The sequence below is a fragment of the Diadema antillarum genome, unplaced genomic scaffold (genome assembly GCF_040938485.1).
Source record: "Diadema antillarum isolate AM-2024a unplaced genomic scaffold, OU_Dant_1.0 scf00000026, whole genome shotgun sequence".
Lineage (NCBI taxonomy): Eukaryota > Metazoa > Echinodermata > Echinoidea > Diadematoida > Diadematidae > Diadema > Diadema antillarum.
In genome coordinates this window covers 401,726-462,673 of record NW_027270915.1, presented here as the reverse complement: position 1 = coordinate 462,673, position 60,948 = coordinate 401,726, and the positions used below count along the sequence as shown (strand labels likewise).

Sequence of the window (60,948 nt, the reverse complement as noted above, 5' to 3'; positions counted from 1 at the left end):
TGATCTTGGAAATGTGTTTTGCATAATCTCCTCAAATGACACTTTTCCTTTGATAGGGCATCTTCACAAGTAACATGCAGGACCAGCACAACCATGAGACTTTTGTTGTTGTTGTTGTTGTTGTTGTTGTTGCTTGTTAGGCGATTTTGGGAGGGAAATGGCAGCAAAAAAAAAAAAATGTTAAGACTTTTTTTTTCATTTTTTCTGTGTTTTTTGCTTGTCAGGCAATTTTGGATGGGAAGTTGCAGCTAAAAAAAATTCAAGACAGTGTGTTTTTTGCCCCTCACATGTGCTGTTCAATCAAACAAGTGTGTTTTATCAAGCTTGTGACTTGTTACAAGTGATTTTCTATATATCATTTTCTTAAAAAATATTTTTGGACCCTTCTTTGCAGGCAAGTAAATTTTCGGGCAAGTCAAGTGTTATACTATGCAACAATTTTAAAATCTGCTTGCCTGACCGGCAAATGGTAAAAAAAAAAGTATGTAGCACCCTGCCCCTGGTTTTCCTTCTGTAAAGATCAGAAAGCAGAAGAAGAAAACAACAACAACAACAACAGACAGGTGTGTTCCACCAGACTGAATCTTACAAGCTGCTAGGACACCAAGACATTGAGTGTTATGTGTCACATTTGTGAAATTTAAGAGTTGTGTGAACATATCCACCCTATCATTGTTGTACATAACTTTCACTTCTAAATGATTTCATTCTTTGCTGATTTTGAATTCTCAGCATCCTGTAGTAGTCTAATGGAGTATACTTGTTATTGCTGCTTGCATTCTAGATAATCATCTATGAAGGCAGATTTTGTTTTAATTTCCTTGATGGAATTTTCATTCCTTATGACTAAACTGTACTTCTTGTCAAAATTCAATACTCCACAGGCGGCCGTTCAGTCGACAGAGGATGATAACAAGTCGTCATGGCTGATGTGAATGATAACGAGTTCTGTGTTCACACTGGAGAAGAAGAATCTGGAAAGAAAGATTCTGGTGTAGAGGTTGACATCGAGGTTGACAGAGAGTCTCACAGTAGACTAGAAGGTTTCCATGGAAACGATGTTAGGACAGAAGCGGCGGTCAAAGAGCATCCAGCCACGACCCTTGAACTCGATTCATTGATGTTCCATCCGGGGATGGCATCAACAGTGGTGTTGGGGAGCAAAGAGGATGCGATGGATGACGAGAGGTGCAGCTCCTCACCGGAACTCACCAGTAGCGGAGCCACGGGGAGTCTGTTTCCACCCAAGGGGCAGAGGTCCGCCACCGATGTGGCTATGGATGGCTATGAACGCTTCCTCCACGAGGCGGCCAACTTCCATCAGGCTACGCTCGACGAAATCGCCTTCCTGGAGCAGGAACGGGAGCAGCTGCTCCTCGAGAACAAAGACTTGCGGCGGAAGGTCCAGCAGTCAGAGGAGGTGAATCGTAGGCTACGTTTGGGCGAGAGCGGGCGAAACGACCACATTACGTCCCAGTTCAAAGCTCACCTGCAGCACACGGTTAGAAAGATGAATTACTTGAAGCAGCGATGTGAGATGCTAGAAGAGAAGCTCCAAGAAGTGGGCATTACAGTACCTCATGATGGTAGGTGCATAGAAGGGCAGTCTTCAAATATGTTTGGTATGAAAATACCCGTCGTGAATATGTCAGAGGTGAAAATATGTCGGGTAACAATATGACGGATATAAATGTCTGAGGTAACTGTGTCTGAAGTACAAATGTCAGAAGTAAAACACCAGAGGTATAAAAGTCAGACATGACAGTTAAAGTGACAAAGATATCAGATGTAATGATATCAGGGACACTGATATCAAAGCTTACAAAACACCACTGGTGAAATGTCAGAGGTGAAAATATCTTATGTAAATATATCAAAGAGGTTAATGTGTCTTGGGTAAGGTAAAGATACCAGAGGCAAAAAGATTTAACGGTTTTAAGGTTAAAAAGGTGAGTGATTCTGGCTAGTCTCAGAAGTAAAATTACATCCATCGGTAAAACAGCCTGAGGTAAGTTCAGTACTTCAAGACCAATAGATATATTCAATTTCCTATGACTTTTGATCTCTGATATGTATACTAGGCACTATCTATTGGCAATGGGCAGGAGACTTAATGATGTTTAAACTAGGTTCCATTGTCATTGGCCCACTTCTTCACCTTTGCATCTTCACTCTATCAATTAACCTGTTCCATACTGAATTCTGAAATGCCCATAGACTTGATATGCAGGTCACCAGGTTCCCATACTGAACAGGTTAAACATCTGAACAAGAGAGCCCCTATTCTAGCAAGTGATATATGGAATCTGATATGCCATGTATATTCTATGGATGTCACATTTATAGGAGATTGAGACTTATACCAAGAATTTTGCTAGAAGTTTTCACAGTCCACGATCAAGCACTTCAAAGATGGAATGAAAAAAATAATGATTATCCTTTTTCAGGGCAAAATTTATTGATTTCCCACCATTTAGATGAAGTACACCATATTTTCATTACAGGAGGCAATATTTTAATGAATTGTTGATTTTACTAATATCAGTCAACTTGCAAAATTCTAGAAAAAAAAGTCACAGCAAAATATTCTGCCAAGCATGTCATGTGCCATTCAATTTTGTCTGCTATACCGATAGGCTTTACTGTTATGCTAATGAAATGAATAAAATTGTAGGCAAACATTTTTTAAAAATTGTCTTGTTATATGAGCGCTTAAATAAGAATATACCATCTCTTAAAGTGTGTGGCACACTCTCTTGAGAACAGAATGTGTGAGGCCATTGGCATCAAATATTGCAGAATTGCAGAGTATCATTGGTTAGCACTTGAAACCCATGCTGACACTTTAGCAATGCAGTATTAGACTTGCCACTCAAGATTCTGTTTTAATAGATGTCTGTCTGTGTTTTGTGTATCATCGATTCTTTACACCAGATCCAATGCCCAGCGAGGATGACTGCAAGCCTGATCTTTCAGATGGTCCACTGGAATAGAATTTGTTTTTAAAGACCACCAGGTAGTGTGGGAAAACATGGGTCGTCCGATTGAATCAATTGTGATTCGCTGCTCACTGGGGTACATTCGAAAACCACAAATAGTACCTGTCAGTAACACATCAGCGAATTTGTGCATAGAAGCATGATATATGCTCGTCAATAATAGTGGACTCCAGTTGAGATTCTTTGGCTGTGTTTGTACTTCCATAGCGGTCAGAGATAGTGCTGTAGCTACGCATTTTGTTACGGGGATTCTCGAATGTGTCCCAGCATGGCCAGCCTTACCGCACTCCATGGTATCCCCATGATATACCAGGTCTGTAACCTCAGTGAGGCTGACTTGAAAGACCAATGAAAGACCTATTTGGCAATCTGCACACTGCCACTGACTGTCCACAGAGCAGAGAAGCCCTGGTGTATATGTAGAATCAGCAGCTGGCATCGACTGCTCTCAGTGGAGACAAGGCACTGACCGTGTGTGGATGATGTCTCCATGGCAACAAAGAGCAGAGAGAGGCACACACCATCATTTCCCTGTATACTGTACAAGCTGTTACTTCTGCGAATTTCGAGAATCTTTTTTGGGTTGTCACTAGGGTATTATTGCACTTACAAAAGCCTCAGCATCTAATCACGAAAATGTCATCTCGTGAAAATATCTGTGATATCTCCTTATTCGAAAAATAACAGCTTTTACAGTAGTTTTTGAGGGCTTATGTTGCAAAATTTTCAGGGCAAGGCCACTTTTCTTAGGGCCATTTTGTTTTGATACAACATGAAAGAGGAGCTGTCGAAAGGGTGAACAATGATTGTGTGAGGTTCATTGAGACTTGGGCTTGTACTGTCCTGAATTATTATATGTCAGATTTTTAGACACTGCAGGTTTGGTCTCTGTAAGATTTTCTCAGTACTGCTATTAAAGCTTGATGCCCATTCTGTGAGCATACAAAACCTTTCTTCAGCCACACAAATGACTCACAGAATGCAATGTCTTTATAAAAAAAATACAAATGATCTCAAATCTGCGTATGTATGTATGTATGAAAAAATAAATATTAATAGGTGCCAGGGGAGACAGTGAGGTATGTGAACTTTGAAGTGATCTTGGGCTTTGTTTGTCTAATATTTAGGTAAGGCATAGTTCAACCACAGATGAGTAGATTTGAAACAATTACTTGCAATGTCTTTGCCGTGCTCTTTCAGACAAGTAATATTTTCTTTAGAGACCTGTTTGTCTCAAGTGCAGCCCAACTGGTAAGGGAGTACAGTCAAACCTGTCTAAAGTGGACACCCAAAGGAGACAAAGAAGGCGACTGCTATAGACAGGGTCTTTAACATGGCTTTTCTCCTGGAAGGATGTTTTTTTTTTTTTTTTTTTTTTTTTTTTTTTTTTAGGGAGGCTTGGCCATCAAAATGGCAGGTTGCCTGTATCGACAGGTGGTCACTGAGAGAGGTTGACTGTAAATTATTGTTGCCTATTTAATGCTTTCAAGACCACAAATGAAACATGCTCGCTGTGGCTGCCGGGAATATGGTGAAAATGTAGCATTATTGTATATGATAAGGAATGCTGAAACATTTCTAGTATTCGTGAGCAGTGCAAATTCCCTCTATTTGTAGCTGACAAGGGGCAACTATCTTTCTCCATGACTTATATCCAGTGCTCTAAATGGTTACAGCTTGTTATTCCGAAGGTTCGTTATTACGAAGGTTCTTTGGTCCGAAGGGTCATTATTCCAAAGGTTCGTCATTCCGAAGATTCGTTTATTCCGAAGGTTTGTTAATCCGAAAATGAAATAAGGTTCGTTATTCCTGAGGTTCGTTAATCCGAAAATGAAACAAAGCTTGTTGTTCCGAAGGTTCGTTAGGGACCCTATATCACTTTGGATCAACGAACCTTCGGAATAACGAACCCTTTTTCATTTTCGGATTAACGAACCTTTGGAATAACGAACCCTATTTCATTTTTGAATAAACGAGCCTTCGGAATAGCGAACCCTATTTTAATCTTTGGATTAACGAACCTTCGGAATGATGAACCTTCGGAATAACTCCACAAATGTTCGGATTAACGAACCCTTTTTCATTTTCGGATTAATGAACCTCTAGGTGTAGGGAATTTGTGTGTTTTGGATTAATGAACCTTCAGAATAACGAACCTTCGGAATAACGACCCTTTGGAATAACGAACAGCACCCGCTCTACATATATGTCTTCCAAAAAGAATGTCTGTAGAACTGTGTTTTATGTTCTTATTGTTATTAGCTACTGTGACATCACAAGCTGTGACATCACAACTGTGACAAACTGTGACATCACAAAATGTTCTCCTGTAGAGAGTGCAGTGCAAGGAATTACCCAAAATATTAAAAATTTTGAAGAAAAAAAAAACCGGAGTGATCGAATGACCTCCAGCTTTTGCTGAGTGTTTCCAATCTTACTTCATTTAGGATATTATCATGTGTGTTAGGGTAAACTTCCTTCATGAGAGGCTAAAATGGTGTCCTTTTATTTCAATTATTTTTTCTTCATTCTCGGCAAAATTCAATCAGTTTGCCTGGAAAAAGACTGTGAAGGCAATTAACATGTCTCAGTCCACAAAGTGGTTGCCAACTTCCACAAGAAAAGAATAGTCTATGATGGAATGGTGAAAATAGTTTTTATTACTCCCCAAGTATGCTTTGTGGCTATATATGGATGTTTCACTCGACAGTATTATTTTGGTTGGACTTTAATCTGTCAGTAATTGTTGTATAGTATTCTTCCCGGCAGCCATTCAGGGATATTGTTGCTATATACAACGACCTTTATGTATATAGTCTTGTGGTGAGCTGTGAAGTGAATGAAAATGTACACACTGCAGTGTAGCACACACACACACATACTTAGTTTTTCAATAATTTATATTCATTCACACACACACACACACACACACACACACACATATGCACAGACACACACACACACACTGGCATTTACATGCACAAACACAAACGGATTGGAAAGGAAGGTTTCACAAGAAGTAAGGGTCATATTCAGTGGTAAAATTTGTGATGTTGCCAAGAGTCGTATTTCATGCTTTTGCTCCTGAATGCTTATGAGAGTCAGGCGTGGGATAATGACATCTAATTGGAATGATCTATCGATATAAGACAATCATGCTGCCTTTGGCTCTGTTTTGGTTGAAAACAGGAAGGCTGGAGGCTATTGTGAGAGCAAAATATTTATCTATCTAATCTCTTTTTGTACTTTCACAATAATATTTCATTTAACCCGTTGAGGACGAGTCCTGAGTATACTCGGGCAGGGGTCTATAATGGGAAATGCGTGTTGTAGCAAAATCAGCCCATCCTCAACGGGTTAGAATTTGGGGAAAAAAGAAAAGGGGTCATGTTATATTTTGGTATGTTTTGCTATTGAAGGTATAACAAAGTCATTTATGAAGTAAGTGCACTTATATATTTTTCTTAGTCTCAATAAATGTATCTATTGGCATAAGTTATTGCTTTTTTCTGTAACTCTAGGGATATCTAGTTTGGTTGAGGTTATTATGAGAGCTAAACAAGTGTAAATATGTTTTTATTGTTCTTTGTCATGTCACAATAAATGTTTTAGCTTAATCCATGGAAGGCAGGCAAAAAAAAAAAAAATATGGAATGTGTTTTATTGATACTTGGAGCAGAAAAGGTTTAAGGTTGTTGTTGTTGTTATTTGAATTTATTTGGTGTTTATCATCCCTCAAGGAATATTTACACCAAATCAATATTCATAAAATCACTTTAAATTTTTCAAATTTTGCCCTATATTATTTTCATTTTATTGATAAATAATTCAAAATAATACATTATATCAAAATGAAATCTCCCTCACTGGCCTCGGTAAACTTCGCTTATTAGTCTTGATCAAAGGGTAACTGAATTTAGGGTAAAACTTTTCAACAGTGACTTCATCTAGGAATGACCAGTGGTGCTATAAATTTGGTGGGAGAAGTAGAAATACAAGATATTTCTGTGACACAAAGTGAAAGGTCCCCGTAGTTTTGTGAAAAAAGATACAAATCTATACTACGAATGCCCAGTGGTAATGCACTTTGTTGGCACCCATGTGATAGTGATAGTAGGTCAAAGGTCAAAGTCTGAGGTTACTGTACTGTGTTCAATATGTGATTTTCCAGCAATAACTTCAACTACGATTGTCCACTTGTGATGTTACCTTGTGAGAAGAAAAGAAATGAAGAAAAATGTACACAGTAGTTGTCCGACATGGCAAGGTTGAATGGTCGATGCCAAGGTCAATGGTCACAAATAAAAGATGCCTAAAATGTAATCTTCTGTCCATGAATATCAGTATGTAGTAGTCCAATAATACTGTAAAATATGTATTCGCGGCAGGAATATTTTGCGAATTGGAGCTGAAGACCTTTTTTGCAGCATGAAATTTTTGCAAACTGCCACTGGCGTTCAATGCATATATAGTGAAGACAAGAACTTGCACGTGCATTTTCATTTCGCGAATCTTGACGTTCGTGAAATTCGCGAAATTAAAATGCACGCAAACATTTCTTGTTTTACAGTAATGTTATTTGATATATTTCTTTTTGCAGAGAGGGTTGGAGGTTAATTATTGGTTAAATGTCTTCATCAATGGACTTAATAAAATGAGGGGCCTGTACATGTACAGTATGCTATAAACATTACATATTTTAGCCCTCAAGTGGCTGTGTGAAGAATGGAGGTATCCCACTCAACTAGCAAGCATGTCAGTTAAATTGCTCGCTTGTAAAATGGTTTGAAAATATAACTCTTGGTTTGCTCTTAGAATGTTTGGCAAAATCAGGTGGAAAATCTTCAAGATTATTTTTTTTTTTGGTGATCTTCATGAATGTTTCTCATGTTTTGATCTTCTTGATGTATTTAAATGTATTTCATGTCTCTCAGGATTGTGATTGCATTGGTATCAGGGAAGTTTGTTGTTGGTTTTGTTTTCAGGTATTCAATGCAAGAGCAACTATATTTGTTTTGTGTGATCTCCTTCTCATTAAATTTAATTTCAATTTCAATTTATTTGTTCAATTCCACCAAGAATAACAAATTACAAAATTGTAATATTGGGCAAAAAGACAAAAATCAATGATTTGACAATCATGACAGATAGCTGATAAGAGACTTAACATATCTATACATCAGGTGGAAAAAAAAAGGAGACCTGCTGAGAAGCAATGTTAAAATCATTATTTCAGTTTCAGTACGAAGAAGGGGGGGGGGGGGGGGGGAGGAATGGCGAGGTGAAGTTGTGCCACCTGGTGATGATTAGGCCTATGTAAGCACTCGGTGTCTGACCAATGGTCATTCTGAAGTATTTGTGCCAAGGACTCCTATTCTTCTCATAGTAATGTCCTAATTAGTATTTCACATCAAATATGGCCCAGGTTGTGATATTGTGTAATGTATATCAGGGCCGGCGGAACGTTTCCAAAAGTGGGGGGGGGGGGGGGGGGGCACTTCCAGGTTTCTTCAGCTGACAAGCAAAAAAAAAAAAAATAACCTTACTGCGCTCACACTTCAAGGTCTCTATCTATTTCTTTCTAGTGCCACTTATACGATGCACTTCCAGGGCAAAAAAAAGTGGGGGGGGGGGGGGGGGGCCAAAGTGGTGACACCTTATCTGTTCCTTTGTATTCCTTTGTATGGTGGAAGTAAAAAGCAAATTCAGTATCTTGAAAGTATAATGTACAGTAATATTCATAGCCATCTCAAAAGGGGTAAAAAGAAAAAAAAAAATTAAATTCTACCACAGCCGGAATTTGAAGGCTTTAATGAAATGACCTCAATGACAAAACAATATAGTGCATGACTAGACCATGTCTTATCCCTTTATGTTTAATTGCTGTTTTATTGATTTTTTTTCAATTATTTTTGTTATATTATCTTCGTTATTTTGAGTCTAATGTGTTTTGTGTTTACCCATTTACACATGTCCGATATGGTGAACAAATGATGATAATGATGATGATGATGATGATGATGATAATAATAATAATAATAATAATGATAATGATAATAATGATGATGATGATTATAATAATAATAATAACAATAATAATAATAATGATAATCATAATAATAATATTATTGATAATAATAATAATATATATTTTTTTAGATTGATGCAGATGACCATCATGTCTATCTTTACCAAAGACCACATTGTTTGATTGTACTACCTACACATTTCAAACTTTCTAATGTAGGATTCCGTGTATAGACTTCTTTACCTGGTTAAAGGGTGTGTACAGTTCTGTTCGAGGTGAGGATTTAGCATCTAACGTTTTGCGAGAAATTCAGAAACCACTCTATGAGATGTCAAAGAGCATGCAATTCTAAGGGGTATCAAAAGTTTATTTGATGAAAATCGATTTTGGAATGGCTGAGATATCCAAAAACAAGGTAAAACAAAGAGATCCTAATAAAAGGCGTGGCCTAACTGTCGCCTTTTATTATTATCAATTTTTTGGATATCTCAGCCATTTAAAAACCAATTTTAATCAACTAAATGTTGAATCCTTCTTAGAATTATGTGCTCTTTCATATTTCATAAGAGGTTTCTCATTATCTCACTTAGGAATGTTCAAAACATGAATCCCCACCTCAACCAGTACTGTGCAGTCCCTTTAAGTCTGTTCGTTTTCAGGACTACTCTTCCATTGAGGGGTCGTATTCCAGGAATAATGTTTATAGTGACCAGAAGCTTGTTTTATTCCTTTTGTTCTTCTTTGAATCTGACGTTGCTATATTACATAACATGAATATGCTGAAAATAAGATTTTAGTATAAAAGGATGCAGTTCAACTGTATTACATAATTCTCTGACTGATGTATTTGTGAGAGATGTTTTGACTTGGCCAAATCACCTTCACCTTCAAAAAAAAAACTATTGATTAATTCATTTTCAGTAATGTTAGCTAGTCTGCATATGGTTTTCCTCATACAGGATATAGATAGATATCTAGATATCTTTATTTGTCATGTATTAGAATAATATACAAAAATTGCTTCCAGACCCTTCCATACACAAATTAACTTAATTCATCAATGTTGTGAACACTCTTCCAGGAATGGGTGGCGTAAAGCAAAGTTTGAAATGGAGGAGGGGAGGGGGTGGATGGAGAGAGGGTATAATGATCAGTACCCCAGCCAGACAGAGTTTGAAGGGGGTTACCAGTGTAATCAGCATCATGTCGGTTGGTATACTATCTAGGCCTCTTTGGAAAACTTTCTGAGAAAGCTACTTCCATTCAAAGTAATGATTTTTTTTTTGGTCAAGTTGTCTTCCTTATTGGCAAATTACCCTTCAGCAACGGAAACAAGCACCGATTATATTAAAGGGACTGTACAGTACTGGTTGAGGTAGGGATTCATGTTTTGAACATTCCTAAGTGAGACAATGAAAAGCCTCTTATGAAATATGAAAGAGCATGTAATTTTAAGAAGGATTCAACGTTTATTTGATGAAAATTGGTTTTCAAATGGCTGAGATATCCAAAAAAGTGCTAATAATAAAAGGCGACATGCCCCAACTTTATTAGGATATCTTTGTTTCACCTTTTGGATATCTCAGCCATTTCAAAACCGATTTTCATCGAATAAACTTTTGATACCCCTTAGAACTGCATGCTCTTTGACATCTCATAGAGTAGTTTCGGAATATCTCGCAAAACGTTAAAAGCTAATCTTCACCTCGACCAGAACTGTACACACCCTTTAAGGGATCAGAACAAACACTGGCTGTTGGGCGGAAGCTTGCGGATACAGTGCCTATCTGGTAATTAGGAGATCATTGCTTCCATTGAGTCCAACCAAAGTATGTACGCCCATGTATTTTTTAGAATTTCTTTCATTTTTCTTTACCATGTCTAGTACTAAAACAGTGAATATTTGGTTCCGAGTGATGTAGTGAAGGGCACTTTGTCAATCAGTTGCAAGTTACTTCCATATTCAGATAAGATATCTTAACCTTCACTGTTTACACGTGCAGGATACATTATTTTTTTCTTGGAGTGATAGAAAGTATTTCGTTTCCATGGTGATGTCATAGCACTTCAAGAATTCCACAGAAAATAAAAAGATATTGGGGGAAACCATGTTAGGCAAACAACTTCCTGTATTTTGAAGTTATTACGAGTGAACATGGACACACATGTTAGTCTTGAGGTATTAACGTGAAGGACACTTGTCGGCAGAGTGGCAGGAAGTGTAATAATTGCCATGGTAGAATCTACGTCACAATTTGTGGAGACTAGTTGTTCAGAAAGCTGCTAGTTTTGCTTTCGAAAGGCAGTGAGAAGGCGGGTACTCTCTGAATTTGCCTTCAGTACCATCACTCATTAATAGCTCAGCTCTGCCCTGTCGAAGCATGTTGGCACCCTAGCTGCATGCTATAGATTCAGTGTCCGTTGTTGAAAACATTCCAAAGCTTTTTCAAATTCATGAAATTCTTCCATCGAGGTTTTTTGTTTTTGTTTTTGTTTTTGTTTTTTTACGTCGATGTAGGGCAATTTGTCAATTAGTTGCAATTCCAGGGCTTCATCTACTATGCCACAGTACTTTCCAGAATAGTGCCTTTTGTCCTGTGGGTAGCTGGCTGTTGTTGCTTTTTCTTGTTTTGTTTCTCATTATACCAGTGATATAAAGCAATTGTGCATGTTGTAAGTCCTCAGTGATGATATTCCCACCGACAAACACAATCTTTCTCCTTAAAAAGGACTCAAATTTCATCCTCCTCCTTTTTCTCTGAAGTTATATTTGAGACATTGTTTCATTTTGATTAGTTGCGCTGGTAACTGAAAATATGCAAATTAATTTTGGTTATATATGTTGTTTGTGTATGCTTTTTTTATCCCAAGTGCTATGTTTTACAAACTCTGCTTCTTGGTAGATCATTCTTTTCTATCCCTTTTAATATTTATTCCTGTTTTCTACTGCAAAGTGTGGATTGTTTTCCCCATATACGATTATCTGTATATATATTTTGTACTATATTTCATGATTTTTTTTCTCAAATTGCTCAATAACATAATTTATATTACATAGTACTTTTTGTTGATGGAAATAAATTGAATTGAAATTTCAAAGAATAAGGTTTTAATATAAGAGACCGTATAGAGAGAAAAAAAAAGTTTCTTATTGCTAATGGGGGGCAAATGTTCCCATTATTAACTCCAAGGGGAGATTCTGATGACTGGGAGGCTATGGGTCAAATAATGGTGCAAAGCAGCAGGTAAGACCATTAGAGGTTTCACAGGTTAATCAGATCATTCATTTGTGTTAACCAAATTTTTAGTCAGTCTGCTGCATCCCCCGACAGTGTTTACCATGTAGTTTTAATGCCTTTCCTGTTCCGCAATTAATGACAACTCGCAGCCCTTGAATTGACCTTTGTGCACCCTTTCTGAGAGTAGCAGTCTATGTGTACAAGTATTTCCGCCCATAGTTGAAAATGGTGTTACAATTTGTTCTTTCGTTCTTCTTAGGAAGCAATGAATTTTTGTAAGCAAGCCATCACAGGACCGATGCATCTTTTGGCATATTCAAAGCACTATGCGATGGAAATGAAGTGCTTTGCCTTGGGGGCTCAACCACTGCAGGGGACTTGAACCAGTGACCTTGTGATGGAGAGTCTTATGGTCTTATATCCAATGAACCTCAATTAAATGGCTCCTCTGAATATGAAATAATTTCATGGAATATAGGAGCATCCAATTTTACTGGGTCATAGTAGGTCCTATATCATCACTTGATAAGATGCAAATCTCTTCTCTGATAATTTGCCTTCAAGTGCAGTGGAAACTCTATAATTATATAGAAATTTGATATAACAAAATACAGCTGTACCTGACATAACAAATTAATTTTTCCAGTCCCACTGAATTTATTTCCTTTGTTTTGTATTGTTTATTTACTACTGATATAAAAGATATGTGATATAAAGAACAAATTGTCTTGGTCCTAAAGATCTTGTTGAGTTTCCACTGCGTTATTGGCAACTCGTAGTTGGTAGAGTTGGTAGTGTCACACAGGGTCTGTCATATTTTTGTGTGTGATACAACTTGTGGAGGGTTTCTGCAATAAAAGTCTATAGCTGTGTTTCATAAATACCCGAAACTTTGACCACATTCTGTTTCTTGTCATATTGAAAATGAGTTGCGGTACTACAAGAGTATAGTGGTTTGTTTAAAGGACAAGTTCACCTTCATATATGTGGATTGAGAGAATGCAGCAATAATAGTAGAAGACGTTACTGAAAGTTTTAGGGGAATCTGACAAACCGTTCAAAAGTTATCAATTTTTAAAGTTTCTGTGAAGTCAGTGATCAATGAGAAGACTGCTACAGTGTATGATGTCACCTGCATAGAACGATATAAAGAAAATATAAAGAGAATTTCACAAAATTTCATTAAAAAAATATGCATTCCCTTGACTTGTTACTGATGTATGTTAAAGGGATAGTACAGTGTTGGTGGAGATGAAAATTGGGCTTTTAAATTTTTGCAAGATACCAAGAAAACACTTATGATATAGTACAGAGCATACCATTTTAAGAGGAATTCAAAGTTTATTTGATGAAAATCGGGTTTGGAATGACTGAAACATCCAAAAACAAAGTAAAACAAAGTGATCGTAATAAAGTGTGGGTCCCACACTTTATTAGAATTACTCTTTTTTGGATATCTCAGCCATTTCAAAACCAATTTTCATCAAGTAAACGTTGAATTCCTCATAGAATTACATGCCCTTTCATATTTCATAAGAGGTTTCTCTTTATCTCACCAAAAAATGTAAGAAACCTGAAATTAGGTCCCAACCAAAACTATACGATCCCTTTAAGGGTTGTATTATTTCCCCTGCCTTCTGAAAGAGGCAAGTCAAGTGCTCCTCTATTATGCGAGCAGAGTGAAAATGATGTATGTTGAATTTTCTCTATATTTTCTTTATCCTGATCTACATGTGTGTCATCACAAGCTGTAGTAGTCTTCTCATCCAGTGATGACTGCATTGAAACTTCAAAAATTCATAACTTTTGAACAGATTGTCCAATTTTCCTCAAACTTTCACTGATGTGTGCAACTAATATTGCTGCATTCTCGTAGTCCTTATGTACCTATATAAAGGTGAACTTGTCCTTTAACTCTGTAGATCGAGCAGACATTTTCTCTCACTGCATCAGCAGAGTTGGACCTTGACCCTAGCACGTGGAGGGTATGATAGCCATGACTTCCTGCATGTAATCGTGGTAGTCCTTCCTCCTGCACAAAGTGAGGTGATGACATTAAAGGCATATATTTTACACATACCATTTGCAGATGAAACAAAAACCCATTTATATAGTGCTTTAAAATAGTTCTAAAATGTGAGTTCGGGATAGAAACAACTACGGTACTGTAAAAATTTGAATCTGTATAATTTATGTTTTTGTTAAATACACAAAATGTGAACAATAGTTATAATGGAAATATTTCTAGATTAAACTGTTATGGTTTATTGAGAAAAATACTGATATCTCCTTATATTTCAGACTTTATTGCAAAAATCTTATATGGTAGGATGTTTTGTGATACAGCAGACCTATTCAATGCATCAAATGTGATATCTTTTGAACATTTTTTAAGTCACTGCTCCCAAAGGTAAACAGGACCTTTAATGGTGTTATTTCAGTTTTTCTAAACCTTTTAAGGAATGATTTACAAGAGTGATTAAGTGCTGATATTCATGAACTCTAGAATGTTTTCTGGCCCGTCATGTTACATTAATAGTTTGGGAAAAGTCAAATTGATTTGTGTGTGTGTGTGTGTGTGTGTGTGTGTGTGTGTGTATGTGTGTGTGTGCGTAACAGGGCCAGCGGAGCGTGTGTGTGTGTGTGGGGGGGGGGGGGCACTTCTGGATTTCATCAGCTAACAATTAAGCCCCCCCCCCCCCCCAAAAAAAAAAAAAAAAAAAAAAAAAAAAAGGGCCTTCAGCTCATCTTTCTCCTTCCACTTCCGGGTCTCTTCAGCTGATAAGCAAAAGAAAAAAAAAATGTCTTTAGTGCAAACTTCTTATACCGTGCTCACACTTCAGGGTTTCTAGCTGTATTTCTTTCTAGTGCCACTTAATACGCACTTCCGGGGTAAATAAGTGGGGGGGGGGGGGGGGGGGCAAAGTGGTGACACCTTATGTATTCCTTTGTATAGTGCAAAAAAAGTGGGGGGGGGGGGTGGGGCTTGATGTGTGATCTGAAGGAGAGCAAGAGAGAGATATAATATGGACAGTGGGAGATATTGTATGTGTGTGTGGGGATGTGGTACATACACAAGATGTGGGCTTACTGTAACCATAGCAACCATTGGCGGATGCAGGGGGTGGGGCACCAGGCACGTGCCCTCTTTTGTTTTTGGCTAAAACAAAAGAAACAAAGAGAAAAGAATGGGGGGGGGGGGGTGCGTGCGCCCCACTTTCATTTTGCAAAGGCGCCTCCCCTTTAAGGAATTCCTGGATCTGTCCCTGGTAACACATGTACTGTAGGGGAGAGAGAGAGAGAGAGAGGGAGAGGGAGAATTAATAATGAATGAGGGATATTAGTAGCATGTATCATGAGGTATTATCAAAATGTTTCCCTGGGAAAATGCAGCTGACAGCATGCCAGTCATTAGAGGCTAGATGGTAAAGATAATAATGTTATCCTTTGAACAAGACTATATAAAGCTCACCAGGGTAAATTGGTCACATGTTTGTATGCCTAATGGTTGGTTTCAGTCTATCACAAAATACAATATCGAGTATAAAACTCAGATTCACCACTCACCAAAACTGATAAGGCATATACATTTGCGGGCTTCCAAACCTAGATATTAATAATGAATAATATTTGGGTATCCATTTCATTTATTTATGACTTCATGTGTTACAATTTTGACCATTGGTAAACAATGTGCACATAGGGAAAAAAAAAAGATAGGACAAGTTATCCTATATAAATCCGTATGTTTATGCAATGTAAGAAAAAACAAAATAAAAGACAAAAAGCCATTTAAAATGGAAAAAAGGGCATAGTGAGGTTGGTAGGAGAACAGAGAGATAAAGAAATAGACAGTCTATGCATGTTTTAATCAATACAAGAAAAACAAAAACAAACAACCCCCCCCCCCCCCCCCCCCCCGGAAAAATCAGCCTTGACACATTACACAATGATTGGAAATTACACACTCTGTTTTGATTATATAATTTTCCTCGACTGTTTTCCATCTTACCTGTAAAGTGCAAGCAGTAAATTTTAATTTTCCTCTGATTGCATTTATAGACACACAAAAAGTATCATACATGCATTTTCATAATGTAATTCATGATTTAAAATTCCAATACCACTTAACTTTAAAAAAAAAAAAATCGGGGGGGGGGGGGGAGGAACCAAAACAAAAGTAATCACCACACCCACGAGTTTCCAAGTCTTTTTTTTTTTTTTTTTTGCTTTAAAGGGATAGCACAGTATTGGTGGAGATGAGAATTGGGCTTTTAACTTTTTTCGAGATACCAAGAAAACACTTATTATATAGTACAGAGCATACCATTTTAAGAGGAATTCAAAGTTTATTTGATGAAAATAGGGTTTGGAATGACTGAAACATCCAAAAACAAAGTACAACAAAGCAATCGTGACAAAGTGTGGGACCCACACTTAAGTGGAATTGCTCTTTTTTGATATCTCAGCCATTTCAAAACTAATTTTCATCAAATAAACGTTGAATTCCTCATAGAATTACATGCTCTTTCATATTTCATAAGAGGTTTCTGATTATCTCACCATAAAATGTTAGAAACCTGAAATTAGGTCTCAACCAAAACTGTAGATCCCTTTAACTTTGATCGTTGAAACACTGTCAATTTGAACATGCAGTGAATGATTACTGTATCAGTCTCACAACCTAACAAAATGATGACAACAAGAACAACAACAGTAAAACTTTCCGAGCATGCAGCGACGCGTTATTAAATTCCAGCACCAACGAGAAGCGGGTATATTCTCAAATATTAAAATGAGTGTGGCAACTTAAGAGTCATTTCGTTCGGTGTGTGGGTAGTGATAAAATGACGGATTCCGCCCTCTGGTGGTGGCTACCCACACGCTTTCTTTCGAAAGGAACCATGTTTGCTTTTGCAAGAAAACACAATGAAAGGATATGTGTATACCTCCCTTTGCCAAGCTGCTGGGAGCAAACGGTGGACTTTGGACAGACCCTCCCTTATAGCTCATCCCTGTTTTATTTCTTTTCGTTTCTTTCACAGTTAAGAAACTCATTCATTTGGATACAAACACTAAACGCATCAACTGTTTAACCGTTTCGTGTAATTTATGTTTGTTTGCTTTTTTACTGCCTAACAGCACATTATTTATTCTTCCATTCATTAAGTTGTTCGTCATTGCTTTGGTGACATACATAGGCCTACATCCATAAGGAAACAAGATAATAAGACATAGTACAATCGTAATGAACCCCCCCCCCCATATCATGTAGTTTGAACTCTACATAAATTTTATTAAATTATTGAAGTTACCCGTCATTGGAATTATTGGATCCAGGAATTCCGTAACAGCCGGGGAGGGGGAGGAGGGCGCAAAGCAGTTTATTTTCCACTTCCGCGTTTGATCAGCTGACAAGAGACGATGGTTTCTTAAAAAAGAAAATAACGGGGAGCACACGCCCGCTTTCATTTTTTTCTTTTTATTTCTTTTATTTACCCGATGCGCCCCTCCTGCACTATGGATCCGCCACTAAAAACGGCATCCAATCCTCCACGCTAAATATTGTACTCATGAATTACGCGGTAATCCCCTTTCTCCCTTTAAAGATCAGTACGGGAGTCCATGCAGTGGCGGTGGATTTGCCCGGGTGGGGTTAACTCGCTTTCCCGTCCTTGGATTGCAGCTCTTTTTTTTTTCTTTTTTTTTCTTTCTTCTTCTTCTTCTTCTTCTTCTTCTTCTTCTTCTTCTTCTTCTTCTTCTTCTTCTTCTTCTCAGCCTATTTGGGGATAGGAGTGGTGCAGCCCAAAATGTGAAGACTTTTTTATTTCTTTCCTTGCTTACTTCAGCCGATTTGGAGAGAGAAATGGCAGCAAAAAAACGTGAAGAATAATTGGTGTACATATAGTGTTGTTGTTGATGATGATGATGATGATGTTGTTGTTGTTGCTTTGTTGGCAAGAAAATCGTCATTATGTCACCCCCCCCCCCTCCCCCAAGCAATCTGATCTCAGCTTATACCACACAAGAAACACAGTCTCTCTCAGATCGCGCTTTTTGCGTATTGTCAGAAGATCTGCTCGTACCTCCTTGGAAAACCGAACAAAGGCAAAAATTTTTACATTCGTTTTCAATCTGGGGAATCGAACCAGAGCGGGCTATCAACCCGCTCTGAATCGAACGAGGTGACGCCCTCAACGCCAGTTCACGTCAATCAAACGCGGGTTTTTTTCCAGTGGCTGTAGTGGGGATTCCCCGCAAGGGCAGCGTTGCATTGCACGCTCAATGAAATTTCGCGAGAATCCCCTAGACTAGGCCCTCATGCATGACCGTTCCACGTTGCAGTAGGCCTACGTGATACATTAAAACATATCAGCATGTATGTATGAAGAGGGAGGGACACGGAGAGCTAAATTGACGCCAAGATCACTGGTGGACCCGAGCCGAGGTAAGCAGGACCTTCTTGGATTATTGATTTTTTGTTTGTTTTTGTTTTGTTGAAGGAAAGTCAAATCAATCTTATCCGTGTAACGGTTACAGCTATTTTTATTGAGTATTTCGTAACCTAACTATACACAGCCCAGTCGCTGTACAGCGTAGTAACAGCGTCTGGTCGGGCTATCCGTAACCCTAATCCGACCCAGTTGCCGAACAGGCTTTGATGAGCGAAGCACCATACTCCATAGAAGTAGAAGTAGAATTTAATCATGTCAGCTCCAACCTCTTCCGAGTGGGGGGAAAAAGGCCCAATGCACGCTCACCGCGAAATGTTGACTTAAGTTATGTCTAAAGTTTTATAGACATTCTATGAGATTGCACCATCAGTCATCTGTGCTGTGCAGTGCTCGATCAGAAGCGGATGTATGTCAGCTGGCGTAGTCATTAGACATTCGCTCTGTTCTCTGTTGATATATATATCTAGATTTATTTCGTGAAGTTGTTACTACCCCTGGGCTAGACAGAAAGATCCGTCTGTCCGGAGGACTCTTTTATATTTTGCCATTAACGCTGTCCTCTGTAGACATACGGAGGGGATCCGTGAAGCCAGACGCAGCTCGCAGTCTCCGCGGAACATTCCCCGACGGACAGATACAGACCGATCTTTCGGTCAACCCCTGGGCCTGCCCTGCCCTACTATTTACAATTAGTATCTAATAGTAACAACATTAGTCATGAAAATAATGATAACAGCGAAACAGCCCAGGGCAAAAATCCAATTGAATAATATGAAACCTGAAACCAATTATACAATAAAAGTGATCATGCTGATACATCTTTAGCCTACTGATTATTGCTGTTAAGACAAGTGTTATCATCATTACTGATAACTATACACAGTCCTGTCGCTGTACACAAGTGTCACGCCGTGCTTTACACACTGGCGCCTGGTCGTGCTACGTGAGTCATGACTGATTGTTTGAATAGTGATGTCACCATAATATGACTGGTAGGTTCAGTCATTATTTTGAGCTTGGGAAGGGGAATCATAGCAATACAATTTTCAGTTCTGTCTGTCACTAAAATATATTTATACTTTGGTATTGTTCTACATAGGAATAATAGACAATATGGAACAAAAAGACAACATGGATGTGGCACAAGTTCCCGCAGGAGCTCTTGCTAGTCAGGTGGAGAAAGACACCATCATGACGAGCATGGGGCAAGGGCACAACCCGGATCGTCAGGGAGCATGGACAATGCTGGACCCGAATGTCGACACACGCCCTCACACCCTCCAAGGCCGCCAGCCTGATAGTGGTGCTGGGGGTGACGGAGCCGGAGATCTCCTGGCCGTAGCGAGGGCTGCTGCAGTTAGCTTGCAGGGATCCAGTCTGGCCGCAACAAACCAGATTCAGCGTCTTATTCAGAGGATAAATGATCTAGAGTCAGAGAATGCAGCCCTGAAGCAGGAGCTTGCTGCTCAGAGAGTGTCTTCCCGTAGAGTCCCAACAGGCAACCCAGTGCACAGTGGTGTGCAGGAAACTGCAGGTGTGTTGAAGAACTTTTTTTCCCCTTTAAAGCCTTTGTTTGATTTGACTGCCAATTGATACAGGAAACCCCATACCGTTAGCATTTCACTCACTGTCCGGAAGTACCTAGTATGGAATGGGTTAAATGTCTTGGGAGTTGGGACTAGATTTCACACATACAACAATGTAGTCAGCAATATTAGTCCAGTATACTGTGCAAGCTGAACTTATTTTTGTTTTGATTTTCCCAGTGTGCCAAGAAAATTCTTAAACACACAATATTGATGAGATGAAGGGTAAATTTGCCATACCAGTATTCATACTGCCCCTGTCTATATTTTTGAGTAGGTATGTTTGCACATACCTTTTTCAAGTGCATTGGATTTTGTCAATGATATGATGACATGTTGTGCACCAGAACCAAAGGAGGGATTGTTTTCTTACTTTTTGTAGGTCACATGTGCTCAGCCACCATGCATATTACTGCTTCCCGATCACCAACTTTTTAATTCGACACACTATGTTAGTCACGTTCTGGTTTGTATACCATTTAAATTCACATTCTTTATTTTGATGGTACAAGCTCAAAAACAAACAAACAAGCACACAAGTCACTTCTAGGTAGATATATCAGTGATGCCCCAATAGTTTATCACATAAAATGTCAGGCCTAGGTCAGCCTAGAAATTGATCAACTGTTTTTTTGACAGGAGTTTTCCTCACAAGAGATGTTTAAATTCTCTTTCATTGAGCTGTTCTTGATTTTGGTATTGAGGCATTTTGACAATATGCGTGTTTAAATACATTCATGGTAAACCAATGTCCGTGAAATCAATCCACAATTCTTCCCTAGTCTGAGTCATGACATGGACAAGTAGAACCAGTATTTTGGGCAGCTTCAAAATGTTTTGCAGCATTTTCTAAGTTGGTCAGCAATTTCCTGATCAATGCATGATCTTTGTGTTTTTTCTGTCGTCTATTTCAGGAGTAACGAGCAGTGCGACAGATATTTCCAGGAACAGCAGTACCGTGGCACAACAAGCAAATATATTGAACCCAACAATGACAGCACAGAGGACCCCACCCTCAGGTACTTGTACCCCATCTATTGGAGGTGCCATTGAACACCCTCCCACAACCGGAAGCAGTTACCATGGCAACAGTGATAGTGGGCATGATGAACACACCACCAGCAGTGCTAGATCGAATCAGGTGTGATTAATATGATACCTTTTCTCTCAGACCATGTTTCACATTAAAAGTACAATTCTACACTACATTGTAGATGCATTCACAGTGATGATGAAATACTGCGGCATTTAGCACTTGTACATCAGGGGCAGATCCAGGAATTCTGTAAAGGGGGGGGGGGGTGCAACTAACATTTCTGGTGAAACTCCCGGGTTTTATTTCATTTTTTTCTTTTTATTTCTTGTATTTTTAACAAAAAATAAAGGGGGGGGGGGGGCTTGCGCCGATTGCGCCCTCTCTGGATCCGCCACTGTACATGGTAATTTACTGCATAACCTGCAATTTCCGCATACATAATATCTTTGCAGATGAGGAGGTTACAGACATTTTCGTGAGATGTTGTTTTAGCAAATTGACACTGACGCTATGATTAATGCACTTTTCCCCTAGCACATGGCAACATTTTTGCATGTTGTTAAATTTGCTATCGAATTGTGATTCACGAAATTTATGAAGATTAAACCCTTGCAAAAATTACAGCTTATACATTATAATGTTATGCAAATACTTGGCAAAATACACCACAACATACAATACAATGTACAATTCTAATGTGAATCTTGTCATTAATTATCGCCGATTGTGCAATGGTGTTTTTCTCATGTGCTCTGACACCCTTCTGCCTTTTTTCCTGTAGGAGATATGCACGTATGCAGTGCTTACCTGAAATACCATACTAAACCATGAATGAGAACATTGCCAAGTAAATCTACTGATATTACTGTGGCATTTTGACAATGATAATGGTCCCAACCAATTACTGTGGTATATGATACCACAGTAATGCTAATGCACCTCATCTTCAAGTTGGCTTGAGTGTATTCATAAATGCAGAAAGATAGAAGTTTCCTAAACTCAGACATACTGTAATTAATGCAAGATGTTTTTGTGGCATAAATTTGAGAATTTGAGCTGACGGCATTTTTTCATGGCGTTAAATCTTCGCAAAATGCCACTGGCATTCAATGAATATAGTGTAGATAAGAACCTTTGTGTCCATTTCATTTTGCCTCTTAATTTTGGCTCTTGCAAAATAGGCAAGATTGAAATGCACATAGATATTTCTAGCTGTACAGTATGGCAGGGGAGTGACAAAATTTTAAGTTTTATCTTTCCTCCCTGAACAATTACAAATTTGAAGAAGCAGTGACATCATCACCTCGCAATTGGTTTTTATGCCAAAATGCTTTTGAAGGGGACTTCCAAGAAAAGAAGGATTTCTCTTTCCCTGTTTTGCTTTTAAAACATATGTAAATAATGTGTTCACAGCATGACCATTATTTCTGTGAAGAGAGACACAAGAAATATGTGGTGGCCTTTTTGGAACTTATCAGGTACAGTGCACTCCTGTTATAAGAGTTACAACAAAGTATTGAAATTCAGGTCCCCAAATTATCATCCAGATGTCTCTTTGTACATTACTGTTCCACTAGAACAAAATTTCAGTTGACAGAAAGGAAACTGCTGGTCCCGAAGACTTCACTAAAATGGGACTTGCTTGTAAATGTTTGTAAATTTTATCTTTTATTGTCTATTTATGCTTTATAATGACATGCATGCATTCCACAGTCTCAATACTGTTTTAGAGAGTTTTTCATTTCAGAATGAAAGCACTGCAGTGGGCTTCTTATCAACAAAAGTGCAAACAGCCCTGGCCTGGCCAACATTTATGAGTAGACTATATTTCGTCATTTCGTCATTTGTTTCTCGTAGACCATTGATGTTTTACATCAATTCTTATATATATAATGCATGCAAGGATGTGAGCAATATGTGATTTATTTGTTTCAGGAAAAACTGGATGAATACGCCCGCTTCTTGGCGGGGAAGATCTTGCCGGGGGACCAGAGCAAAAACTTGCTGCGAGAATTCGACCTGTCCGAAGTCGACCTTCAAGACCTCGAGGCAGAGTTTCCCCTCCCCCGTGACCAACGCATTCAAGGGATCAGAAAGGGCATACAGGCTCTAGGGACCCACAGTGCTGGAATCAAGAAGCTCCTCAAGAAGCTGTCAAATGTGGGACTGCGCAGCGTGGCGGAAGATTTCTGCTCTAAATTTGGCCTGGAACCTCTGCAATCGAAAAGAGGTACTCTTGTGACCATAGCATTCCGAAACCAACAAAAATTTTCTAGTTCTGGAGTTTGAATTATCTAATGTTGAAATAGGAGATATATAGCTTAAAAAAAATCGTATATCACTCATCAAAATTTGATTTTCTTGTTCTGCAATGATTAGATAATCGAATCTGAAAATCTGATGCATATGATGATATGAGAAAGCTAGAGAATCTTGGCTTGAAGCTAAGGGTCTGCAGAAGAGTACTGAATCATACTTTTGTGTTTATGGACCAAGAAGAGAATTCAAAGACAATTAGTAATCAATCGTGAAGAGTATATCAGATTAAAAGAAATTTTACAAGCAAGTTGAGGGCGCATTGTACTCATTACTATTGGAAAGGATTGATGCTACTCTTAACGGGATACTTTCTGCAGGGTTTGTTGGCAGATTTTCACCTGCATTAGGCCCTATATCACAGGAAAGACCAATACAGTGCACTCCGGTTACAACGAACACGGTTATAACGAAATTTCGTTATAACGAAATAAATCTTCTGGTTCCAAAATTATCACCATTAAAGTCTATGGTATAAAATTCGCTTATAACGAACACGGTTATAGCGAAGTTTCCGTTATAACGAAGTCTTTTCCGAGCGCCACAGACAAAGAAAAACAAAAGAAATGTGCTCCGTTATAACGAAATGCGAATTGCTTTCGAAAATACGTAGCGGAACAAGAATTTATAGCGTCTCTGCATGGGTGAACGCTTCACACCACTGTGTGTTCGCTCCTTGTGTCACGCACAGTTTCTGAGGGGAACTTGCGTTTATTATTGTAATACAGTTATCCCATCACATTTCACATAGCTTTGCAGTGTATGATGAGTATTCAGCAAGCAGAATATGATATATATACGTGGTTTCCTTGTTTTCGCTATATGCCGGTCCCGAGCATTTCGTTATAACGGAAGTGCACTGTATCCTGTAATCGGCCTCTGACCATAAATGTATGCTTTTAGTCCTGGTGGATTTAGGGATGTGTAATGTCTGACTACATTTGATGAAATACAAGTGCTGGTAACACATAGTTTTTAAAGTCTCCATTGCATTAATGCCACCATTAAATGAGAGTGTTGTTTTATTCGGTGCAGTACTGTATGCTGGATATATTTGAATATACCGCAAACAGCAATGTTCAGGCACGCCAGTCTGCACACTCAAAAATATTCCAAAATTATTCTCTGATTTTAAATTTGTCACAGTTTGTGTGTTTCTTTGTGTATACAGCTACCCTTTCAGTGCCTTTGACTTTGTGTGTGTGTGTGTGTGTGTGTGTGTGTGTAATTTGATCTTTGACTTTGGAATGTGAAGGGATATCTTAATTTCACTCTACATTTCATTTTTAGCTGAACCTGTTCTTCCGATGGCACAGAACAAATTTGAAAAGGCCCTGGCACCACATCTTGTGCTTCCGAGAAACCTCCACCAACTGACAGCTCTTACACGGGATGAAACTGCCCTGTCAAGGCCTGAGGTCAAAAAATTTGTGAAGGCCATGTCATCCTGGAACGAGTCCCAACAGTCAAGCTTCTACTCCGTAAGTGAATTGAATCTTGTTTCATGTTTTGGTTGATCGTTTGTTTGTTTGGTTGTTTTGCATGCCTTTGACAAAGTACCCAACATAAGAGGAGTACAATCTGTCATATTGTTACGAGCTACATTTACAATCTAGAGGGCACAATTAATGATGTAGGTTTAAGATAATTTAAGCTCAGATTGATACTTTAACTATTAACATGGACACAGAGAGCAAAGTGCATGAAGTGTCATCTTTCCCCATAATTTTCTTCTCACATAGTGCTGACACAATGTTCAAAATTCTTGAGAGAAGGTTAAAGACCTTTATACTCTTTGTATCCACTCAGTGCTAACAACGTACTTGACCAGAATGTGGTTGCTGCTGCCAATTAGTGTAGTACACTTGTACAGTGAAACCCCGTTATAACGAGCTCGGTTATAACGAGGAACCGCTTATAATGAGGTGACGGCGTCGGTCCCGTTTTCCTTCACGTGTAAACCTATGGTGGAACTAATTGGTTATAACGAGTTCGGTTATAACGAGATTCCGGTTATAACAAGGACAATTTCGGTGCATCATGATAAAGAAAAACATATAAAAAGCAATTTGATCGGATATAACGAGGTTCCATTTTCTTAACTTGCCGCTTTCAAACACGCGACAAACGAAACATTGAAAACGAAATTCACGCTATCCAAGTCTCTTTCCCGTTTTGCGGAGTACCTTTCTGTCCGTGTTTTCTTCTAAACCACGCAATAAAACACAAAAATACCTTCCGATGTTCCTATTATACTAAGTTATTGAATAAAATCATTCCATTTCCTTTTTTCGCGAGATACGCGTCCGGTGGCAGTAGCATAAAATAGTTGAATAACGCTTGTTAATCTACTTTCAATTGCGTCGGTGTTCAGAAAAGAAAAAACGCATTTAACAGTTTGAATAGCTCTGGGTTTGTTCATTATCGATAACTCTAGTAACACTGCAATTCACTATGAAGATTTTTCTTTCTTTCAGAATGGTCTATGAGGTACAGATTTGTGTAAAAAGAATCACGACCTTCCAAAAGTCAATCCTGTCGCATATTTTTCAAGAACGGATGTACAAAATGCGAAGAGATATTTGGAAGAAAATAAAGAACGCATTTTAAATCCCTTCTAGCGCAACGATCATTATTATATTGTATAGGACTACAGCCATGACGGCCGAAATGATTCACGAAATCATCGCATTCCCACTGGGCACCAACAGGTACAGATTTGTGTAAAAAGGATCACAACCTTTCAAATTCAATCCTGTCAAATATTTTTCAAGAATGGATGTACAAAACGCGAAGAGATTCTCGGAAGAAAGTAAAAAAGGTTCGGGTGCAACGATCATACTACCTATAGGATTACAGCCGAAATTATTACCTGGTAATGAAATCATCGCATTCCTGCTGGGCACCAACTGGTACAGATTTCCGTAAAAAGGATCACAACCTTCCACATTTAATCCTGGCCCACATTTTTCAAGAACGGATGTACAAAACGTGAAGAGATTTTCGGAAGAAAACAAAGAACGCATATTTTTTAATCCCTTCCGGCGCAATGATCATACAGCCAAAATGATTTATTAAATCATCGCATTCCCGCTGGGCACCAACAAGTACAGCTTTGCGTAGAAAGGATCAATTCCAAATTCAATCCCGCTGCATATTTTTCAAGAACGGAGAAGTACAAAACGCGAAAAGATTTTCGGAAAAAATAAAGAACATATTTTAATCCCTTCGGGCGCAACGATCATATAATTACAGCCAAAATAACGCATGAAATCATCGCATTTCCGCTGGGCACCAACAGGTACAGCTTTGCGAAAAAAAAAAATCAATTCCAAATTCAATCCCGCTGCATATTTTTCAAGAACGGAAGTAGAAACGCAAAACGCGAAAAGATTTTCGGAAGAAAATAAAGAACGCATTTTTGATCTCTTCGGGCGCAACGATCATACATTGTGTATGATTACAGCCGAAATGATTCATGAAATCATCGCATACCCGTTGGGCACCAACAGCGTAAAATACATCGCAAGTTATGGTAAACAACGTGTGTTTCTACTCTTTTTGCGCTTGAAAAAAACTTATACAATCTGATTTTTTTTTTCATTGTCATTTTACACTGCATTTCACAAACGAAAAAACATCATTCTTTCAGAATGGTTCAATACAAGAGGAAGAGATAGGTGTAGAAAGAATCACGAATATGATCCTGCCGAGTAGGCCTACTTCTCAAGAACGTATGAACAACTATTATGCAATGAGACATTTGGAAGAAAAATAAAGAATTAATGCATTTCAACCCCTACTTTGTTCGTCTTTTTTTTTATCAATTCACAAATAATTTCCCTTAAATTCTCTTCATTATAACGATCCATAATTGTGTAATAACAACGCAAAGGACGTTCTTAAGTTTGATTGATGGGCATATATGACATCATGCTTATGTTTTTCTTTGTTTTTGATGCGTACGGTTATAACGAGGTATCAGTTATAACGAGGTATCAGTTATAACGAGGTAATATCGCCGGTCCCACGGACCTCGTTATAATGGGGTTTCACTGTAATAACAAAACTATGACAAGTGGAAACAGTAACTAAGCATGAATGTAATTGTCAACTTTTGTTATTATCCAGTTAAGGGAGAAGTCTCCCCAAACATATGGTATGAATTTAGTGAATGCAGATGTCTTTGAAAGGATAAACATCAGTTCAGACCTAATGCATTTCATTTTGTTTTTGTTTAATTCCATATGCTGCCTTTCGTAGATGGGATCTCTATCACAATTTTGTGATGCTTCTGAGGCAGAAAGATGTGAAGAAAATGATAACAGAGGGAATTTCACAACTTTCTATTTTTCTTGGACATTAAAAGAGCAAACTGCCCTAGTTCCTCAAGAAGGCATGAGGTGTAGTGTTTGTCCATACTGGTCGAGGGATTGTGTTTTCGTCATTAAAATAGATAAAAATCTGTGCAGTTGCTTTCATGTTGTGACAAAATATTGTCATGCTTTATGGCCAACATGTACCCATCAGCAAATAAAACTGTGTAAGTAGTGGTGTAATACTTGAAGAAATTGATTGCTAAACAGATTACAGCAATTTTATTTTTAAAAACATTTTAAAATCCCCCATCAGATCTGATAGAGCGAAATAAAAATTTCCAATGGTACCTCAGTTATTGCTCACATAATAAGAATTATTCTTGTAATAATAACTTAAAATACCCCCATAGTTTCGCATAATTTTCTTTATTTTTTAGCAGGTTTAATCACAAATATCTCAAATTGACAAGAATGGAGTTAAGTCGTTTTGCGATCAAAACCATCACTTGTTGCATTGTGCCACCAGGTTGAAAGCAACGGTGCATTACTCTCCATCTTGGAAGGGTGGTCCTCTGTAACACTGGAGCAACATAATGAGCATGTTCCAGAGGATCGTGTGGAAAATCTAGTCCGCTGCCTTCGGGATCTCAGAAGAACACCTTTCCTGAAGAAGCTGAAAGAGCAAATAAAGAATGGAGTTGTGGGTGAGTTTGAAAGATTTTAATTCTATTAGCAGCAGCCTTCCTGTACAGCCCTTTTCTCACTTGTCTTTCCTTTCATAGCCCAATACTATCCTTTGCTGAGAATTTTTGCTATGGAGTACAAATGTATGTTGACTTTTGTTGATTTGGGTTATCCTCAACATCACTTATGTGGCAAAATAAATATCAACTCTTTTCATGCCACATATTTTACGATATTTTTTTGTTTTTATTTTTTCAGATTGCTTGGATATGCCCACGACAAAAAAAAAACAACAACCCAAGACTGTCAATCACTGCGAAAGTACTAATAAATGTGACTAACAAAAGACAATAAAATGCACCTTCCCCCACACTGAGCATAACCTGCATATTTTCATGCAATATTCTTTTGTAAATTATAGTAGCAACCAGAAACATGGTATCATAAATAAACATATAGTCAGCATGTGTTTGCTTGCAAAGCTAGGTCCTTTAACAGTATCCCTTTTCTCATTTAGTTCCACTCGTTTTTGTCGACTATCAGATTAGTGCCAGACATGTCGGAGATACGTGATCTGAAAAGGCAAGATCGTCCAATGAGGATCACGCGTGACATGTCTGACACTCATCTGATAGTCGATCAACCAAGTCGGATTCATCAGACTAAGATCCGATATACCTCAAAAGGTTTCCTGGAGTTGCAGTCTCAGAACTTTAATACCCAAGTGGGGTCAGGCTAACTCGGACTTGGGGACAACTCGGCCTCGCTTTGACTGCAGGGCTGAGTTGTACATCTGAATTGTACAGTTGTACTGGGGGAGTGCTTTGCGTGCTGGCTGGTCGCAGTCATGGGCTGAGTTGATACAACCAAGGAGGTATTAAATCATACCTCCTTGATACAATGCGCACATCAAAGAACCTCTTTGGAGCGCCTATGTACAAAATATGTCGATCATAAACTGCATTTAAATCGTCTGAAATTGAGCTGAGTTGTCTGCGAGTCATCCTGGATCTTTCATGGAATAAAAGTCGGTATACCAACTTTTATTATTCTATACTTTTAATCTCAAAATACTCCAAAACTTCTCATCATCCTGGCAAATTGCATCAGCCAAGTAAGTTTCTTTGGTAGACCCTTACGATATATTGCAAGCAAATATGAAATGGTGCAAGATGGGTTCTCAAACCCCTTACCAGAACTATGTTTTACGTTCAAACTGAACTGGGTTTGATTTAAACAGTCTGTGTTGAAGTGAGGTTTCACATCTGTGTCTGTTCTATTGCAGGACCTTTCTTGGCAAGAAATATGTATTTGAGGAATATGCCATATTCTATTATGAATGAAGTGGCGAGAAAGCTCAATATTGGAGGTAAGTTCATTAAGAATATCATGAGTAGTGTCCTAGTTTGCTATTTTTCTTTTCAATATATGCTGTAATGAAGTGCTCACTGTGATAGTCTTTTATATAGTGATTTCGTTTTGTTCCTCTTCTAGAATTCTTATATATCTGAGTACATGAAGATGTACATTCCCTCACCAATTGTCCAGTTTCCTAAATTTGCACCTTCAGTCTGACCTCAATTATCCGGCCATCTCCTATCGGGACTTCTATCATCCACACATTGGCGGAAAAAAAAAAAAAGATTTCAAATTTAATTAAAACTCAGTGTAGATCAGTAAAAACTCAATGCATGATAATTGACCAATCAGATTGCAGAGACTCTAAAACCCATTACCATGAGATTTGTGTCCACTTTCACATAACCTGACTTCTTAATGACAATTATTGAAGAATCTATAATCTATATCTATGATTATTGAGGAAAAGACAGCATCAATTACTGTTTATCAGTGTCACATAATAATACAACTTCAATCAACCAACCAATCCATCCATCCATCCATCAATCAATCAGTCAGTCAATCAATCCCTCAATATATCAATCATATCATCGATCCATCAATAAGTTAGTCAATCAGCCATTTTTTTTTAATACCAGTGGTAATCAATTAATAAATCAGTCAGTCAGTCAGTCAATCAATCAATCAATCAATCAACCAATCAATCAGTCAGCCAATCAATCAATCAATCAATCAATCAATCAATCAATCAATCAGTCAGTCAATCAATCAATCAATCAATCAATCAATCAATTAATCTTTACAATGCTTTGTTCTGTAACTCCCACCTTCCCCACTGTGAGTGGCTGTCATGATTGTCAATCCCTTTAAACACAGATACAGTGCACTCCCGTTACAACGAACACGGTTATAACGAAATTTCGTTATAACGAAGTAAAACTTCTGGTCCCAAACTTATCGCCATTAAAGTCTATGTTACAAAATTCGCCTATACGAACACGGTTATAACGAAATTTTTGTTATAACGAAGTTTTTTCCGAACACCACTGACAAAGAAAAACAAAAGAAATGTGCTCCGTTATAACGAACTGAGGATCGCTTTCGAAAATATGTAGCGGAACAAGCATTTATAGCTGCGTCACTGCATGGGCGAATGCGTCAGATCACTGTGTGTTCGCTTGGTGTGTCACACGCAGTTTTTAGGGGAATTTGCGTTATTGTAATACAATAATCTGAAATTGAATAACTATTTGTTTTATTTTCAGTGTATGACGAGTATTCAACAAACAGAATATCGTATATGCTTGGCTTCCTTGTTTTCGTTATATATTCTATTTGTTGGGTTATAACGAAATTTCGTTATAACGAAATTTCGTTATAATGAAAGAAAACTGCCGGTCCCGAGCATTTCGTTATAACGGGAGTGCACTGTATTCAGGAACTCACTGTCAGTGGATGGGGATCCTACAAAATATCACCCTAATTTTTATTGCATGACTTTGGCATTCATGAAAAACTGTGGCATTACGTGAATTATACATGTTAGTTGTCAAATTTTGCATCAAGCTCAAGATTTTAGAGATCAACAGAAAGCCAGTAAAATGGCTGTCGCTAGTTATGACGTGCAAGGACACAAATAATATTAGTCTCTGTCAGTTCTGTGTTTTCCCAATGTGCATAGGGTACCTACATATTGTACAATCCTACTTTAAAACAAAGGATGTAAGATATACAGACCAGTCCCTTTTCTGTCGTTTGGCAGGTGTATATGACTGGAAACATCTCGCCGATAGTGCTGGTTTCACCACCTCTCAAATCGAAGAGCTACAATCGAACAGCATGAGAGAGATACCGGCGATGCAGTTTTTCAATACATGGAAGACCAAGAACGTGATGGTTTCGAACCTGTATGACTGGGCTGTAAAGGTGGATAGATCTGACGTTCTTGAGATTCTGGAGAGAGAGAGAGAGAAGCAGTAGTACGTGCCAAAGAGTGAATTTGAAAGCAACTTCTGTCAAACCTGTCTACAACCACCACTCAAGAGAAACATGAAATGTGGTCATTATGGAGAGATGACCATTTAAGACAGGGTCAGTGCTGTAGCCATAGTACTACTATTAGTAAAAATACTTAAAGTATTTTCATTGTTTCTTATGATTACACATACACCATGATGCTACATTATGTAAACTTCAATATAAAATTATATACAGGAATAGGGGCAAATATTGGTTGACTGCCATTATCTTTTGTGCTGTCTCTTGTATGTACATGTCATATGTCTACATCTGAAGTATTTTCCAACTTCAAAACATATTCTGTTTGACCTAAATTTCTGTGATAGATATTAACCATTTTGATTAATTCACTACCAACACTATAACAGGGATGTGAGCCCAGAAAAAGATATTGTTTGCCAGCCCTGAATAGGGCCAGTGGATAAGATGGTGTAAGAAAACCTGCTGGCTTTATGTTTTCTGATGCTTTCTTGCCAAAAAAAAAGACGGAGAAGACTGGCGAGCTGTTGATATCCTCGAAGGATTCAGTGATCATTGTGCACAGTTTTATGATTGTCCAGCAGAAAACAAATGTGTATTTGCTGGCCATGTTGGGTAGGTGGTTGCTATACACATGTTCTTAACCCGTTGAGGATGGTTTGATTTTCCTACAACACGCATTTCCCATAGACGCTTGCCCGAGTATACTCGGGACTCGTCCTCAACGGATTAACCTAGATATGTTCTCTGTGGGGTCGGATTTCTATGTGGTCAGCAGGGGCAGATGATCTCGAGAGCAGGTTTGACTGTAATCATATTTCCTATAGGGCCTCTTTTGAATGCACTCTTCATCTTCCACCAAGTTGAATTTTGGCCGGGGTAGTTGGCTATTACTTTTGGCACCCCCCCCCCTTTTTTTGACAGAATACTGCCAGTTTTGCCATAAAAACTATTGGATTTTCACATGATTTTTCTTATGTTTGTAGGCCAAATGCCAGTCACAATTTTGATGAAATGTTACTTCTTTTTTTTTAGTTTGGTCCTTGCTGGATGTTGTGGTGCATTTACAAGGGAAATTACATGTACAATGTATTTCTTCCAGCTATTTTATAAGGTTATATAATTGCAAGCTTTATATCAACTTCATTATTTTATCATTTCCAATGCTGTCCTCTCTGGCTGTCAGTGCTTCTAAAATGTTAGACTTATATTATTTTTAATGTATTTATATGCACAATAAAGACAAGTCAAGTCAGAATGTGTAGTGATGTACTTACAAGAATGGAAAAGTGTCTTTTATAAGGAGAGATGGCATTTTATCACATTTCTATGAGCCCCTGAGGGTGAACTACATCCCTGCTGCCCCCTTTTGTATTGGGGCCTTGGTTGTGAGATGTTTCAATGTATACATGTATACAGCAATGGTTGTTTGCTAGTTTCACGATGGTCAATTATGGACTGCGTTTTGATACAATTTACATGCTTTATGCTTTGAACTCATAAATTTCATAAATGCAAACATTTCACTGTGTTATTATAAAATTGACTTGGGTAGATTATGTACAACAAAGTAACAAAAGTTTGATTACCATTGGTCATGAAATGAGAAAACACAGAACTGTAGAGTTTCCCATATATGCAGTCGACTCCAGTTACAACGAAGTCCTTGGGGCCGGCAGTTTTCTTTTTATTATATCAAATGTTATTATTACCAAACAATTACATTGTAAGATATATCAAGATATATAGCTGATGATTTGGAGACTGAATTTTTTACTTTGTTGTAATCAGATTTTGCCATAATTATGTTCGTTTTAATGGGAGTGCACCTTATTTTTTTGTATTTGTATTTTGGTATCTTTGTATTATTTTCATCTAAATATTAAATATTAATTTTTCCGGTAAACTGCGTGCTTAGTAACATCCGTATTAAGCGCCATATAAATGTATTGTATTATTATTATCATTATTCACAAAATAGTGCTGGTCACAATTGTCCATACAAATCAGACATCTGGTGATCATTGTAATTGCTTCAGCAATCTTCGTTTGACCTGCATACAAATGTTTCAGCAGTTATCTTCTCACAAAAAAGTCAGAGAAAATTAATCATATTCTTTCCATCAAATTTCAATGTTAATTAGAATGATGCAATTACCTGGCTGCTGTAGCTGCCTCATTATAGGATATTTTGTGCCGGTAAACTACTGAGAAAATGTTGAGATTCAGTCCTTTTTTCATCTGAATTGCATACACTGTAATTATATTGTAAGCTGAGAACCAGTAGGGCACTATTACATCTTATAGAATGAGTAGCGAGAATCCTGCGATCTCATTGGTCGAGAGCTATGTGTTGATTTTTACTGGCCGCACGCTGAGTCATAGTGGTAAACATGTTATTTTGCACTTGTAGCAAGAGTACGCGTACTTGTAACAAAGGTTCGCGCACTAAGCAAGCGTTCGCGCACTCAGTACGAGACGCCTCTTGGTTTAAACAACCATGCATCAGTATTTACTGATGCATGGCTGGCCATGCGTCCAGTAAAAACTGATGCATGGTTTTCGAGGTCTCGTCTATGCCAAGCCAAAAGGAAATGCATCCAGTAATTTTGTCATCGGGTAACACAATAGAAAAATGGGTTTTTGGCAAGAAAGTTACCCATTCTATAAATCAGATGACGCACATGTCTTTTCGTGCATCAGTTGGAATATAGTGTGCATGCGGTAACTATGGAATTTAGCCTAAACTCACTCGGCTTCGCCTCGGGGGTTAAGCATTCCATAGTTACCTTATGCACACAGTTCCGACTGACGCACTCAGACCTGTGCGTCATTTGTATACTATTACACATGAGCATACATGTAAATAAAAATGAAGCAATCAATTTTCATGAAATAAAGAGTTCACATAATCAAAAGTGGGCAGATTTGTAAGCATTGTTCCACATATCAGGTAAGATAATGCCCTTGTGGTTTTGATTTTTAACATTACTGAAAGTGAAAATAATTTAAAATTGACACTTTAATTTTAGAGGAGATGAAGCTCTATAACATTACACTAATAACTCAATACCCCCAAAACTGTGATAATTCCATTGAGGTTCTCAGCCAATGATATGAGTAATTGTCATGCGTAGTGCCTATCACTATTATATACACGAAACATGTAAAGCATCAATATTCTATTTCTTTTTTTCTGTAAAGGTCATTGACTCCTCTAATTGCCACTGATATTATTTTTATGCGAAAACAATCGGTTTACTCAACATTAGTTCACTTTCATACTTTTTGCAAGATTGGACTTTTACAGTTCTGTCTGTTGGATTTTGCCCTTCTCGTAAAAAGCAATGCGAGAATGGAGTTCCATTTTCCTTTAGATAAGGAGGATGTTGGGATGAGCTCAACTTGTCATACTGTCTCAGGGGAAAAACATGGAATGTATGATGTCAATGTTTTACATTGATTGTGCAGTCATCATGCCAGAATTCAACTGTTGAATATGATTTGTATGTTTATGAAGAACTACAATGTATTTGTCATAGCAATATCTTAAATTGTATAGTACTGTGTATTGTATACACATATTTATCTGCAACTATACATAAAGGAAATCATAGAGATGAATAAGCAGCACTGAAATAAATTAGTGTCTAAGAGACAACTTGAAGAGATATGCTGTTGAATATATATTACATTATGCATAAATATATAGATTTGCATATGATTTTTGTATCTAATATCTCTCACTTAGTGACCCCCAATCAATATGTGTAATCTGAAGATGTATTTGAGTCTTTGATCTATATCATAGAATTTACTATGTGTATAAGTGTGAAACTGAGTACTGAATAGCATATATTGTATCTATTAGGGAATGGAATCCAAATGAACATGTGGATTGAGTGAATGTAGCAATAGAGAAAGTAGAATGTATTAGTAAAGTTTGAAAAAAAATCAGATAATCTCTTCAAAAGTTATCAATTTGTAAAGTTTTGGTGCAGCCATTGCTGGATGAGAAGACTACTACAGTTTGTAATGTCACATATTTACAATGATATAAAGAACATTTAGTATAAAGGGAATTCTACAAAATTTAATTTGTTTAAATGAAAAGTACATGCTCCCTCGACTTGTTATTGATGTATGTTACGGGTAATATTATTCCCCCTACTTTCTGAAAGAGGTAAGCTTAGTGCTCTTTCATCGCGCTAGAAAAATGAAAATATATTGAATTTTGTTTACATTTTCCTCATAGCATTGTCAGTATAAGACATCACAAGGTGATGTAGTCTTCTCATATTGTGATGGCAACACCAAAACTTTATCAATTGTAACTTTTTGATGGACTGTCTGGTCAAATTTTGATTATAAATGCATGTGTTCTACTAATTAATATTGATGCATTCCATCAAGTCACAAATATATTTGGATTTCATTCTCCTTTAAAGTGTTTTATTACTGACTGTGAATCTCCATTTTTCAGCCGTTGAAAGAAAAAATTGTTAAGATAAAATAAATTGTTTGATAAGAGTAGACAATTATATTGATTTTTTGTAGATTTGCAAAGTTTTATAATTATGGTATGGATTTGCCATTATTTTCACCCAATATTCACGAGATGCATATTATGAATGAATGAATGAATAAGTGAATCACAGGTTGATAGATTAAATGAACAAATGAAGGAATGAAACATTACAATTTTTTTAAATATTCCTTTGTGCTACAGTATTTTGGTTTTTATGACATCTTTCAGCCAGCTTGAGACAAAATGTCTTTAACTTGTAAATGTGAACATCATGAACTGCTTGCAACCTCTCTCTCTCTCTTTTTTTTTTACAAAACTTTTCCCATTAATTTGTAAAACTTTTTCCTCATGAGCTTCAAAGGAGAGTAAACAGGTTTGTACATTAGGGTTAGATTTACAGGTAACTGTAGCAAAGACAGTTGAGAGAAAAAAAGTCTTTGTTTGTACTTCTGCAACTTGGCATGTCCACTAAAGGGATTTGATCACTTCAGCTAATGCACCGCTGTAAAAATGCCTATTAATAGCAATATTCATAACTGGTGATATTCTAGACTTTCTGTCTGTTTGTAAGTTATGACGTTATACCTGCAGCTTTGGAAGCCAGGCTAATTGCTTTCACCTCGTGTTGATGCTGCCACCTTCGTTCGCCACTTGTTGAATTATCTTCCTCTTTTTTTTTTTAATCTGTAGCATGAGGGAGATGGATCACTAAATTGTAAAGTTAATAAGGGGTCGACCGTCCAGGGCTCCATTTTCACAAAAGGGACTGGCAATTACTGCAACTGAGAATAATTGCAGTCGCCATAGCAACGTCTGAAATGCTCACGGCCAGCTTGATTTTGACAGGCTGCCGCAATCATCACGCACTGCGTTATGAAATGGGGCCATGATGTTTATACTGTACATTGCATTTTTGTCATTGAATGATAGGCCTATATGTTTGAGAAGGGGAAAATATATATATTTTTTTCATTTTGTTCTGGTCTATCTAACTTATTGCTGTATAGTGGAGAATTTGCCTTTCTGTAGCTCTGGTGAAAGTCATTGTTTTTCATGCATTCATAATGTTCATCTCCTCATTAACATATTACTCCTCCCACGCAATGGCAATTTATGATTGCATACCTAGCGTACCTACTCGCATATGGATAGTGTACGAGCTTGAATGTACTGTACAGGATTGCAAGCTTGTCAAATGCATGAATTGCCACAGTGTAGGTTTATTTCATTTTAGACCCTGACCTTTGTGAAAGAGAATATTGTATGAGGGTGATACATTATGCATTCTGATTAGTGCATGCATGTGCTTGCATTATTTGTTACACTGCAAGGGGTTTATGATATTGACTACTATTCGTGAACACAGAATTCCCCCATGTAAGCATATTTGTGCTCTACGATAAAAACATGGAATGTTTTACAGTACATTTTGTGCCAGTCAGAATAATGTATTAATGTTTAATCTTCTGAAATGTAATATACTGTAAAACGAGAAATGTTCGTGTGCATTTTAATTTCCCGAATTTCGCAAGCGCAAAGATTCGCAAAATTAAAATGCACGCGAAAGTTCTTGTCTACACTATATGCATTGAATACCAGTTCCAGTTCGCGAAAATTTCATGCCGCAAAAAAGGCCGTCGGCTCCAATTCGCGAAAAATTCATGCCGCGAATATATCATGTTTTACAGTAGTGTACATGAACAGTAATGTAAAAATACACAAGAGATATATAATTATATTGGCTTGGTGCTACTAGAGTTTAATATCAAACCATCCATATCATTATTCTACAGTCACTGATCCAGCCTACGTGTATACCAGCAGAGCAATCACTTTTTCATTCATTTTTTTTTTTTTTTAAAGGGAAATCTGCAGACAACTTGTAATTTGGATGGTGAAAGTGGAAACTCTAAACTCATCCTATGTGTGCAGGGAAACTTTATATTGAAAACAATGCATAGTACGCCATTGAGGCATATTTGTAAAAATGTCATAAGTACAGAATGGAAATAATGCTCTATGTTTCTGTTCTATAACTTCTATGACATTGTATTTTATCTATGAAGTAAATTTTGGTAATATGTCTGCGACAATTGTTACTACTACATAGTCTATGTTTGACTGGATTACATTATCAACAATGTGTGGTGTATTGGTAGAATGTATGCCACTTTTTAAAAACAAATTTACCTTAAATTACTATCATATTATGTATTGAGTGAATGCAGCAGTATCACTAGGACACATCAGTGAAAGTTTGAAGGAAATCAGGCAATCCATTCAAAAGTTGTGAATTTTCAAAGTTTCTGTGCAGTCACTGCTGGATGAAAAGGCAACTACAGTTTGTGATGTCACATGTGTAGAAGGATATAAAAAATATAAAGAGAATTCCACAAAATTTCATTTATTTTTTAAAAAGTATACACATCCCCTCAACTTGTTACTAACATGTATTAAAGGTAATATCATTCCCCCAGCTTTCTGAAAGAGGCAAGGCAAGTGCTTTTTTACTGTGCAAGAAAAATGAAAATGTTGAATTTTCTTTATTCTTTTAATAATTTTCTTTATATCGTTCTATGCATATGCCATCACAAACTGTAGGGGGTAGTCTTGTCATGCAGCAATGGCGGCACTGAAACTTCAAAAAAATCATAACTTTTGAACCTATTAGCTTCCTTTCCTCAAACTCTCAATGATGTGTTTTACTAGTATTGCTGCATTCACTCAATCCACACATAAATGAAAGTGAACTTGTCCTTTAACCCATTCCATACGGGAACCTGGGTGCCTGTGTACCTATTAAATCTATGGGGATTTCAGAATTTAGTATGGAATGGGTTAAATGCAATCATTGTAGTCGGAGTAAACCTGTTTGAGAGAGAGTTGGTAGGCGGCAAAGAGCCAAGGTGGGTAATCTTCCAAGTCAAAGTGAACAGGAATTGGAGGAGAGATGGCTTGGAAGAGAGTAAAAGACATAGACAGAGACTCCAACCCAAAGTACCTTCTGATCTGGAGATTCTCCCGCCTGAAACCCCTAGCAAACTGGAGACTCAAAGTTGATGTGTGCGAAGCGCGAAATTCCCAGGGTTCTAGATGCTCTCTGGTGCTATCTAAGACTTATTTTTGCAACATACGATAGAAATATGTAAGAAATCATTTCCAACGGGAGACAAAGAGCCAGGGCGGGAGAAATTAAATCTCAAACGGGAGAACGGAAGATTTTGCAAAAATGGGTTTTCGGCGGGAGATCTCCCGTCGAAAACGAGGACAGTTGGAGTCTCTGCATAGATATGAGAGGCTTTGCAAAAACCGATAAATCCATTTTTGAAGTACGGTCTCTGTCATAAAGTACAAAATAATACCTTTTAAATATTGGTCACTACATATAAAGGTACGTTTTTTAAGTTATGGTCAAAAGAAGCAAAAATTATATTATTATTCTCTTTATTTTTCTTGACCTTTAATTGCAAATATCTCCATTTGGCAAATATAGACTTATCGGTTTTGTGAACAAACTCTTCATATATACCAGTAAGATAGAGATAGATAGATAGGTATATGTGGGTAGATCGGTGTATAGATAAATAAAAAGATATATAGGTAGATAGGTATATAGATAGATAGGTATAATATAGATAGATAGGTATAGGTATAACTTGATAGGTGTATAGATAGGTATTTAGGTGGATAGGTGTATAGATAGATAGATCAGGCATGTAGGTAGATGGGTGTATAGATAGATGGGTATATATATGGGTGTAGGTAGATAGGTGTATAGATAGATAGATAGATTGGTATGTAGGTAGATAGGTGTATAGATACTGAGATAGATGTATAGATAGATATTACGTATATAGTTAGATAGGTGGAGATACATAGGTAAAGGTAGATAGGCGTATAAATAGATAGGTAGTATTTATATAATACACAGGCCTAGATTAGTAGATAGCTACAATGTAGATAGGTGGATAATATAAAAGATAAAGGGAGAGATGATTCAAGATGACGAAGGAAGAGAGTAGGATAAAGACAGATTGAGAGAGAGGGGGGTGGGTGTGATGGAAATATAGAGGATAATGATCATATTATATATTCTATTGTATCTTGACTACAAAGCTGCGGAATTGTATTTCTCAGCAGTACACAAGATAAAACACAGGCACTAATCAGTTTAGGGGAAGGATATCTTACAGCTAGAAATCCTCAGGTCAAGCTTAGATCATCTACACGCGGGTTTACTGCCACTTGGTCTACTATCAGATGGTCTACTTCCCAGTTCGTCTAACACTGTAAGGCTAAACTCATTTGGTCTACTATCAATTTCGTCTAGTAATGCCAGTTTGGTTTAATCCTCACTTGATCTAATGCCCAGTTTGGCTAAATTATTGTTTTGTCTAATGACCAGACTATAGTTTAATTGCAATTTTTTCTCTTTGGACTTTTCCCCATTTTGTCTAGTAAACTGTGGATATTAGACGAAATGGGCATACCCCCATCAGGAAGTAGACTAACTGGTAATGAGGCAAAGTGGCAATTGGACTAGATGGTCATTAGACTAACTGGTTGTAGACGAAACGGGATTAGACCATATGGGTTGAGACTAAATGACTATCAGACGAAATGGGAGTAGACCTAGTGATAGATCACCTACACGCTGACACGTATCTAGTAGAGATACAGTTCAAATGGGAGAGATTTACGCATCAAAGTGCTCATTGATTCTGTATATTTTTTATTGAAGCAGAAAGCATGCACACTGCGTAGATCGCGGTGTGGCTATACAGTAACTGTTGGTAATATGTATCTCTGCCCCCTTCCACACATAAACACACTGACAAAATACTGAAATTTTCCTTCTAGATGATGATGCATTTTGGTTTTGTGAACACTTTGGTAGTGAGTATTCCAGCAAAACCCATCGCAGTGTAAGGGTGTCCTAAAATCATTGATCTCTGCTTGAACTGACAAATCCTATATGATCTATTGGTTTTAAAGAGATGAGCATAACCACAAGATTTGAATTCAATTCAATTTAATATATTTTTTCCATCAACTACAATACATTATACAAAATATGCATTAGTCAATTAATATAAAAAAATACAAATCCAGAAATATAGTACAAAATATATGTGGATAATTATATACCGGGAAAACAATGCACACTTTATAGTAGAAACCTAGAATAAATAAAGCGATGGAAAAAAAGATCGACTAAGAAGTAGAGCTTGTAAAATGTAGATAACTAAAAAAACATACGAATAATATCTATATCGAAAATAATCTAAATATGTTCAATTAAAGCATTTGAAATTTATATATATAATGCTGATATAAAGCATATCATAAATCATGAATTAAGGATATAAAACACACAGATATAGGTTTTTGTTTTGTTTTGTTGTGCTTGTTTGTTTTTTGTCCATGTTTACATTTTGTACTTAAGTCAGTTATTTTGTGCATACACATATAGAAGGGAACTTACTCTAGACAAGGCCTTTTTGGCTCTATTCAAGTTCTCTCTTTTTATTTTCACCATTATGTATAGAATAATTGATTGTTTTGTACTGTATTGTACGATTCAATACTGTGTTACTGTTTTATAAGAAAAAATGAGAGGAATAAACACATTGAATTGATACGTGCAATACTGCATGTGTGTGTGTGTGTGTGTGTGCTTGCATGTGTGCGTCAATTGTGCGTGTAATATAGACTTGTACACCTACTGCGTGACAAAATATAAGGGAGTTCCTCATTCTATTTTCAGCCGAGGACAACCTACATTGGCAAGAGAGTTGTAAGACTGTTAAACTTTGTCAGGAATATGCAGCATGTGATCCTTATACCTTTCCGCCAAGAGGTACTGTAAAGTGGATATTTTCTCGCAACTAATTTTTCGTGCTTGGCCTGGTAAGAAGAGTTTCGCGTGGTTCTAATTTCACGAAATCAAGACATCAACTACTAGAACATAATATGGTAAGCAAAAATATTTGTGTGCTTATATTTTCACGCTAGTTTCTGGTTGCTTGAAATGCGCGAAAATGCCAACACTGCAAAAATTTCCACTTTTATGGTATTGCTCTGTGGTTGTTGTTTTTAGATACACAATTGAAACAAAAGCCATCAGCATAGTTCTGGGTGTGTAGGCATATTTGTTTTGATTTAAGGATGGCACATCATTTCATTTCCTTTTTTTTTTTTTTTGATCTGATTATTTGGGCAGAGTTGATTTTCTGGCAAACATTTCTCTGCAAAAATAGAAATGTCTAGACAGAGACCTTAACCCCACGCCTTAACCAAACTTCCCTTGCATTTCCAACTAGTTTTATCAAACTATTCACATTGTTTTCTGTGTTGAGACAAAACCCATCAGTACAGGTCTAGGTGTGTAGACATAATCTTGTTTTGGTTTAAGGATGGCACATTATTTCTTTTCCCTTTTTTTTTCTTTATCTAATTATGTGGGCAGAGTTGATTTTCTGGCAAACATTTCTCTGTAAAAATAGAAACGTCTAGATAGACACCTTAACCAAACTTCCCTTGCATTTCCAACTAGTTTTATCAAACTATTCACATTGTTTTTTGTGTTGTTGTATCTTCATGTGATATTGCTTTATATTCTATATAGTATGGGTTTTTCCTACCATAATACATACATACATATAATTTATATTGATGCATATAATCCCTGTAATTATGCCAGCAGTTTGTTAAATTCTGTTATGCTGTATTGACAATGTAATGCAGAAATTAAACAGAAGTGAACTGAACCTCCCCCCCCCTTTTAACACATTTCCTCACTATCAGAGCTCATAAAATTGATTAGCAAGTCAAAGATGACCATAAGTGGGCACTGAATGGTTGTTTTTTAAGAGAAATTTTTCATGCGAGAAGTGGCAACATTTTGTTTAATATATTGAGGTCCTACAAAATAACTTAATCACTTGGAATGATATGTGCACATTATGTATATTATTATACCTACAATGTGGGGTAGCAAATTCAAAAGGAATGTTGCTGTTTGTTTGGAGTACGGTTACCTGAAGCCAAATTTGACATTTTGGTATAAGGCACCGTAACAATCTAATTTTTTAGGTAAAAAAAAAAAAAACCCAACCTCAGATGTGTTGTGGCAGAAAATGGACTGACAGAAATATTGTTTGAATACAAACCAGCGCAAACCACAACAAATTAAGAGATCACTTATATATTGTGAACGTTTCTTGCACCATTATGGCGTAAGATTCAGGTAGTCCCCTAGCACACTTATGTCACAAGAACATGAAAATCTCAAGTTGTATCATAATCATAATCTGATATATGATGTCAGGTTCAGTGGGGGTGGAGATGGAAAAAAAAATCGGGAAGGGGTGGGGTTCTGCATGGGTCATCATGAGCTTGTGAACAGCCCCTATTAAGACTCCAACTCTCCCACTTGAGGCCATATTTTTATCCTCAAAATCTCCCGCTTGAGGTTGAATGTCTTGTGCTCTATTCTCCCATCCAGCTTTAGTTTTGTCATTATATAATATGTTCCAAAACAGCACCCAGAGAGCATCTATCACCCTAGACCACTCCCAGCGCCGAAGAAATTAGTGTTCCCAAAATGTACAATCTCTTTCTGATGCGCATCATTTAATTCACGCAATCAGATCTGTCATGGGTCCATGCAAGGGACTGTCCCATTACAGGGATGTGTGACATTTGCGTCTCTGCCACAGCAGCAGCAACAACATCACCACCATTACCATTATTAATTTGTAACATGAACAAAGGGGCCAGACTGAGGAGGGGGGGGGGGGGGGTCTAATGATCCACAACTAATTACTTTATTTAGCATGAGGCTTCAAAAATTTGTCCAGCCAGTGAACTTACCCGGGTAAATTGAAAATAATGTCCCAGGGAGGGGAAACCCCGCCCTCGTCCTTGAGAACCACGTCATCGGCGGTCGTATGTGCGGCTGAACCCCCGTGACGTGTTCGGAAAACAATACCACTTCTGAACTGAAGGTTCTCCTTTCTTAACATCATGGACCTACCATGCTAACATGTACCTGTGGGACAACGGCGTAGCCAGGATTTCATCTTAGGGGGGGCGGTTAGTCTGCGAGGGAGCGAAGCGACCGAGCCCGAGCGAGCGGAGCGAGCGAGGGGGGGGGGGGGGTGTGGGAGGGGGGTGTCCCCCCTCCCACGGTGAGAACTTTTTGCATTTTGATGTTGTAAATGGTGCAATTTGATGCATGCTTTTGCGCGTTTTATCGACGTGAGACAGTCCCACTTGTTTAAGGTAGCAGTTTATTTTGATGTAGATTATTATTGAACAATTTGCCTATAAAATGGTATAATTCAAATACACTTTTTGTATTAATTCTTTTCACTGAATATCATGAACGCGACTGAACCCGAGCAAGCGGAGCGAGCGAGGGGGGAGGGGAGGGTGTGGGAGGGGGTGTCCCCCTCCCACGGTGAGAACTTTTTGCATTTTGATGTTGCAAATGATGCAGTTTGATGCATGTTTTTGCGCGTTTTATCGACGTGAAACAGTAACATTAGTGTAAGGTAGCAGTTTATTTTGATGTAGATTATTATTGAACAATTTGCCTATACAATGGTATCATTAAAATAATCTTCTTGTATTAATTCTTTTAACTGAATATCATGAACGCGACTGAACCCGAGCGAGCGGAGCGAGCGAAGGAGGAGGGGGAGGGTGTGGGAGGGGGTGTACCCCCTCCCACGGTGAGAACTTTTTGCATTTTGATGTTGCAAATGGTGCAACTTGATGCATGTTTTTGCGTGTTTTAACGAGTTGAAACAGTCCCACTTGTTTAAGGTTGCAGTATATTTTGATGTAGATTATCATTGAACAATTTGCCTATAATATGGTATGATTTAAATACACTTCTTGTATTAATTCTTTTCACTGAATATCATGAACGCGACTGAACCCGAGCAAGCGGAGCGAGCGAAGGGAGAGGGGAGGGTGTGGGAGGGGGTGTCCCCCCTCCCACGGTGAGAACTTTTAGCATTTTGATGTTGCAAATGATGCAATTTGATGCATGTTTTTGCGCGTTTTATCGACGTGAAACAGTAACATTAGTGTAAGGCAGCAGTATATTTTGATGTAGATTATCATTGAACAATTTGCCTATAGTATGGTATGATTTAAATACACTTCTTGTATTAATTCTTTTCACTGAATATCATGAACGCGACTGAACCCGAGCAAGCGGAGTGAGCGAAGGGAGAGGGGAGGGTGTGGGAGGGGGTGTCCCCCCCTCCCACGGTGAGAACTTTTTGCATTTTGATGTTGCAAATGATGCAGTTTGATGCATGTTTTTGCGCGTTTTATCGACGTGAAACAGTAACATTAGTGTAAGGTAGCAGTATATTTTGATGTAGATTATTATTGAACAATTTGCATATAAAATGGTATCAATTTGAATAATCTTCTTGTATTAATTCTTTTCACTGAATATCATGAACGCGACTGAACCCGAGCGAGCGGAGCGAGCGAAGGGGGAGGGGGAGGGTGTGGGAGGGGGTGTCCCCCCTCCCACGGTGAGAACTTTTTGCATTTTGATGTTGCAATGGTGCAATTTGATGCATGTTTTTTCGCGTTTTATCGACGTGAAACAGTAACATTAGTGTAAGGCAGCAGTATATTTTGATGTAGATTATCATTGAACAATTTGCCTATAATATGGTATGATTTAAATACACTTCTTGTATTAATTCTTTTCACTGAAAATCATGAACGCGACTGAACCCGAGCAAGCGGAGCGAGCGAAGGGAGAGGGGAGGGTGTGGGAGGGGGTGTCCCCCCTCCCACGGTGAGAACTTTTTGCATTTTGATGTTGCAAATGATGCAGTTTGATGCATGTTTTTGCGCGTTTTATCGACGTGAAACAGTAACATTAGTGTAAGGTAGCAGTTTATTTTGATGTAGATTATCATTGAACAATTTGCCTATAAAATGGTATCATTAAAATAATCTTCTTGTATTAATTCTTTTCACTGAATATCATGAACGCGACTGAACCCGAGCGAGCGGAGCGAGCGAAGGAGGAGGGGGGAGGGTGTGGGAGGGGGTGTACCCCCTCCCACGGTGAGAACTTTTTGCATTTTGATGTTGCAAATGGTGCAACTTGATGCATGCTTTTGCGTGTTTTAACGAGTTGAAACAGTCCCACTTGTTTAAGGTTGCAGTATATTTTGATGTAGATTATCATTGAACAATTTGCCTATATTTAAATACACTTCTTGTATTAATTCTTACACTGAATATCATGAACGCTGTCTGTTCAGCAATCAAACAGAAAAAGCATGCACACGAGGTTGTAGATAGGGGCATATCCCCTCCCACACGAAGGGGATTTTGCGTTTTCAGACCTGAAATTCAGCGATCTGGTGCAAATTTTTGGTGCAATACTTTTTCATCGAAGTGTTAAAATCACGGAATTTAGCTCTTATTCCGAATGTGCACCATCTGTGTGTCAGTGTATAAAGTCTAGTGAGGTAGAGCTTAGGGGAAGGGGAATTCCGCCTCCCGCTCGCGGAGCTTTTGCGTTTTTAGAATTGAAATAAAGCGATCTGTGTATAGCCACAGTCTACTTCTATGCATGGCGGAGGGGGGGGGGGGAGGAGGGGCGGGTGAGCAGGGAGAAGGCGTGGACGAGTGTTATCTCCACCTTTCCCTTCCGATGGAGCTTTTGCCTTTTTAAGGTTGAAATTGAGATATCTCGTATACGCATATTTGATGGAATCAACATTTGGGAAATCAAAAAAAAAAAAAAAAAAAACCTGATGGGGGAGGGGACTGAGGGAGGAAAGGGTCGATTAAAAGGGGAAATTCCCCTTATACATGAGGGAACCTTGAGTTTTTTGAAGGTATGTGATAAGTCTTGTGCACTCAGACTTATTCATAATTTTTTTGTAAATCTAAAAAGTGTACTAAGCTAGGGAAAGAGGCACAGAGGGGGAGGGTTTGGGAGGGGGATACCCCCTCCCAAGCACGAGAGATTTTGCATATTTTGAATTGAAATTCAACGATCTGGTGCACACTTTGAGTGAAATATTCAAAAAATTTCCCTCAGCAGCCAGAAGATTCATATTGCCATTATCGAAATACACCAATCAAAGGAAATGAGGAGCGAGGGTAACGGTGTAGGTCTTCGCCTACACGACTTTGGGATTCCCCGCGCCGCTGAATGGTTGCGTATTCCGCGCTGACGCCAGCATTTTGCAATGCTACCACACTGATGAAGCATCCAACTCGTAAAAGCCTAGCCATAACAGCACGCAAGGGCATTCTACTGTTTGTGTATACATGTTGACGGCATCTCTCTGCGCGTGTTGTATGTCATAGGTTTGCCGTTGTTTTCCTAGATGATAAATATTTCATTACCAGTTCCCTGCCGACCATGATTGTACAGAAATAGCACGGTTCTCTCTCGACGATCGCATCACTGTTCGCCTCCTCTTCGATCTTCGGAACTGAGGAGGGGTCAGTACATGAACGTGTTCGCGACGCAGTACCTGACTACCGAAAATTATACTTCCGAAGTGGACGTTCAAATCTACGTGAAACTACGTTCGCATTCGACTGTTGTAAGTGGCATTTCCATTTCGACGTAGCTTTTGATGCGGTTCTACTTAGGCCTAGTAAACGTGTTTACATAGGCCCTAAGCTACGGTACAGGCTACACATAGTCTAATTATTTTATTCAGGGTGAGTATGAACTGCCGGGCAAGATCGGAAAGTAACTTTTAGATGTGGGTGTGTTAAATTTTCGTTATTTAATGGTCAATATGGAGGCGATGAAGCTACATGGTCATGGAGAAACATCTGTCTGTTACATGTTAGAAGTATTAGAATACTAGATCTGCTAACGTTAAAATTAAAGCTATGGGCATGGCCCTACTTCAATAACTTGTCCTCGTCCGAGTGCATAACACTACAGTTAACACATGCATAAGCTGTTGTGTTTGTTAGTTATTTCGACCAGCCTTGCCCACGATCCCACCCACCAATGCCCAGTACAACCCATGCACCGGCCACCCGGTCGTTCTGCTGTTTCCCCACTACCAGTCAATCTCATGATCTATTTGGATGGTAGCAACAATCTGCCGTGCATTCTTACAGTACGGTAACCCAAATAGGCCGTAATTACCTGTGCCAATACTTACACTTCTAATACCTATATGAGAGCCAACTTGAACACATGAAGGAGGTTCTGTTTTTGTCGGCATAGGTTTTTCTGTCTGTGTGCAAAATAACTCAAAAAGTTGAGAATGGATTTGGATGATACTTGCAGGAAAATGGATGACACAACAAGGAACAAATGTCAGACGATTACATTTTTGTGATGATCCGAGAATATGTTTGAACTTTTGAAGGATTTTTTATCATTTGGCAAATAAGGTCAATGAACTTGGGAGTTCAAACTGCGCATATTTGAGGTTTGCATGCACGCTCTAAAACTAAAAGCACATGCTCTGCACGAGGCGGCATGCATGTGTGCAGCTGCAGCATAGTAGTTACAGGAAGCTGATTAGGTAAACACAAGGCTTATTTATCACTGGAAATATTGGGCGATTTTCAGCATGCATGTATGGGTGAAAGTGAGCTGCTGGTGGATGGAGATCTGCGCTATGCGAGTGCTTTCATGGTTTTATGTTCTGGTTGCAGTTGGGTTGGAAGTATAGGCAGGTATTATAATACCAAACAGTATCCTATTAGTACCGAAAGCGTACATTTTCAATGGAAGCCCGTTAAACAACTCGTATACGCGCGCATCCATTGCACTACGCACGCGCTGTTGCTCACAAGGGAGGCCGGTGCAGAAAATTGCTAAACTGCAGCAAAAAACGTTAAGTATAAGATTTTAGTAATAATCGCTGAAATGTTGATGTTTGTTATTCTGCGTTAATAACATTGACCGAAAATGCAATGCCTAAATTTCCCCATACAGAGGGGGCATGTTCGGTAAATACAATACGATTTGCGTCGGTAAAAAGACATGGTTTTTGTGGAAGGGTTATTTGAAATACTGATTTTGTTAAGTGCCTGGCTTAGTTTTCAAATAAATATTACAGCTAAATTTATCAGAATTTTAACTATCTTCTAGGAGATCTTTAGCTAAATTGAAACATAATGTCGCGCGTCTGGAGAAATTCAATAAAAATCGTTCGGTAATAGGATACACCTCCATATAAATGAAGCAACAGTAGTCAGTACTGCCCTGATACCAGTGACATCATCTTACTTGAAATTTTGGAGTGAGTGCCTCCTTCCACATCTAGAGATTCCAACCCGAAGCACCTTTTGATCTGGAGATGCTCCCGCCTGAGACCCCTTGCAAATGGGAGACTCCAAATTTATGTGCGCGAAGTCCCTTGCAGCCTGGGTCCAGATGCTCTCTCGTGCTATCTCATGCTTATTTTTTGACATACGATGATACTAGGTAAGATATCATTTCAAGCTGGAGACACAGAGCCATGGTGGGAGAAATTGCATCTGAAACGGGAGCGGGAAAGTTGGAGTCTCTGCCACATCCAAGACAAAATGTTCCACTACACACTGCAGACCTCTGGTAGAAGGTTTCAGGTGCATAAGGTGACAAGTAATCTTCCCTACTTAGACACTGACGGGGAAGATTGCTTGTCACCTTGTGCACCTGAAACCTTCTACCAGAGGTCTACAGTGTGTAGCGGAACATTTTTTTTTTTGTCTTTAAAGGCATAATTTACCGTTTGCACATGAAACAAAAACCCAGCATTAGTGCTTTAAAATAATTCTGAAATATGAGTTAGGGATAAAAACAAGTAACCACTGTGAAAATTTGAATCCGTAAAATCAATGTTAAGTATTGTTATATCATACAAAATGTGAACAATACTAACTAATAAAAATGTTTTCAGATTAAACTGTCTACAGTTACGGTTTATTGAGAAAAATACTGATATTTCCTTTATTCTAGGCTTTATTGCTAAAATTGTATATGGTAGGATGTTTTTGTGGTACAACCAACAGACCTACACATGCATGAAATGTGATATCTGGAACATTTTTTTAAATCACTGCTCCCAAAGGTAAACAGGACGTTTAATGTGGAAGAAGGCACTCGCTCCAAAATTACAAGTAAGATGATGTGTTGAATGACATAAAAAAAGCTTCTAGTAGTATAATTTTAATGGCACAGGGCTGGCGCTAGTGTACTTTCATCCTTGTAGATGTCTCAGATTCCAGAAAGACTAAATTGCATGAAAATCACAGGAAATACATGCTGTATACTTCTTTAAAACGGCTAAATTCTAATTACTCACCGCCATTCTATCATGTAAAATTTGAATATGAACCAGATCAGTAAACTAGAAGTTGTGTTCAAAAGAGAGAAGACAGAAAAAAAAAAATGGGTCCCTATACAACAAATAATTTGCCCCAAGCATTGATGATATGCTTTGATGATATGTGATATATGATAAACCAGTGCAGCATATCGGTGCTGGCCTTCAATGTTTCCTGTCGTTGCCCAATTACAACTCACTCCTCGCAAGCCTCTCTAATTCATGATTGTGGCGTACACTGCCTACACAATCTGAAACTGAAGTTGGCCATGTCAGTGACGTGGTTAAAATGTGCAGTATGCAAGGTGACAGGAGTCGGTTGAGAAATGTGTGTGTTTGTGTATTTTTCAGCTTTTCAGTTGTCTATCTAGTTACTACTTTCCTCAACCTATGTCATTAACTTCCCACAATTTTGTACCTTGATTTTTAGCTCCCTGTCACTTGAAAGATACATGAACACATAATGTTCATGTAGATAATAAAACTTCAGTTTTGGATTGTGCATGTGCACAGCATTTGCTGCGATCGCAAAGAGTTTTTAGGAATGAAATAAAAGTTGGCATCAATATCTACGCCTGCCTATAACTGATGATTCAAATTCTCGTGAATGATTGGAAAGGTTTTGTAAGTGTTGTAGTTTTGGTGGTCAATGGAAGTTGAGATAACAGCAATGTGGCTGCTCATACCCTGAAATGTTGAACTGTTCTTAGCAAAAATCATGTCCGTCCAGATTGAGACCGCAAGTGCGTGACCAGCCAATCAGCGATTCTCAGGTGGAGAAGGTCACGTGCACAGGTGTTATCAGAGGTGCTATGAGAATGAGAAATATTAGCCCAAAAGGTATACGTGCCAACAGTATTACAATCTCAGAGCATATTCGATTGTAGTTTGCTGTGTAATGTCTCAAACTTCAAAACGCCATCTATTCATTCAGGCCGTACTGTTCAGCTGTACTTTCTCGTAGTGTTCTAATCAATTACAAATTAGACCAAGCTAGCAGCAGGATCCATCAATCTACCATGCCAGAATGAATGGCATGCGTTTGTCAGGAAATAGTCTGTGTGGCCGCCAAGCTGCAGCTGCAGCTGGACTGCAGAGTGTCGTATTGTCCCTGTACAGTAACAAAGAGCGTGTTTCTACTGAGCGATGAAAATTCAAGGTGATGCCAGCCGATGTGTGGTGATACCGGCCGATGCGTGGTGACACCTCAAATTTTTCCTCAGTAGAAACAGATCGGGTAGTGGCCGATGCCGGCTGATGCGAGGTGCTCCGTCGTCCATCTATTGAGGTGGTCGATGCGTGGTGACGCGACGGACGATTCTCAGTAGAAACACACCGGGTAGCGAAATTCGTGGTGTATCGGACGTCTAGAATTTCTCCCCGCGCTTTTCAATCGGTTCATCGCACACACTCCTTCGACACATGTGTACAAAATACATGTGTACACACAGCGACCGTGTTCGCATCATGCTTTGTTTGTACCAACTCGCTTGTGTATGTGTTAGAGGCCCTATACGTTACGTTACATGTGAATTGTGGCATTCATCGTCTATTGTTCGCGTGATTAACAGCCTAACTTATTGCATTACTAAACCCTCATCACTTACTTGATTTTACACCGCGTTATTTCATTTGATATTTGTCTCGAATCGCGAGAGTACCACATTAGTATGTCGCAGCCTTGAGAAAATCTCAACTGGACCCTCGATCTCCAAAGATTTCTCATCAGTCAGTGGCAGGATGTTAGTTCGGGGTATATTGGATGGGAAGACGAAGAGAAATGGCTTATCAAAAAATAGCCGACGGAGTTGTAGCAAAGCAGGCAGGGTTCGGATCTAGGCAGTGCGCGCGTGACCCAAATCTGTGACTAAATAAAAATACCTGACTTCCGGAATCGCCGCATTTGCACGTCACCTTTGCATCACCTCGTATTTCATCGCTCAGTAGAAACAGCTCGAGTGGTCGTAAAATACGAGGTGCTGCGTTGGACAAAATTCGTGGCGATGCCAGGGATGTGAGGTGCTCTCAGTAGAAACACGCTCGAAGTCTACCAGATGAACGTTATGCACGCACAGTATCTGTTCTCAGTGGTATATGATCGACATGTGACAGAGAAAAGCAAGATCGATCATGTATGTACCCATAACATTCTACCTATCCCACTTTTGAACGGAAAAGGTGCTGGATCCTTCATTCAAAGAAAACACGGCTGGGATTAAAGTTGTGTCCTACAATCTGAACTATTTTATACTTATGATCTCAAAATACTCCCAAACAACTCATTCTCCTGGTAAATTGTGTCAGCCAGACAAGTTTCTGGTAATCCCTTTTGAATAGTGCAGGCAAATTCCAAACATGGAGGATGAATTGTGAGCCCCCCCCCCCCCCCCCCCCCCCCCCATCGCTGTTTTACCTTTAATCTTACATGTACATACCGGTACATACAGCTGTAGTTCAAGCTCGTTAAGCCAACACATGTGGATCTTCCCTTTAATACAGACCTGTAGCTTCCTTCCCCTCCACTCTTCCTGTTGTCATCAATAGGACCTACAATGAAATCATGTCCAACAATGGTTATTCTGTGAAACATTTTTGTGGGCAATTCCACAGTTAGTACAGGTGTAATGTATGTTACATTTACCTAAACAAATTTAGATATTTATTTTTACTACTAAATCACCATTTATTCATTTCAAGTCAAAACCATGTTAAAAACATGTTCATCCTTCCCAGGTTTATGAATATAGAAAAGAATGAATACAATCCAATAAATATTAGAATTACTACATGGCAACTAAAAGGGTTGGTTAGTAACGTTACGAAAAAAGGACATGACAAAAAAAAAAATCAATGTCTTGTAACAAAAAGTGTGCAAAAATTCAAGTTAGTTCAAACGAAGTGTTGCATTAATTTCAATTATTGCATCATGTCAAATGTTCACGCAAATATTTTTAGCAGTTCGACTGTTAATTTATTAGCTAAACCCCCAAAAGCTTGGTTAGTAACGTTACAGTTAGTAATGTTACATTTGTCCGGAGTAATTCCGCAGGTCATTTCACCCTTTTGTAATTGACAAAATGTCACATGACTTCTGGAGTATTTAGATGTATTCATCTTTTACCCTTTAGCAAAACTTTGAGGAAAATCCTTCACTGGAACCCACTGTAATTTGCATTTAAGTGATTTTCAGCGTCCCCAGTCCCACATGTACATTTTGAATGATGGTTTTAGATCTCGCAAAACCAATGAATACGCAAACTAAAATCTACTGAATCTAAAAGACCTTACTGATTGGTGAACATCCATGGTATTAGTTGATACCTAAATTAAAGAGTAAGATAAAGAGGCACATTTCTTTTATCCATGTCATGTCCACCTAGCTGCGGAATTGCCCTTGTGCAGTATCAATGGGGCCAAGGCCATCTAAAACAAAGCAGAAATGTTGCAAACGGCACTGTTGTGGTATTGTAAAAGTGGATATTTTCGCGCAACTGATTTTTCGCGCTTGGCCTGGTAAGAAGAATTTCGCGTGTTTTTAATTCCACGGAATCAAGACATCACGCACGGGAACATATGGCTAGCAAATATATTCGCGTGCTTTTATTTTTGCATTAGTTTCTGGTTGCGCGAAATGCGCGAAAATTTCAACACCGTGAAAATTTCCACTTTTACAGTATTTGTCACCACTCCATTTACTAAGCCCTGTTCAGTTCATCAGTGCATGCAGTGTGTGTGGTGACACCCCCAGCTCCATAGACTTTGTTCACAATAGAAGGACATCCAAGGAAAAAAAAAGGTGATGTAAATATTTCATGATTAGGCCTTAAAAACACTGCTTCTGCTGACTGACTACATCAAAATTGCACCCAGCTAAAAGTTATTGTTTAAAATTGAGTGTTTGGTTTCAGTGCATGATGAACAATGGGGTGGAGCAGGAAGTTGGTGTTCCTGTTGCCTATCATTCAAACAGCTGTTGGTTTTCGAGGGATGCATAAGAATTCCAAGGTGCCCTTATGCCTTTGGTGATCGGACTTTGATGCTTCCATCTATCTGAAAAGTCTGAAGATTCATTTCGAACCTCAACATATTGTTGAAAACAGAAGTACATCCCCTCCAAAAATGGGGGTTCAGGAGTGTATTCAGAGCTGTATCTTGTATAAGCACATGAATGTTACCCTCCTGGAAAGCTAATCTTGTCACTTTTTTCTTTTTTTGATGAACTCTGACAAATAAAACTGATACTATGGCATAGTCTTCACATAACTGTATAGCCTTCAGAAATTAATATGTCTGATTAGTGTTCGGACATGTCCAGTCCAGTAATTTTCATTTTTAATTTCATCAGTCTTTGCGCAATTTATGCTCTTGCATCCCCATGTTTTTACCATTGTGCACTGCTCATCTTTTGTAAGTAGGGGTGGCAAAAAGTAATCATAATAATAAGAACATATTTGTTATATCACCAGTACTTCTTCCTTAGAGAGAGACTGGTCATACAATGAGACATGAATCAATTGTCTTCTTGCCTGTAGGGCAGAACCAATTTGGCACAGACTTCAAATATTTTTTGTGTGGCAGCATCAAACATGGATTCAAAGGGAATAAGACTGTTGTGACTCCATCTCTTGAACCACGTTGGTTGGTAAGACTCAAGCTAGTTTATACCATAGCCTCATTGATGACTATCCATCCATTATTTCTTGTATAATTTTTGACACATTTACATGTAGTCTCACATCTGAAGCCTAGATTTTCAACATTTTCAGTCACTTTCAGTCATGTGGCATGGCCCAACTCAAGCCCAGGCATTATTTGTTCCCTCTGGCATATCCTTTCAAGTGTTGTATGTGATTATTTCTGGACAAATACAACTAAACAAACAGACAAACAAACAAACAAACAAACAAACAAACAAAGAAACAAACAGCAGACAGGGAAATGGATTCATCTCATAATATTCTCTGTCATGGCAGCCAGTGAGATTTAAAAACTGACCAGTGTATTATAGTTTTGATCAGATTGAGAGTAAACAACATTCTATGCATGTGGCTTATTGGCAGAGTGTTTCTGCGAAGTCACTGCTGGATGAGAAGATTAGTACAGCTTGTGATGTCACATGTGTACAGAACGATGTATATAAAGAAAATTCAACATATTTTCACTTTTCTTGCATAATAGAAGAATGCTTGACTTGCCTCTTTCAGAAGGCGGGGGGAATTATATTACCCTTACATCAGTAACAAGTGAAATAAATGTGCACTTTTTTCAAAAAAAAAGAAAAAATAAATAAGATTTTGTGAAATCTCTTTATTGGTATGCATGTGGCATCGTACACTGTAGAAGTCTTCTTGTCCAGCAGTAACTGCGCAAATACTTTAAAAATTCATATCTTTTTGAACAGATTGTCTGATTTCCCCCAAACTTTCACTGATGTGTTCTACTAATACTGCTGCATTCACTCAATCCACATATATATGAAGGTGGACTTGTCCTTTACAGTCTTTTCACTAGCTCATACAGTGTTCCTCCTGTTGCAAAAGGGTACTGATGTACCCACAATTCATGATACAGCTTTATCCATTTAACTGTCCCAAGACAGTTTTGACCAGAATACTTGCTGTGAGTTAAATTGTCTCTGACCAATTTTGCTCAGCAATACTTTCCATGGCTTAATTGTCCTATGTCAAGTTTGACTGGCATTACTTTTTCCAATTGTCCTAGTTAAATTTTGACCCTGGGATATACTTTGCACCCCAAAGCGAGAATTACTTTCAGGGTTCGAAATTGGTGATGGTCCGCTGGCCATTGGCCACCCAAAATCATGTCGGACTAGCTAAAAATCATATTATTTTCTTACAAATTACAGGTAATGTACATGTACTTATCATAATGTTGATTTTATGTTTCACATTTATTAAGTTGTATTGCATTTCAGTGCTACATGTATGAGCTTATGCTGGGGAATTTTGAAGTATAATAATGTTTTTGTTTCCTAAGTCACAGTAAGTGAACATATTCATTGATTGTCCCTCTGCCTATTAAAGACGTGTGTACAAATGTGTACTGGAATATTTGGGGGAAAGTTAATTTTAAATCATGAAAATGAATCATCCTCCTGTAGGTTTACAAGATGTTGCATCCACATTTATACTTTTTTTAGAACCAGGGCCTGTTTTATAAAGAGTTATAATTGATTATATAATAGTTGATTTCTGTCATACATCTATGGCAGCCTGTGTGGTATGGGAATTTGTTATCAAAACAGAGCCCAGCTCTGTCATCAGTGTGGGGGGTACAAACTCCTAGTGAAAATAAACACCTCATCCTTTAATTTTGGTGATACACAAGAAATTAAAGCCTAGAAAAGCAGTGAGTAATTAGGTCTTTGCCATTCACCTGATTTGCTGAATGCCCTACTCTTTCATGTTCTGTGTTCATTGTATGAGAATATATACCTTGTGTGTGTGTGTGTGTTTGTGTGTGTTTAGGGATCACATTTCAGTGAGTAAGGCAAATATTTGTATTTGATGAGTGCACTAATGATGGGCTTTTCCATTTTAGCTTGAGACCAGCAGCTGTTTTCAGAGAATGGCAGGGGTGAAGGCGCAATGTTCATGATATGTGATTTTATCTTTTTCCTCCCACCAGATAGAACACTATGGGTGAGGAGCAGAAGGCTAAAGTCATCGAATATGAGGTGGACAGTGTAGTCTTTAATCCAGGCACCGGTGCCCCGCTGCCGAGTGTCCCGCTGCCGAGTGTCCCATCCCAGTCGCTGCCTTCTCAGGGCAGGCAGGCCTTGCGCAAGTTCAGCATTCCTCAGCCTCTGACGGGAAATCCCGCTCTGTCGGGCAGCTTGTTGGCCAGGGATGGCCCCAGAGGAGGGGATGAAGGGAGTTCACAGGCGCGCCCGACAAGAGGTCCGCGACCTCTGACCGTGCATTATCCAATGAGGGGTATGGATGGGCATGATGAGAGATCGGTGTGGATCAAGAGGGCCGAGGGTGCCAAAAAGTATGCCCAGACGGGGATAGACACACTCCTGGAAATAGTCCACGAAGTTCTGCACGAGAATGGCGAGCTGCGGGCAGAAATTGACCGGCTGCGAGAACGTGTGGCCGTACTGGCACGTGAGCAGAACGACATAGGGGCAATGAATCCAGATAAACATGCAGCGTCTGGTGACACAAGAAGGATGCCTGAACGGCCAGGAGGTAAGCCTGTGTTTTGATATGAACTGTAGCAGGATCTAAAGAGATGTACAATGTACATACTAGAGCAAGAGATTTTAAAGGAAACCAAAACCCAAAGAGCAATGTGGATTGAGTGAAAGCAGCAACATTAGTAGAACGTATTAGTGAAAGTTTGAGGAAAATCGGACAATCGATGCAAAAGTTATTAATTTTTAAAGTTTCGGTGTAGTAATCACTTGATAAGGAGACTACTAGATAGAGTTCATGACGTCATGTGTGGACAACAATTATAAATGGGAAAATATAAATAGAATTCCACAAGAATTAGTTTTTCAAGAAAATTACACATTACATCAACTTGATACTGACATGTAATGGGTAGTAATTATTCCCTCTGCTTTCTGAAAGCGGTTAGTCAAGTGCTCTTACATTACGCTAGAAAAGTGAAAGCATTTTGAATTTTCTTTATATTTTCTTTATATTGTTGGCCACACATAATGTCATAAACTCAAGTAGTCTCCCTATTCAGTCGTTCTAACACCAAAACTTTTAACTTTTGCATCGATTGTCTGCTTTTCCTCAAACTTTCACTGATGTGTTCTACCAATATTGCTGCTTTCACTCAATCCACATTTATCTTTGGGTTTTGGTTTCCTTTAATGCCCATCAGAAGTGATGTATTTTTGTATTCAATTGCTCAGACTTGAGATGGCAAAGCAATGTATGTCAAAAATTCATTCGTCACATATTTCAGTTTGTTTTAGTGTAATCTAACTCTGAAACAAATCTTGAAATCAGTAAGCAGTCGGTTACTGAGATATGACGCCCCCTCCCAGTGGGAATTGTTATAATTTTGTTGGTAAAACAATGTGAGCGGTAATACCCTTGCCTCTCCTCAACACGCGTCATACATGAACTTGGAAAAACAATGTACTACAGGTGAGCTACATGAAAGGGTGCACGTCACGAGACCTACACACACGAGTCATACAGCTCACAAGTCATACAGCCCATGGGTCATACAGCTCACGAGTCAGCCCATTTGTTCGACACTAACCTAACAAGGCCCACGAGACCAACACATTAAGCCCCGTGTTGTATCTGTCGAACTCGTGGGCTGTTTTTACTTAGTGTCGAACTCATGGGCTTTATTTGCCTAGTGTCGAACTCGTGGGCTGTATGACTCGTGAGCTCTATAACTCATGAGCTCTATAACTCATGGACCTGTTTTCAATATCGAACTCGTGGGCTGTATGACTCATGGGTGTCGGTCTAGTGGGACGACCCCACATGAAATGCGCTGTTTTGCCATTACATGAAATACAGTAAAGGCTGCGCGCCACATGCGGACCGCAGAACCGCGTGCAGAATGATGTACGCGTGCCATTGACGAGACTTACATTACGGTATTTTGCTAAGTCGGTTGATGCGATAAGCAACGTATGTTTTCATTTGTGCAAATTCTTAAGAGTAGGGGGTCTAGTAAAATGAGTTTGCATTCAATAGATTGTTGATGCTGTTGCTCCTTTTAGGGTATTAAAGATATGAAGTATTAAACAAAAGCAGAAAAAGAGCTACGATACCTTTTCAAAACTTTAAACTTGATTTACTGGAAAAGAGGTTGCATGTAGATAAACTATTTTGCCATCTCACCGCTGTGCTGCTTCAGTTTAATGTATAACACTGTGTCATGAAGACGTGTTCAACTTTGAATTCCATAGCCTTCCTATTTTAGACTTGTTTTTGCTGAAACAGTGACATTCTCTTCATCTTATTTCACTCCATTATGCAAGCCATTATGAATATGGTGTGTACTCTTGTACTCTAAGGGGGTATTGTAGCACAAGCCTTGTGGCTTTGTCAACGTGTCTCATCCTGCTTCATATCATACACGCATCCATTATGGAAAAGGAGAAAGTCACCCTGTAATGTGATTTAATATCTTTCAACCCATGAATTCTGATTACATCATATGTGTCTTATCAAAATAGATGCTACATGTATTTATCCTTCATGAATTATGCCTCTTTCAGCCTCTAGGAAATATGAGTGTCCGTACAGTTTGCATATCAACATGAATTAAAAATACAGATGATAATCCAGCAAATTCTTTTTTTTGTCTTGTTGTAGATGCCATACAAAGATGTGATCTGGCACTCTTTTAAACAGTACCAATACTCATTTTTATCTTTTGATGCTGACACTATTTGTTTAAAATATTTTATCGTATGAATTGTTATGATAGGCCAAGGCCATTACTGGATAGGCCAATGAACTCTTTAGAAGGCTATTGGTCAGTCATTCCAAGTTTGCTATCACTGATATCAAATCCTGAATTTTCATCTATTTAATAGGAGAGAATTGATAATTGAATTTAACAGAAGGAATATAGTGCACCCATCCCAGAAGATGACGAAAAAGATGATGTAATTACCAGTAATATCATCACAACAGGCACACATATGTCTAATGAGAGTTGATGGTATCAGTAGGGAGCTTAGATTTGTGACGAGAACATTTAAGATGTTGATTGTGCTGGCTATTCTCCTCTCTCCCTGCGTTGTGTTGCAAAGTAGCTTTAGATTACCCGAGGACACAGCCTATGCAAAGTAAATTGGCGCCCCCATAGGATCATTGCATCAGTGTGAATTTAAGCAGATGCAAAAATAGCCCAGAACGGACCATGGAAACTAAGATGACGCAAGGTCAATTTTAATTTTTACAGTGGTTGTTTCTATCCCTAACTCACGTTTTAGAACTATTTTAGACCACTAATGCTGGGTTTCTGTTTCATCTGCAAATGGTAAATTATGCCTTTAAGATGCCATTTTAAAGTGATTGCTTTTGTTCTGTACTT

The 60,948-nt window shown here is 38.4% G+C and overlaps 2 protein-coding genes across 2 annotated transcripts in view; both read left to right on the top strand.

The window, feature by feature from the left end:
- Window positions 1–18,588: 18,588 nt before the first annotated feature.
- LOC139734255 (uncharacterized) lies at window positions 18,589–32,023 on the top strand. The gene is made up of 8 exons (XM_071645053.1): window positions 18,589–18,714; window positions 19,821–20,255; window positions 21,222–21,448; window positions 23,279–23,573; window positions 24,950–25,140; window positions 28,505–28,682; window positions 29,948–30,031; window positions 31,787–32,023. Exons 1-8 carry the CDS (start codon window positions 18,648–18,650, stop codon window positions 32,002–32,004), a joined length of 1,695 nt encoding a protein of 564 aa, XP_071501154.1. The 5' UTR covers window positions 18,589–18,647; the 3' UTR covers window positions 32,005–32,023.
- A 15,854-nt stretch (window positions 32,024–47,877) lies between these two features.
- Window positions 47,878–60,948, top strand: part of LOC139734490 (uncharacterized) — a 24,619-nt gene continuing 11,548 nt past the window's right edge. Inside the window, exons 1-2 of the mRNA XM_071645274.1 lie at window positions 47,878–48,159; window positions 57,547–58,112. Of these exons, the coding sequence (XP_071501375.1) occupies window positions 57,557–58,112 (556 nt within the window). The 5' untranslated portion in view covers window positions 47,878–48,159; window positions 57,547–57,556. The remainder of the gene's footprint in view (window positions 48,160–57,546; window positions 58,113–60,948) is intronic.

Coding starts and splice junctions, on each gene's coding strand:
- LOC139734255 (XM_071645053.1), top strand. CDS start 18,648: ATGTATGAAGAGGGAGGGACACGGAGAGCTAAATTGACGCCAAGATCA. Junction 18,715..19,820: donor ACTGGTGGACCCGAGCCGAG/GTAAGCAGGACC, acceptor TGTTCTACATAG/GAATAATAGACAATATGGAA. Junction 21,449..23,278: donor GCAGTGCTAGATCGAATCAG/GTGTGATTAATA, acceptor TATTTGTTTCAG/GAAAAACTGGATGAATACGC.